Below are 72,089 nucleotides of genomic sequence, written 5' to 3'. Positions count from 1 at the left end.
CTTAAGTGGTAGAACACCTGCCTTACAAGTGTGAGGCCCTGAGTTCAAACCTCAATATTGCCAAAAAGAATATGAGAAATTATCCTTGGGCTGAAAGCATGGCTCAAGTGGTTGAGTGCCTGCCTAGCAAGCACAGAGCCCTGAGTTCAAACCTCAGTATTGCCCCCTTCCAAAAAATACCCTGAAAGATAATGGAGACATGAATTTGTAATTCATTATGAATATATTCCATATATCTAGTGAATATTTTCCATTTATATTGTGAATATATTCCATATATATTGTGAATATTTCCAACATAGCATTCCTTATTCATCCCACCTATCAATTGAGGATACAATAAATACATTTTCAAACATGCAATGCTCAAATTTTTTTCCTGTCATGCACACATTCTCAGGAAGTGACTACAGGATACATTCCACTTAAAGTAGAAAGTAAACCAAAAAAGAAGGAAGAGGAAGGCATGGCATCCAGGAAGCAAAAGACCTGACTCAGGAGATTAGAGTAGAAGGTCAGAAGGCTCAAGGGAAAATGGAATTGACAGATGATCTATTAATTTGGTTGTATATGAAATTAAATTGAAAATCTGCTGGATTGTTTGGGCAGACTTAGCCATAGGTACGAACAGTGCTGCCATGTATTACTCTACAGGCTGTGCACTGCATGACTTCACAGAGCACCATGAAAAAAAGTAAAACTGGAGTGTCTCAAGTGGTAGAGCACCTACCTAGCAAGTCCTAGGTCCTGAGTTCAAACCTCAGTACTGCCCTCCCCTGCCAAAGCCTAAGAAAAGGAAAAAAAGAGACAAAAATTAAACCCAGGAAAAGGAAAACTTGTTTAAGAAAGAAAATGTAATCATAATACACTACTTGGCTCCTCAGCTAATAATTTATATATAACCATAATAATTTAAACATAATAGTTTTCCTAATGTTGCTATAATTCTATTAAAGGGATGAGGAGGAGAGAACTAGAGGGAAGGTAAATTCTGGTACATCCATGCAATTGAACACTATGTGGTCATTGAAAAGAAAGTGATGGAACTGTATGTACTCATCTGAAAGGTGCCTGTGATGCATTAAGTGGAAAATAGAACAAGTTGTAGCCCAATGCCTATTGAATAATTTCATTTGTGTTTCAAAATATAAATAGATGTATTTGCCTTTGGCCAGATGGGCAAGTGAGGTAAATTGTGGGGGTGAGCCAGGTGCCAGTGGCTCATGCCTGTAATCCTAGTTACTCAGGAGGCAGAGATCAGGAGGATCACAGTTCAAAGCCAGCCTGGGCAAATAGTTTGGAAGACCCTATCTGAAAAAACCCATCACAAAAAAAGGCTAGTGGAGTGGCTCAAGGTATAGGCTCTGAGTTCAAACCTCAGTACCTCAAAAAAAAAAAGCTGTAGGGGTGAATGTAATGGTGGTGGTGGTGATGGTGGTGATTTTAGCAGGGTGGATAAGAAGCATTGTTTCTAGTTCTTAAAGACAATTCTTGGAGAGGCATAGTAGTGACTAATGGTCTCTTAGAACTGTTGGTAGCATTTGAATTAAAGACCTGTCTTCTTGGTGCTGAGGGTAACTCTATTACTCTGTTAGAAGCCACAGCAAGCAGGTCCTAATTTTTTAAATCAGTTTCCTAATTGTTGAAAGGGTGGTCCTGGGCTGCTCTACAAGGGATCAGGGAGGTCAGAGGCCTGTGTTTTGTTGTAGTGGATGGTTGGCAACGAAGACTGCTATTATAGGAGGCCTATTCTAGCAGTCGCTCTGATTTTCAATCTACCCTCTCAGCCCTGTGCATGGAGATGTAAGAAGTCACAGAGGGCAAAGACCTTGTCTTCAGACATTGTCACTGACTTTGGTAGATACTATGAGTTTCGATAATATGCTTCTGCAGGATGTGCCCTACACAACAGTTGTTTGTAGGGGAATGAAATTTAGCCTATATTGTGTCCTAATGCAGGAATGCCACTGTCAGCAGAGAAAGGCAAGCTTTTTGTAATTGGCCTATCCAAAGGGGTAACTTTCTCTAGCTAATCCATGGAGAAGGAGGGCTATTTTGGGTAATGTTTCTGCTCTGAGGGCTATGCCCTTTTCTAACTTGGTCTAAGGGGCCTTAAGTGCTAACTGCAGCCTTGGCTCTCTCAGAAGCACTGATATGCAGATAGCAGGTTTCTAAGTACTAAGGGACCTTTATCAGAAGTCCTGAGTAATCAGAAGGTGACACTGGATGAGGTCCTTTCCCTATCCTCATTGAGTACTGGTCACTATCCTTTCTACTAGCAAATTGACACAAGAAAATGACTTTGGTAAGATTAGATCAAGATGGCAGCCTAAGCATTTTAAAGTATGTCACCATCCTCTCTCCCCAACCCCTTTAAAACATCAGAAAGGCAAAAGTGGTGTCATTAAAGGAAAGTATATCATCAGCATTCTTGAAAGTGTAAAGAATCCTTTGAGGACAGAAATCAGATAGAATCATATTGATAACATGGGAGGAAGAGCTCAGTTCAAAACCTGCAAGCGAAAACTGTTAGAGCAAATCCAGAGAAAATAAATCTCAGAATGAATAAACAACTAAGACCAAGGGAACCCTGAGGATAAATAAAGAAATGGGTTAAGAAAAGACAGGCCGGTTGCATGCCTCTGTGGCCACCCTGTTCCCTCCTTCCCCCAATTTATTCTAAAGTTAAAAACGAGAATTTCACACTAAAGAAAATGAAATATTTGCTTCCAAAAGTTTGCTAGTGTAAGGGTAATATCCTAGAAAAAAATTTATATAGACCTCAATATAATCTGACATAGAAAAATGTAGGTAAAAACAAAAACAGAGAGAGAGAGGGAGGGAGGAAGAAAGAAAGGGAGGGAGGGAGGAAGAGAGAAAGAGAAAGAGAGACAGAGAGAGAGAGATAAAGGGAGGTGGTTTTGATCAGAAGAGAAATACACCAACGTGTATTTTGACTAAAGTGTACTCCATGGCTAGAGTAAAATTATTCTGGCAATTTGCATGGAGAAAGAGCACAAGCCTTGCTGTCTCCTCTGTATCTACCCACCTTAAAGTAAGGCCTGACAGGGTAACAAGACTTGGTTGACTAGCATGGTATAGGTTAAATTTCATTCCCACACAAACACCCTTGCTGTGGTGCACATCCTACAGAAGCATGGAGACTCATGGCCTTTATCAAAGCCAATAACAATGCCTAGAGACAAGGCCTCTGCCCTCAGGGGACTCTTCTATGTCTATTCAAACCATTCAGACAAAATTGTCTTCCTTAGGAGACAAGCTAGTCTGGGAACAGGGTCAACAATATGACTGAGGAAACAGGCAAGCTATGTTTGCTAATCAATTTGCCTCCCCTCCTTTTTTTGCAGTATTGGGGATGGAACCCAGGGCCTTGTGCATGCTATGCAAGTGCTCTACTACTACTCTATATTCCCAGCTCTTTATTTTTCCCTTATTCACTAATTTGAACCATCAGTAAAAGATTTCCAGGAATATTTGGAGAAAATCTACAGCATACAAGAACCTAGCCAGGTGTCATGGATTCCAACACTTGGGAGGCTGAGGCAGGAGACTCTAGTCAAGTTCAAGACCAGCCTGGACTACATAATAAGACTCTGTCTCAAAATCAACCAACCAAGGCTGGAGGAGTGGCTCAAGTGGTACAGCACCTGCCAAAAATCATGAGGCCCTGAGTTCAAGCCCCAGTACCACCAACACCCCAAAAAAACAGCAACAAAAAAGACAAAAAGACTAAAATGAATAAATACAACAATTGACCCTACATGGGGAAGAGGTGGTGGGGTAAATTCTGATTTTCAAATTATAATTTTTAGACACTCGGAACACATTCAAAACATAGTTCAGAAATACTCTATTAATTGCTCAAGCATGAATTACAGCAAAGTAAAACCAAAGCTTAAAATGAGGAACACATGCAGTACAAGAAATAATGGTGAGCAAAGAAACAGGAAAACTTTGAGCTGTTTAAATGCTACCAAAACGGAGCAATATTTGATTTAGACAAAAACAGAATTCAGGGTCAAAAATATTAAAAGTGACAAATGGATATTTAGTGTTGATAAAAAGTATATGCTGCCAAGAACATGTGATAATCAGGGGCTTTTATGCATGTAGACATAAATTAGAGACTATTTCAAAAGGAGGGAATGGTTACCTTTGATGAGCTGCTGACAGGTCAAGTAAATAAAGATGAAACTGTAGCTATTATATTTAACAAAATAAAAGTCATTTTGTTGTTATTTTTGGTGTTGCTGGGGGTGGAACCTAGGTCCTAGTGTATATAGACAAGCTCTCTACCACTTAGCTACATCCACAGCTCTTGAAGTTCATGTTTTTTCAGTGCTGGAATGAGACCAAGAGTATCACACAGGCTAGGCAATTGCTGTACCATCTAGCTACATTCCCAGTCCCTGCAGGTCATTTTTAGGTCTAGTTATCTAGTTTTGCATAATAGACAAATCATAATGAATTAAAATAATAACAATAATAACTTATTATTATCATTGCGTCTCATGATTATTTGGGTTAAGAATTCAGCATGGCTCGTCTCTGTTCATGGTCTTCAGCTGGGGTGACTTGAATAGCTAAGGACCAGACTAGTTGTAGGCAGGTTGGTCATCTTTCTCTCCAGCCTCTCCAACTGGGTAGCTAGAGTCTCCTCACAGAATGACAGACTCTGGATATACTGGTGGTATATACATGGTGCCTCAAGACTCCCAGAGTAAGCATTCAAAAAACTCTGGTGGAAGCTCCAAGGCTTCTTGTGATCTAGTCTTATAAATCCCTGAATGTTACTTCTGCATACTTTTAGTTAAGCAAGTCCCTAAAAATCAGCCCAGATTCAATGGGAGAGGAATCTGACTGGAGAGGTGAAGGGATGGGAAGGGAGGAGGGAGGAGAAATCATTGTTGAGACAAGGTTCCTGAAAAAGTGGAAAGGTATAGAATTCAAAAGTATGGAATCCAGGTGGATAGACTGGTCTCAGGAGAGGTCTATTGATATAAGGAGAAAAGTTAAAAAGTAACAGGCAGTACAGGCATGGTTGTGTAATGTTATAATACTAGCAGTATTGGGAGGTGGAGGCAGTAGGATTGCCAGTCAGAGGCCAGCCTGGACTACATATTGTGCTTGAGGCTATGAGACCCTGTCTTAAAAAAAAAAAGGCTGGCGGAGTGGCTCAAGTGGTATGAGTGTCTGTCTAGCAAGTGTGAGGCCTTGAGTTCAAACCCCAGTACTGCAAAAAAAAAAAAATGAGGGTAATCCCATTTTCACTTCTATTTTATGGATAAAGCAGGATGAAATGTGGGTTGGGGGAGCTTGAGAAAAGTGAAGGTTTGAAATAGTGCATATGTGCAGCTGCCAAACTGTTTTACAATGAGGGGGCACCATTTAGTTTTCCCACTAGCAATAAAGAAATGCATAAATCACATTATCTGTCCTTCTGATCTAGTCATCATGATAGGATAATTCTCAACATTTAATAAACTTTTAAAGAATAGTTTTAGCAGGGCTGGCAGAGTGACTCAAGTGGTAAAGCACCTGCCTAGTAAGCATGAGGCCCTGAGTTCAAACCCTAGTACCACCAAAAAAAAAAAAAGAATAATTTTAGATTTACAAAAAAGACAAAAATGTGTACCCTACACCCAGTTTCTCCTACTGTTAACGTTACTGTGGTTCATTTGTCTCAACTAATGAACAAATATTGATTATTATTAACTAAAATCCATATTTTGTTCAGATTTCCTTCATTTTTTACCTAATGTTGTTTTCTTTGTTCCCAGATCCCATCTAGGATACCACATTGGGCTCCTTTTGATTATGCCAGTTTTTAGGCCTTCCTTGCTTTTGATGAACTTGACAATTTTATGGAGTCTGTTGAGATATTGTAGGATTTGGATTTGTCTGATACTTTTTTCATAAGTAGACAGGGGTTATGGTCAGGTGTGGTGGTATACACTTTTAATCTCAGCTCTCAGGAGGCACAGGAGGATGGAGAGTTTAAGGCCAGCTGGGGTTACATAGTGGGATCCTGTCTCAAAAAGAAAAAAACAAACAAATAAAAATAGTATGTGTGCTGGAGGTGTAGCTTAAGTGGCAGAGCACCTGCCTAGCAAGCACAAGGCCTTGAGTTCCAATCCCAGTGCCATCAAAAAATTACTTAATTATGTGATGAATGAAACTAGCTAACTATGACTGGCAATGAAAACACATGAATACCTGAGAAACTAGAAGTGGGAAGGAGGGCATACTATGTATAAGGAACCTATCACCCATAGTTTTGTCCTTTTCCAGGTACTATTGCCAATAGCATGCTTGTTGGTTCAAAGATCCACCGTCTTGTCTGGAACCCAGGGATTTGAAGAAAACTGAGCCATGTCTTTGCTTAACTCCAGGCTGCAGTTAGAGGTCTCAAGAAAGAACAAGGTGCATATAAATGCGATCATGTCTTGGAGATTGGATAGTATCAAACAACCTAGTTGTTCAAGTTAGCACACTGTCATTTTAAATTTTCTAATAAAACTGCTTTTTCTTAAAAATTAATTAATTTTAAAAAGTATGTACTTTGTCACAGAGCAAGAGGATATATTTACAAATAGGCATATAAATTCTGGAAAGAAGATCAGAAAGGTTAAGTACCATTATTACATCATATTAAGGGTACCTGTTATCAACATAATCTATTGTTGTGAGTATAGACAAATGTTTCTAGGACTGTTGCAACAAAGGGGAACAGGGAAGTTTAGCAGTAGCTAAATTTATTCAGTCAACAAATATTTATTGAATATCTACCATGTGACAGTAATGTGGATACAACAGTGAACGAAAACAGGCAAATCTCTGCCTTCATGGAGATTATAATGCAGTAGAAAAGAAACACAATAAGTAATAACATAATAAACAAGTACATTTTATAGTGTGTTAGAAGGTGATACATTGTGTGGACAAATCCAATTGAGTAAAAGGGGTGGCAAGGCAGATGGCATTTTTTTTTTGTGGGACTGGGGTTTGAATTCACGGCTTTATGCTTGCAAAGCAGGTACTCTACTGCTTGGGCCACACCTCCAGTCCATTTTGCTCTGGCTATTTTGGAGATAAGGGGATGAGTCTCTCAAACTATTTGGCCAGGCTGGCCTGGAACCGCAATTCCCCTGATCTCAACCTCCTAAGTAGCTAGGATTACAGGCATGAGCCATGGGCACCCAAGCAGATGGCATTTTTAAATGGTGTCCATAGGGCAATGCCTTATTGAGAAGGTGACATTTGAGCAAAGACCTGAAGGAAGTGAGGGAAGTAGTTAGTTGGAGATCTAAGATGAAAGACAACCCGTGCAAAGACCCTAAGGCATGGCATGCCTGGTATGTTGGGAAAAAAAATCAAAGTCAGTATAACTAGAGTATCTAGTTAACAGTATAATTAAAGTAAGAGAAGATAGAAGAGAGTAGTAGGAAATGAAGTCAAAGAGGTAATAGGAAACCAGATATATTAGTCCTGTTTTCATTACTATAACAAAATATCTAAGGCAGGCTACTTTGTAAAGCAATGAGATTTATTTAGCTCACAGTTTTGCAGGTTCAGGAACATGGTGCTGGCATCAGCTCATTTCTCAACTGCAGCCTAAGTACATTTGTATGGAAAAGTTTACATTGCCAAAAGGGAAGTCAGAGAGAGAAAGAGAAGAAAGGAGAGAGGGAGAGGAAAAGATGTGATGAACTGCACTCACTGCCTTGGGATTCTGCCAGAAAAAAGGCCTTCACAAGATGTAGTTTCTCAATCCTTACCTCCAAAACTGTGAGCCAAAATCAATCTCTTTTCTTTAAAACTTACCAGTCTATGGTGTTGTGTTATTAGCAATAGAAAATGGATTTACAGAAAAAACACAAAAGTATTATAGAGTTTACATGTACCCCACACCCAGTTTCTCCTATTGTTAACATTACTGTGGTATATTTGCCTCAACTAATAACTGAATCTTATTATTATTAACTAAAATTCATATTTTGCATTTAATTGGAATTACAAAATACCAATGACAAGCTATTACATATTAAGACAAGCAATACATTTTTTTTCAGTGCTGAGGACCAAACTCAGGGCCTTGCACTTGCCAGGCAATTGCTCTTCCACGAAGCTAAATTTCCAACGTCAAACAACATATTTTTATGGAAAAAACATTTTTTGAAACAAAAACATCTGTAAGGAGTAGAGTGGCATTGTTTCATTATTCTTTTTAGGATGGGACTACAGTTTGAACTCAGGGCTTCAAGCTTGAGCCACACCTCCAGTCCATTTTGCTCTGGAGTCTTGCAAACTATTTGTCCGGGCTGATGGAGTGTCTCAAGTGATAGAGTGCCTGCCTAGCAAATGTAAGGCCCTGAGTTCAAACTCCAGTAACACCAAAAAACAAACCAAAATGAAAAACTATTTGTCCAGGCTGGTTTCGAACCATGATCATCCCAATCACAGCATCCCAATAGCTAGCATTGTAGGCATGAGTCACCAGTGTCTGGTTGTTGCATTGTTTTTTGTGGATCTTGTTTTAATTTTGTGCTAGGGATAGAACTCAGGGCCTGTACATGTTGGGCAAGTGCTGTATCACTGAGCTGTACCCCCATCCTTACAGATCATTTTTTCTGAGACAGGGTCTTGCTCTGCAGCAAAGGGTTGCCTCAAACTCCCGATCCTCCACCTCATTCTCCAAAGTACTAGGATTACAGGTCCTAAAGATCTTTTTAATGGATGACTTAATAGAAGCCAAATTTTTATGTCTTTTTCCTCAATCTGTTGTGATAGGTTGTTTTGTTAGACATATGCTGTGGTTTGAATGTTTTCATCCCCTCCAAAATTCATATTGAAATGTAATCCCCAATCCAATAGTATTAAGAGAGCTGGTGGAGTGGTTCAAGTGGTAAGAGCACCTGCCTAGCAAGTGTGAGGCCCTGAGTTCAAGCCCTAGTACTACCAAAAAAAAAAAAAAAAAGACATCGCTCAATAGCATTAAGAGGCATGATCTTTTGGTGATAGCTGAGCACAACCATCATGAATGGGATTAAGTATAAAAGAGCTTGGTGCAAAGAGTTCTTCCCTTTTGCCCTTCCATCTCTTCTGCTATCTATGAGAAACAGGCTTCACCAGACACTGAACCCACCAACACCTTTATCTTGGACTTCCCAGCTACCAAAATTTGCAAGAAATAAATTTCTATTATTTATAAACTACCCCATCTCAGATATTTTGCTATAGCAGCACAAATGGACTAAGACATCAACCTCATATAGATATATAGTTGGAAAGAGGAGGACCTCATGGACTTCCAGAGATCCTTGGATCCCACCTTGAGAACCACTAATCCACAGCAACAGAGGGAAAACAAGAGTATATGGTGACAGGTGCTGGTTTAAATGGGTAAATAGGATGGCAAGAGTCTGTGGACAATGTTAGGGGTTGGAAGAGAGACATAGTTAGAGGAGTGGGAAAGTGAATGGCCTATGCTGAGCTGACAAGCACTTAGCCACTAGCCACTTAATATGTAACTAACATAGTCACTTAAAATGTAACTAACATGACTAAGGAACTGATTTAAAAGTTCCACATAATTATTCAGATAGAAATATAAGTAGCCTTATGTGCTAATAGCTACCATTTTGAATGGCACAGATTGTAGTACATTTCCATTATTGCAGAAAGTTTTATTGCACACTTGTCTAGGAATATATATTATTATTGCCAGGAAGCATTAAGGGCCCACTTAAGATTCACATTCATGAATTTAAAATGAAACCAGTCAGCATGGTTCTGTTTTTCTACAGCCACATTCAATTGTTTGGATATAGGCACAGAGTGGGTAGATGCTATGGTTTGGGCATGTCTTTGTCTAGTTCCTGTTGCTATAACTGAACCATAGACTGGGTAATTTATAAAGAAAAGAGGTCTATTTAGCTCATGGTGTACAAATCCAAGAACAGAGTGCCAGCATCTGGTGAGAGACTTCCTGCTGGGTACTGGCATGGCAGAGGGCATCACATGGTAGACAGAGCAAGTTGCTAGCTTGGTTCTCTCTTCCTCTTCTTATAAAGTCACCAATGCATCATGGGGGCTCTACCATCCTGACCTCATGTAATCCTAATTACCTTTCAAAGGCCCTATATCAAAAAACCATTAACAGACATGACTCTAAGGAATGCTCTGGAAGTGTCAATAAGGAACAAGGAGGACACCTATTTCCCCATAGGATTAAAAACAGCCATCATTTCAGGGCTACAGGGAAAGTAATGACTTCAGGAAAAATCCAGGTTTCCTTTAAAATAAGATGAAGGGAACACATAGTAAGAAGACTGAGAATACAGAAGGTTTTGCCAGTAATGGATATAAAATACATAAGGTATAGTAGAAAGATTCCAGTAGTTGGGAAAACATGGGAGATGGGATAGAATGGGGGATGTATAGAACCAAATGGAGATGAGGGTAGGTTAGATGAGGAGCGGCCTGGGAGTCTTGGGGTTCTTATGGTGACTAACATAAGTGGAAACAAATGTTCTAATGAGAACAGTCCCTAGTGGGCTCAAGGTAGCTAGTGATTGCTATGGGGAGGAGTGGGTGTCTGGGACACACCCTTGGCTATTGTTGGTAGAGGTAAAGATGTTTGAGGAAACTTGACATTTGCTCCACTCTGAGTCCTTACATGGAGTGGATGGCCTCCTCTTTTTTTGAGACAAGGTCCCACTATGTAGCAAAGGCTGGCCTCAAGCTAACTATGTAGGTGGGCACCCTCTTTATTGCTGTAAAAAACCTCAAAGAAGTGTGGTTTTAGGCCCTGTGTATGAATTTGTTCTTGACTTCTTCCAGGGAGTTAGCTGTACATGGTGTCCCCAGTGATGTTCCTGTTTATGCAGTTGAGTACTTCTAAAGTAAGATGGGTGTTAGAGCATGGGCCTCTGATCCCAGAATATGGGAGGCCAGGTGAAGGTCTTAGGAATATTTAAGAGTCATTTAGGGGCCTAAGTGACTTCTGATAGGAGGAAACTGTTTAAATATATTGTCACATTTATACTATGAAATTTCCTATAGTCATCAGAAGTAATGAAATCTTATCACTTTCTCTTTCTGTTCCTATCTCTCTGCCTATTACCTAACATGAAAAATCTCTAATATGAATTTTACCCATGAAGTGAAAAAAAGAAAAAACACCTGGGTGCTGGTGGCTCATGCCTGTAATCCTAGCTACTCAGGAGGCAGTGATCCAGAGGATTGCAGTTTGAAGCCAGCCCAGGCAAATGATTCATGAGACCCTATCTTGAAAAAGCCCATCACAAAAAAGGGCTAGCAGAGTGGCTCAAGGTGTAGACCCTGAGTTCAAACCCCAGTGCCACCAAAAAAAAAAAAAAAGAAAGAAAAAGCAAAATAGCATGTATGGTATGATCCCATTTATGCTTTTTAAAAGTACATATGCACAGTATATATGTAAATGCATCAAACAGTTTCTGGAAAGGTACACACAAAACTTTCACCAGTTATTACCTATGGAGAGCTAGGGAGTGAAGAGTGGGTAGGGTGGGTGTTTAGTGTTGTGATTTAGAGAGCACCAAGTTGTAGCTACTTGGATTCAAAGTCAGATCTGGAACTTCGTAGATGGTTAATCTTTGGTAAATTACTTAACCTTCTTTTTTCTCAGTTTCTTCACCCATATAATTGAAATGCTAATTAGTATCTACTCTATAAGTCATCCTGAGAGTTAAATGAGTTAAGGCATGAAAGAACTTGCATCATTTCCTGGCTCAGAGTAACTACTCCATAAACATTAGCTATTATTGTTGTCAATATATTTCTGTTTTGTTTGAATGTTATATAATGTTATATTCATGTATTTGCTTTGAAAAAGAAGGCAGGAAGAAGTCAGTATAGAGGGAGAGGTTGAAAACATAAAAGAGAGATAGTAATAAACTCAGGAAGGTTACTGAGGAGATCTATAGATGACTGGCATCTGGAATGCACATGGAAATCTAGACTGGAAGAGGAATGTCTTTCATTTTAACAGTGGAAAAGGATGACCATGAATACATTTCTAGTTTGATAGTAGGAAGTGGTTTCCCATCCAGAACTGTCATATGGGGCTGTTGAGGTGTTGAAGTTTTCAAGAGAATAGAGAAGCTTGGGAAGTATCACTGGGGAGAAAGAGAGAGTGAACTAAAAACATGACAGCAATCCCCAGATAAGTTGAAGGTCTACTTGAGATCAACCACCATGAATTCAGAGGCATATCAATCTGTTTAGTTATTTTTTCTTTCAGTACTTTACAACCCTAGTGGGGAGAGGAAAGGCTGTGAACCAGATGCCAGGGTCTTCACCAAATGAATAGAGAATAGCAAAGAGATGGAATCAAGGTGCAACTAATCGATATATAATTCGGAGGAAGAAGGATCAGAAGATGGAGGAGGAATGGTCTGGAAGCTGCATTGTGCCTGAAAGAGGATCCCTACCTCACCTGGTTGTAGTAAAAGTGGTGTGTTGGTAGAAGAGTTAGTTAATCATAGAATGGCATTCCAGGAGGTGCATTGGAAGCACTTGGACTGGCTGGGCACCAGTGGCTCACATCTACAATCCTAGCTACTTCGGGGGCTGAGATTGGAAGAATAATAGTTCAAGGCCAACCCCAGAAAATAGTTCATGAGACCCCATCTCCAAATTAACCAGAGCTAAGTGGACTGGAGGTGTGGTTCACATGGTACCTGCTTTACAAGTGCTGAAGCCCTGGGGATGGAATCCAGGGTCTTGCACATGCTAGGCAAGCACTTTACCACTGAGGTATGTTCCCAGTCTAGCAGAAGCACCTGAAAATGATGACAAGAGTGAGATTTCAAGTTCAGGGAGAAGCACAGATCAATGTAGTAATGTGGAAAGATGAGGAGGAGGAGGGGAAGAAATCTTAATAAAAATGAAGAGTTTTGCATAGATTATCTTGTTTAGTCCTCCTAACAACCTCATGAAAATAGGCCCTTCATTTTATAGATGAGAAGACATACAGAGTTTAATTTGCCCATGGTCACATAGCAAACAAGTCAAACTGAATGCTTACGTATTTAGCAAGGATAGAAGAAAACATATGTGAGTGTGGCTCATTATGTGGGTCTGGCTCATCACCAGTTGAGCCAGTTGATAGTCTTCTGATAAATAGGAGTTCTCAGGTCTCCAAATTTAGCCATATTGGGGACTGGAGGTGGGAACTATTGTTTTGCTGGTATTCCTTATGTTGCTCTGTATGGAATGATAGAGATAATTAGAAGGACCAATGCATTTTCTCACCTGTGTCCTGCAGAGTGATTGGTGGTGGGAGGAGTGTTGTGATCTTAGGTGTGTTTTGCCCTAGTAGGAAATACAAAGCTAGGCTGCAGCTGCCTCTAAAGTGAAAGGCTGAGAGGCAGTTGGTGGGAAACATGAGCCTACAGGAAGACTTCTCAGCCTGTAGTTTCTCAAAGATGTGAGGTCCTGCAGGAGTCTGGCAGTGGTCCAATTCTTCCTTGCAGTGAAAGTAGCTTGTCCAGTGTTCAAAGCTGTGGCCTAGATTCTAGAGAAACCTTTCTTTCCTGGACACACTAAAGGTGTTGGGTGCCATGCTTAGTGCTCAAGAAGTGCTTCCCTGGACCGAGTTTTATAGCCTTATATCAAATGTATAAAACACTTTCAAAATCCTAAGCAGACAAACATGATTGTTCAGTGTTTAATGCTTATTTAACAGGTTTATTTCAAGGTATATTTTCTTTTATGACATATGGTTTACTGTAGCAATGATTTACTTGAAAGTGAGTCCTTCCTCAGGAGCAAACCCCTAATGATACCATTTAAAATACAATATCCAGAAATTCACTGAAGTTAAAAGGGGGCCCTGCTTATGTATCTATGTAAGTAGATTATGAATGTACTTATGTACATACACAGATCTCAATATCTCATTCATACTAATGACCTAACTTGGCACTTGTCACAATTCAGATTCCGTTTCTGTAATTATCAGAGTGTTTGAAAGTAGATTAATATATATATGTACATGTGGTTATATGCCAATTTCCATACATGTGAGATTTCTCATAATTTAGATACAGTATGTATGATTTATTTGTGAAGTGCTGAGCATACAACACAGGGCTTGGTGCTCTACCACTTAGCTACACATTCCCACTTATGTCTAGTTTTCACAGAATTAAAACTTATCAATGGGCACAGGGAATGAATATGTACTGGGAGTGCACTTGACAGATGGGACACACTAGCTCTAGTGAGGGCCTGTGTGAGGAAAAAAAGTTTATTATTTCTAGTATAATAAATTTTCAGCATAATGCTTTTTATTTTGGTGGTACTGGGGTTTGTACTCTGGGCTTCATACTTGCAAAGCAGGCGCTCTACCACTTGAGCCACTCCCCAGCCCAGCATAATATTTTTGAATAAATCTAAAATTAGTAGGTTTCTCAAACAAAAAGTAGAAGAAATTAGTCCATCCTGATGTTATTAATTTTGTGGTCCAATAGTTTAACTTTACTTACTAGTGGAATATTCTTTTCTTTTTTTTTTTTTTTAGTGGGGCTGGGGTTTGAAGTCAGGGCCTCACTCTTGCTAGGCAGGAGCTCTACCACTTGAGCCACTCCTTCATCCCATTTTTATGCTGGGCTATTTTTGAGATAGGGTCTCACAAATTATTTGCTGAGGCTTGCTTGGATCCTTGATCCTCCTGAGTGGCTAGGATAACAGGCATGGATCACCGGCACCTGGTGGAATATTCTTACTACATATAATATTACCATACACTAACTTATGATGGTTCAGCATTAGGAATTTTTTACTTTACAATAGTGTTCAGTAGAAACATTAATTTTTTTGGTAGGATTGGGGTTTGAACTCAGAGCTTCGCATTTGCAAAGCAGGTGCTTTTCCAGTTGAGCCACACCTCCAGTCCATTTTTTTTAGTTATTTTGGAGATGGGGGTCTCCTGAACTATTTGTCCAGACTGGCCTCGAATCATGATCCTCCCAATCTCAGCCTCCAAATAGCTAGGATTATAGCATAAGCCACTTGTGCCCAGCTTAGAGACAATGAATTTTGATCTTTTCCTCATTTAGTAATATGCTGTGATATTCTCTTGCTATGTTGAGCAGTGGCAGTGAAGATCATCAGCTTCTAGTTTGCCATGTGATAATGAAGGGAAATAACCAATATTCTACAGTGTTCTGTGTTGTTAAGCTATGAAGTTTGCTCGGTACATTAAATGCACTTTTAATTTAATGATATTTTTAATTTCTGATGGGTTTATGGGATCATAATCCCATTGTAAATCAAGGAGCATCTGTATAAGATCTAAGGCAAATGATCTATTTTTGCTCATCTCAAACTACTTAATAATGTTTGTTTATTGCTGTTTATAATGAATTTGTTGATGAATGGAAGGCTCCCAGGGAGGAAGAATGGCAAAAAACCTAATCGATTGGCCTTTTTTTTTTTTTTTTGAGACAGGGTCTTGCTATGTAGCCCAGGCTGGCCTCTAACTTGGGATACTCCTGCTTCAGCCTCCCAGATGCTGGGATTGCAAGTGAATACCACCATGTTGGGCTCTGGGTTTCAGTTTTTTATGTTCATAACTCAATATTCTAAATGTTGCAGAGTTGATGCTAGAAATGCAGATTCATGTTAGTGCTGTTAACAAAAACGTAACAGTTGATGCACATTTGATTCGAAAATAGCAAATTATAATCTGAAGATTGTTGGTACCATAAAATCAGGACAAGGTGAGGCATGCTGCCAGTCATTTACGAATAGATGAATAATTTAAATGGATAGTACCATTTATGATTGCCCTAATGGTTCACTTCTCCATTTTAAACTAGAGTATTTGCCCCACCCCCAGACTGGTGTATTTGTCTTACTAGTCATTTTAAGTATATCTCATCTTTTGCATAGTGCCTGTTCTGGCTTTAAAGATTGTTTGCTGTGCTTTCTTTGCTGATAAAAACTCTTGGTTAGCATAATTTTGTTTTCTATCGGATCTCTTTTTAAAAACTACAAGTAAAATGTGTGTTTTTTAGTTATCTATTATTTTTTCAGATTCCTACTAGGATTGATAGCCCAGAGCCCATTTCTTCAAGGAAATTACCTTTCTTGATTTTTATTTCAATCTGTAAGAATAGGGGCAAAGCAGGATACTGCAAATTAGCGACTATTATTTAATAATTCCTTGGGGAAACTTACTGTGTGGCCAGTGTTTAGCTTTACCAGATAAAAAACAGGACAATCAATTAAATTTGGATAAACTATATGTTTTTAATGTAAACATGCCTAAAAATTGACGATGTATACTTATATTAAAAAATCGTTGACTGTGTAGTTTGAAATTCAAATTTAACTAGGGATCTTCTAGTACTTTACTTGCTAAATCTGACAACCCAACCGGTACATTAACATGAAGGCATGAGGCTTGCCTGGGTTCATGCTGCTTGGTAAGCACCAATCCATTCGGTTGCCCCAGACAAAAAATATTCCCACTAAAAACCTGTTTACATTAACAGTAGGTAGAAACAAAGCACGGAAGAATCCTGACCCTTTGAGGAACCCGTAACTGACGCAACTGCCATAAATGCTGCTTTGATTCCCCGCCTCCTCCATTCTTCTCTTCCTGAAACTTGAAAGAGTTTAATCACTTCTTCCTTCTCAAGTCCCGCCCTTTCGGCTGTCCCCAATGGAGAGGAATCGGTTACTCTAAAGGAGCCGGCAAAACCGTCGACGTGGAGTTCAGAGGAGCGGAAGTAGTCAGATTTCACTGAGAGCCGTAAAGCGCGGATGGCTAGCTCACCTTCCGGATAACGACAACTGCTCCGACTGTCAGTGCCGGCCTTCCTCGTGTAAAGGGATTCTGCCGGACCCTTGCTAATTCAATTTCTTTCCCATTCCGGGCCCTTCCCTATCGTCGCCCCCTTCACCTTGGATCATGTTCAAGAAGTAAGGACATGCTGTGGTCTCCATCAGCTGCTCACAAAGGTGGTGGGGGTGGGGGTAGGGAAGAGGGTGAGAGCAAAGATCCTCTTTCTCTCTCCCCCGCCCCTGCCATCCAGACTCCCTAAGGTTTTCTGTAGTATTATGCTCTCACTTGCAACTTGCAACACTTCTTTAAGCTTTCCATCCCTAATCCTCAATCGGGTTTTGGTCCCTCCACTCCCATTTTCTTTTTCCTTACCCGTTTTCTTTTGCCTCCTCCCGCAATTCTATTCTATCTCCATCCTAGGGTTCTACCAATCACATCCTTGCTCTGTGGTTTAGGGGCATAACACCTTTAGCTGAGAAGGGAGCCCTGCACTCGCTGCCATGTGTTTATTAGTTATGAACTGAATAAGGGAAGGCTTGACTTCCTGGGTCATGGAAGCGAAGGAGTCTGGGTGACAGGAAGCAAGCGGCATGTCATGCCTATTGCCAAGCTGCCAGATTAACCTTGTCTGGAAATCTGGAAAATAACGTGATTGCTCCGTAGGCTATTCAGTGTAGGGAAGACAAAATTCAAACCTATATAGTGGATTTGCCTTCCAGATTTGGTAGAAGCAAAAAACAAAGGGGGAATATGGGCAAAGGAAGGTGGGTTTTGTGCATGAAATTTTGAGCAAAAATAGATAAGGATCTTAGAAATCATCACACCCCCCCCCTAAAATATCTCCACATATTACATAGCCTGACAGGGGCCAATTTTCTGTGTTCTGCTTGGGTTGGTATTTTGTGCCTTGCTGCTTGCGTTTTTTTTTAAACACAGGTTTTATTATTGGTGGGAGTCTGTTTCTTCCTTCGAGTAAGATTTTCCAGAAATCTGTAGCTGATAACAATAATAGTACAAACTGTGTCTTACCCTCCACATTAATTGCTGTATACATGACCATTTAATATTGTTTTAAAATGTTGGGTTTGTTCTGAACAGAATAAAAGGAAACTGGTATTTTGAAAAACAATTTATTTCATAATTACTTTGAACATCAAGAATTTGCTGGAGGACATATAATTAATTAGAACGATTCCTTTAGATATTTTGATACTTCTGCTCAGCAATGCCTTTTTTTTTTTTTTTTTGCAAAAATCACTTGGCAGATTTGATGAAAAAGAAAATGTGTCCAACTGCATCCAGTTGAAAACCTCAGTTATTAAGGGTATTAAGAATCAATTGATAGAGCAATTTCCAGGTATTGAACCATGGCTTAATCAAATCATGCCTAAGAAAGATCCTGTCAAAATAGTCCGATGGTAAGTCTTTGTTTTTCTCTGTGTAAAGCTTAGATAAGCTGAATATTAAATGATTAGATTTGCACTCATTCAAAATGGAATTATTTCCATTTTAGCTATTGATAGATAAATGATGGGAATACATACAAAATAACTCTACTTAAAAATATTTGTATTTTCAATACCCATGCAAAATGATGCTTTGTGTATTGATTGTTTTATTAAAGAGTTAAATGTTTCATTCAGAGTTGGGTTTAATTTATTTCAGTTTGTTCTTTAGACATTTGTTTTATCAAATTGTTTAATGATGGAATTTAAATAATAAAATGTGAAATGAAATTGGTTGTAGCAGGTGATATTTTTCTCTACTGGACTAGTATGATAGGAAAAACAATAAGCAATGTTTTTTTTGACCATGACCTTTACTATAAGAAAAAGTTTACTGTATTTTTGTATATGCATATTTCATGCTATAAATTTTAAAGGATGTTTGACTTACATTAATTTTTGAAAGGAAACGTCTAACTTGGCACTTTGTGACATTTGTCTTACAGCCATGAACATATAGAAATCCTTACAGTAAATGGAGAATTACTGTTTTTTAGACAAAGAGAAGGGCCTTTTTATCCAACCCTAAGGTTACTTCACAAATGTAAGTCTTAGTAGAAATATGTATTTGGGGATATAGAAAGACACAAAAAGAGATGAAAATGATTTCTGATAGTTAACTTATTACTGATAGTTAATTTATTATTTGTTAGTAATAGGTAATAAGAAATATAAAATTAAAGTGAATGCTTATCTTGTGGTAAAGCCTGAAAAATACAAATCCTCTCATTATGCATCCTAGAAAGTCCAGGAAAAACATTCATTTATTCAAGAAATATTTATTGCACTTACTGTGTGCCAGGCATTGAGCCGGGTACTGAGAATGCAATTGGAAATAATGACAGATATGGTCCCTGTCCTTTTGAAGCTAGGTAATTGTATAAGTAATGTATTCATAAACTGATAAGATCCATGAACAATTACATATTTTAAATTTGTATCTAGTTTTGCCTAATAGATATAATTCTATATATGGGAAATCATTGGCTTCACGTAGGAGTCCTGTTTATTACTAGTTGAGTGCCATGGTCAGATGTTATGAAACAAAAGAATTTTATTTCATAACCATATTTGCAGGTTGTTAGATAGAGTATATTATAAGAAAAAAAATCCAAGGAAGATAAAATTCCAGTGAGGAAGAAATTTTGAAATGGGAGTTAAAATTTCTGCTTTTCAGTCTGGTATTCTAGCCAAGAGGCAGAAGGAAAGGTGGTGACTGAATGAATTTGGCTTTTTTGGTAAGGGGAGTCTTTAAAGAGGTGAAATATCTTAATATTTATAAGGAAATAATTAAAATTATTTGATTATTTTATCAGGTTAAAAAAACTGATGGAGAGAAATTGAATCTTGATGCAATGAGGAAAAAGTCTTGAGCAAAAATATTGTGACATTAAGACATTTTGATGATGTTAATTCCTGTTCAACTAATAGAACACAGGGACAAAATAATCAAATGTATTTCATGATCCTCTGTTTGACCCTGAAACCCCTCCCTCTCCCCTGGAAAAAAAAAGATAGAAAAGACTTCCTTAGGACTATTGGGAAAATTTAGATATGATTTGGCTATAAAATAATGCAGTAAGCTTATTGTTAAATTTTTAGGTGTGCTGGTAGTTTTGTGCCTATGCAGAGGATGGCGTTTTTCTTAGAGGAGAGGTTTGCTTATTTATGGCGAAACATTGTTTGAACTTACTTTCAAATGATAGAAGAAAATGCCTATAAATGAAATAGATAAAGCAAATATAATGAAGCAATTATTGAATCTAAGTGCAGAGTGTCCAGTGGTTAGACTTTTTGTTAGTTGAGCATTATAATAAGATATTTCAAGGAAAAGGTTGCTCCTATCTAAATAATGTTTTGGGGGGTGAGAGGGGGCAAGGGACAGAGGGGAGAGATGGCCCAAACAATGTATGCACATATGAATAAATGAATAAATAAAACAATAAATAATGTTTTGGGGATCCATCTTGAAGAACACTTCAGTTACTCTATGCAAAAAGCAGGATAATATTGTGGTTTAAAACATGAATTTGGGTTTAGGCATACCTAGGTTCAATTCCCAGTACATGTTACTTTTTCTTTTTTTTTTTTTTTTGTGGTACCGGGGCTTGAACTCAAGGCTTACACCTTGAACCACTCCACCAGCCCTTTTTGTATTAAGTATTTTTGAGATAGGGTCTTGTGAACTTTTTGCCCGGGTTGGCTTTGAACTGCAGTCCTCCTGAATCTCTGCCTCCTGAGTAGCTAGGATTACAGGCATGAGCCACTGGTGCCCAGCTACATGTTACTTTTGACAAGTCACTTAACCTCTTTAACCATTGCATATCTTTAAAAATGAAAACTGTAATTCCATGTCTACCAGGAGTTATAAGGAATAAACAAGATAATGTATGTATTGTTCTTAACCCAATGCCTGGAACATGGTGTTTAATATGCGATAGTCTTTATAATGATACAGTAATAATTCAATAAATGTTCACTGCTACTTATGATCCTCAGCATCATCATTAAGGGCAGATATTAAAGAGGATGAAGAGACGGAAAACAAATTAAGGCTTGTGAATAGTAAATGCATTCATTCATTCAGGTTCCTTTTTATTGTTAAGATGTTTAGGGCTGGTGAAGTGGCTTAAGTGATAGAGCGCTTGTCTAGCAAGTGTAAGGCCCTGAGTTCAAACCCCAGCACTGCCCCCCCCCAAAAAAAAGATGTTTACATTAATTTGGGGCTATGTTTAAATTAATTTGTGGTCTCAGTAGGAAAAAGACTTACCTGTTCTTCAGTTAGGGAGAGGAATAGTAGTAAAGCATTATCATGAATGAATTTTACCTATATTTTTTTTGTGGTACTGGGGTTTGAACTCAGGAGCTATACCTTGAACCACTCTATTAGCCCTTTTTTTGTTATGAGTCTTTTGAGATAGGGTCTCGAGAACTATTTGCCAGGGCTGGCTTCAAACTGCAATCCTCCTGATCTCTGCCTCATGAGTAGCTAGGATTATAGGCATGAACCATTGGCGACTGGCAAATTTTACCTATTATTATTTCTAGAGAGTCCTGAGGAACTTAAAGAGTTTTATCCCCAGTGATTGTGTGAAATCTTCAGGGATCCTGTAATTATTAGATTATGATATATTAGTAGACACACATCCATGCCTTTTTAAAGATTATAAAAGGAGTACATGCACATAGATTTGGAAAAGAGTAGGTAACTAATTAATAATCACTTGTATTCCCATGATCTAGAGTTAGCTATTATTAGTTTACTGGTGTACTTACATCTAGCATATCTAATTATTTCCTCTGATGTGTGTAAATGAATTTTTGTTTGATTGTTTTTTGGCTCTAGGGATTGAACCCAGGGCCTTGAGCTCTACCAGTGAGTTTTCTGTATTATTAACATCTTGCATTGATACAATACACTTGTTACAATTGATGAACCAATACAGATGCATTATTATTAATGAAAGTTCCTGTTGTACAGTTCTGCCAGTTTTACCAAACATATAATGTCAAGTATCCATTGTTACAGTATCAAACAGAACAATTTTACTGCCTGGAACATCCCCTGTGGTCTACCTATGCATCCCTTCCTTCTCCTTCCACACTGAACCCCTAGTGTTTTTGATAGTTTTTTTCCCTAATTTTCATTTAACATTATATCATGAATATTTCCTAGGGTCTTAAGTATTCTCCAAAACCATGATTTTATTAAAGGTGACTTGCATGACTTTTTTTTATAGACATTACTAAAATCATTTATCTCTCTTCATTTGTTGGACATTGAAGTCAATCCTAGTTTATTTCTATTATAGATGTTAGTACTGCAATGATTATCTTTTGTCTAATATACTATACATCCCTCATTTTTCCTTAGGGTGAAGTCCTAGAAGGAGAATTACTGAGTCAGAGTATAAACCGTTTCAAGGCTCTTGATGCTCATTGCCAAGTAGTCTTAAAGAAAGTTTAAACCCATGTACAATTCTGGTAGTATATGCAAATGCCAGTGGTCCTACTCTCTTGTCAGCACTGGGATTTACTTTTCCTAAAAATAGTTAACAATTTGATCTGTGAAGGATAGTATCTTAGTTAATTTGCATCTGTCAGAGAGTATTGTAAATTTGGAAAATATTTGTTTGTACCCTTTGCCTTTTTCTGTTGAATTCAGTTTTATATAATTTATTAATTTATTATAATTTATTTAATTTATATAATTTATTAATTTATATAATTTATTTTTTCTCTTTTAGATCCTTTTATTCTGCCACATCAGCAGGTTGATAAAGGAGCCATCAAATTTGTACTCAGTGGAGCAAATATCATGTGTCCAGGCTTAACTTCTCCTGGAGCTAAGCTTTACCCTGCTGCAGTAGATACCATTGTTGTATCCTTCCCAGGCTCTAACTGCTGAAAAATGTATTCATTGTATTCTTGTCATTATTGAAAGGTCTATCATCCAAGAGAACAATAGATTAGTTGTACTCTTTTCAGGTTACTGTTACTGCTGTCTCATTCCTTTCTGGTTACATTTGAAGTAACAGAAAGTATCTTTTTTTTTCTTGTGGTACTGGGGCTTAACTCAGGGCCTACATCTTGAGCCTCTCCACTAGCCCTGTTTTTGTGAAGGGTTTTTTCTAGATAGGTGTCACGGAACTATTTGCCTGGGCTGGCCTTGAACCACGATCCTCCTGATTTCTCCTCCTGAGTAGCTAGGATTATAGGCATGAGCCACCGGTGCCCGGCTCTTTTTTATTTCTTGATACTAAATTGTTTCATCTTAACTTCTTTATAGAAGTTACATGAAAACAAGTTATAAAAGAGTCCCAGTGTATCACAGCCTAGTTAGGACCTATTGTTATCAGACTTAGGAGGTGATCTTAACTCTGATTACTAATGAAAATGATATAGGTTATGTGATTGGACTAGGTTTTTGGACATTAGCATGCCACTTTAATATTTAATTTGACTCATGCACATACAATGGAGTAAAGCCACTCAAAAGGGAAAATAATTCAGGCAGTAGATAGTTTCTCTTCTTCCAACCAAAACTTTTGTATTAGGAGGGAGAAATATCAGTTCCCAACTTTGCTCTGTTTTTTTGAGACATTTTATCCCAGGTTGTCCTAAAACTTGTGGTCCTCCTGCCTCAGCCTCCCAAATGGTGGGATTACAGTATGTGCTGTCATGCTGGACCCAATCCCCAGCTTTTATTTTTATTTTATTTTATTTATATTATTTTTTGACAGTACTGGACTTTGAACTCAAGGCCTTAGGCTTACTAGGCAGGTGCTCTACCACTTGAGCCATGCCCTAGCCTGCCTATAATCCTAGCTACTTGGGAGGCTGAGATTGGTTTGAGGCCAACCTGGGCAAATAGTTCATGAGACCCCATTTCCAAAAAAAAAACCATAGCAAAATGGACTGGAGGTGTGGTTCAAGTTGTACATAGAGTGCCTGCTTTGCCAGTGCCTGCTTTGCAAGGGCAAAGGCCCCAAGTCCAAACCCCAGTCCCACCAAACCAAAATAACTAACTAAATAAAAATAAATAAAAAAGAATACATTCAGTTCATAATATAGCAAAATAATTCCACATTATTTCCATTTATAGTACTTTTTTTTAAGCTGTCTTATGGATTAAATAGGTTTTTGTCAACTAGTATGGGCAAGAGGCCATCTTCTGCTTTGCTATAGCCCAAGTAGCCATCTGCCTTAGGTTGTGAAAAGATGTAGTACTTGGTAGGAATAAGGAAAACACTATGGAATAAGAACACTATTGGAATGGGTTTAAGAGTATATCCTATGCTCAAAAGGAGGCTACCTTCTGTGGTGGAAGTTATAGCTAAGGGGTAGAATAAACTTTGTTTATGTATTAGGCAAATATGTGTTCTCATAGATACTGGTCACTTAATAGGTGCTCAAATATTTGTGGAACATTGAATGAATGAATCAAAAAGCCAATGGAGAAAAAGTGTCCTAGGAGGACAAGTTACCATTTTATGCTTAAGTGTTGATAGATTTTTAGTTCTGGACTTTCCCTTAAATAGAAGATTTTCCTAGTACCTAAAATTTATTTTTTTGAGACAGGGTTTTGTTATGTTACCTAGGCTGGTCTCAGACTCGGGGACTCATGTGATTCTCCTGCCTCAGTCTCCTGAGTAAGCTGGACTATAGGTGTACACCACCACACCCAGCTACTTTTTTTATTACTTGTATTTTGAAAAAATTATAGATTTACAGGAAATTGCAAAAAAAAAAAAGTACAGAGAAGTCTTGTGTACCTTTGAACCTTTAAAAAATATGTACTGCAGTAGTTAGCATTCCAGAAATTTCAGATGATAACCAAGACTATTCTGTTTTTACATGAGGCTCTTCAAAATAATGGGAATACAACTATTATTATTATTATTATTATTATTAATGTTTTGATTTTGAGACAGGGTCTCACTCTGTAGCTGAGGCTGCCCTTGAATTTGCTGACCTCAAACTCATGATGCTCCTGCCTCAGTCTCCTGAGTGCTAGGATTATAAGAGTGTGCCACCACATCCAGCTGAGAATACATTTTAATATGTCTTTTACTTAAAGCCACCATTCAGTTATCAAAACAAATAGAACATTGGACTGGAGGTGTGGCTCAAGTGATAGGGTGCCTGGCTTTCAAGCATGTGTAAGCCCTGAGTTCAAATCCCAGTACCACCAAAAATAGAAAAAAAAAAATCCAACTAGAACAATTGATATATTTTATAGGTTTTAGTATTCATGTGCCATAAATTTATCTCCTTTTTTGCATGGCTTATTCTGGTTTCATTCAAATAGGGTTATAGTGTTAACATTTGAGTTGACACCAAAATGGTAAGATTGGTTCATTTAGCATTTATTGAATTATTATAGTGTATCCACAGACTACTAGGTCACTGCATTTAAGGAATCAATGATCTAGGAGAGAACATTAGAGGGGTTCATCACGGCAAAGTAATGATTACTTGACATCCTTCCCTTTCCCCAAGCTATTTTGAGAGTTTTCTTAGCTGTGTGTTTTCAGGCAATCATGGCAGAAGGAAAACAGCATGCTTTATGTGTTGGAGTGATGAAGATGTCTGCAGAAGACATGTAAGTCTCATTTTAGGCTCCGTTAACTTTTGATATACAGGTAAATGACCCGGGAAGCTTCAGAATTACAGGTGGAGTTTATTCTCATTCATACCACATCTTACAAATACCTAAGCACAGAACCCTCATTTTTTATTTTTCCTCACACTTAGAAAGTCATTGAAACCTATTTTGTCTTTAGGATTACATTCTGTCTTAAGCACTCTGAAAAGAACCTAGGTGCCAACTCAGCTGTTTTATATATATATGTGGTACTTAAAGAATTTTTATCTAGTACCATTGAATTTAAGGGGAAAATAGGTGTTTTGCTGCTAGTTTTTAAAATAGTGACATAGTTCAGCATTATACAGTATTTGTCTTATATTCTGATAAGTTGGTATAAATGTAAAATATTAGAAAACTACTAAATATGTATTGCCAAAATATATGCAATATATTAAAAAATTTTGGAATCCATTTGTCCAAAATACATTTTTTTTTGTTTTTTTGCTGTACTGGAGATTAACCACTAAGCTACATCCTCATCCCCCAAAATACTATTAACTTTGTTTTGGGATTAATGGTTTTTTTGTTGATAATGGGGCTTGAACCTCAGGGCTTTGTACTTGCTAGGCAGGTACTCTATCATTTGATCCATACTTCCAGGCCAAATTTTGTCTTGAAGTTAATGTCATACTTTGATATTTGCCTAATGTGGTAATATCATTACTCTGCTCATGTAGACCTACTACTTAGATTGCTAAAATCACTTTAAAACATTACCACAGGGGATGTGGTTCAGTAGTACAGTACTTGCCTAGCATGTATGAGGTTTGATCCCTAGCACTGCAAAAACAAACAAACAAACAAAAACAGAAAACAAACTACAGCAAACTAATGCACTTTAATATCAACAATAATATAAGTACAAGTGCACCTAAGTGTGGCTTTATAATTATAAAACAGAAAGGTACTTTGAGTTATGTTTATTGTGCATGAATCTATAAAAATGCATAAAATATGTTTGTGTTTTTCCTTTCTACAGTGAGAAAGTCAACAAAGGAATTGGCATTGAAAATATCCATTATTTAAATGATGGGCTGTGGCATATGAAGACATATAAATGAGCCTCAGAAAGAATGCACTTGGGCTAAATATGGATATTGTGCTATATCTGTGTTTGTGTCTGTATGTGACAGCATGAAGACAATGCCTCTGTGGTTATGCTGAATAAATTCTACAGATACTAAAGTTCTGTTCAGAAATTATTTTAATTCTTAAATTCAAGTTAAAATTGGGTAGCAAACTTGAACATTAAAAGGTATCTGGTAAGTAACAAAACAGATAACTTAATGTCCTTTCTTAGGCTAATGATATAAGATTACTTGGTAAATAAGCTTGCCAGGTTATGGTAGACCCCTAGACAATTTGTCTACTTAACTGAATTGGAAGCCTGACTGGGAATTTTATTCCATTGTCCCAGGGCACCCAGCAATGCCCCTTTTATGTTTATATGTTTTTGTTTGTTGTTTAAAAAATCTTTTTTATTATGGGAAGTTCCAACCATATTCAAAAGTATGGGTAAATTGTATAATGAATCTTCCTTTATCTAGATGCCAGCTTCAATTAATGGCCAATCATTTTTCATCTATGCCTCACACAATTATTTTGGACTTTCTGTTTTTTCATGTATGACTACTTTAATATGTATCTTTAAAAGATAAGTAGTCATTTTTAAAAAAATATAACCATAATACCAGGATAACACCTAAAAAGTTATTTCCTAATATGATCAATTATCTAGACTGCAGTCAAATTCCTTCAGTTGTTTCTTTTAAGGTTTTAGGGCTGGGAATATGGCTCAAGTAGTAGAGCACTTGCCTAACAAGCTAGCAGTCCTGAGTTCAAGGCCCAGTACTGCAAAAAAAAAATGTTTTATTAATTGTTGGTTGGCTTGAATTAGGCACCACAAGAGCTTTATGTTACATTTGGTTAATATTTGTTCTTAATTTATAAATTTATCTTTTTATCTTTTTAATTATTTAAGAAATCTAGTTTTGTTGCCTTATGAAGTTTCTATACACATTCTGGATTTTGTTGATTATATCACTGTGAAGTTATTTAACTTGTTTTTATGCCCCACATATATCCTGTGAACAGATAAGCTTGATCAGATTAAGGTTTAATATTTTTTTAGTGCCTTCTTGAGTGAAATTCTAGCAAAAGATGCTCAAATTTCCAGATTTAGGTCCCCAAAGAATGTGTATCTCCTATTGTGAAGGCCATGGACCTACTTTAGTAAGAATAGTAATCTCTTTTGGAGTTAAAAGATAGTTATGAATTTATTTAGTGATAAAGGACTTTTTTTTCTATAACCTTGCTATTATTCTAATGTGTCACCTATCTCATTTGGTTATTTACAAATATTTGACATGTGATTTTATTTTTCAGATGGATACAGACATTTACAAGATTGTGGTGACCTGTGTTACAGTTAGAAGTTGGTGAGAAAGGTGAGGGTGGACAGTAAAAAGAGAGAGATCATGTGGCTGGCCGTTACAGCTTGGCCTCCCAGTATATAACATAGGTGCATGTAGATCCAGGGTCTAACCCTCAGATTGAAAACAGTTTCCTGCTGATAAAACAAACATGTAAGATGTGGAATTTCCCAGTTAGAGTATAAATGTATTGCTGGGCGTTGGTAGCTCATGCCTGTAATTCTAGTTACTCAGGAGGCAGAGATCAGGAGGATCATGCTTCAAAGCCAGCCTGGGCAAATAGTTTGAAAGACTCTCTTGAAAATACCCAGTACACAAAAAAAGGGCTGGAGGAGTGGCTTAAAGGTAGAGTGACTGCCTAGCAAGCTCAAGGCCCTAGTTCAAACTCTGGTACCACCAAAACAAACAAAAAAGAATATAAATGTATTAATTTATAACAATAGGTCTATCTAAGACAATTAGTAAATAGGAAGATTCTTGATAAACATGAATAAGAGCAAAGAAAGTTTGATAACTTGAGATAATATTTCATTAGGACTGGGGTAAGTCTTTGAGTATTTTTCCTGCTTTGTCATGTATTAGAAGGCTTATCTCTGCCAAAATCTTGTCTCTCTACTAGGCTGTAGAGATGCCCTGATATTTTTACTTCCTATATCCTTTTGAAGTTCTATGTATAATATTTTTCTTTTGTTTTGCAGTTATTTCTACAACTTACCATATTGTTTTGTTACTTACTCCTGGAAGATAAAACTATTAAGTAATCTCATCAGTAATAATTTAGAAATCATCTTTTAGAAGAGCTTTCTTCAATAGACAGTCTCATTTTATGATGACTTATTGGTTTCAAATTCAGATGTCTCTCCATTTGGGGGAAGAGATACCCTATTTGAGGATTATAGCACCTTATACTCTTAAAAATAATATGTGTCTCATTTATGTCAAAAGTAAACTTGGAACTCCATGCTAATATGTTGTTAACTGACCAAGATTGCTAAATGGTGTGTTACCAATGAAAAACACAGCACACAAAAACACACATAAGAGAAGTTAAACTTTTAATTGCCTGGTTTCTAGAATAATGTATACTTATATCTAACCACTGTTACAGTGGGTATAGAGAACACATTTTAAATATTCAACATCAATATCTTCTGCATGTTTTTCTATGTTGTGGTACACTGACTATGTTGTCTTGGTGATGTAGAAATGCGCATGTTCTCTGCTTTCCCTGGGTCTGAGGTCTTAGCTCATCAGTTTTAATCAGAGGTATCACTCTATCTGTGCAAATCTTTTCAGTTTCTAGACATTAGGCCATGAATTAGCAGATATATCAACTTCTTTAGGCACTATGCTTGGAATAAACTTTAATTTACTCATATTCCTCAGAGTAGGAATGTGGGAGAATCTGTTTTCTCTCAGACAATGTGTCTATAGTGTATAATAAGCTTCAAAATTAATTTTGTGTCAAACCAACCTACAATCTAGCAATTCCTATGTATTTGGCTCACTTTCACTCAGCCAAAGTCAGTTTAGTGCAATAGGTATTTCTTACCTACTAGGTTATAGGTAATATGACACGAAGATGAATAATACATAAGTAGCTTCTGCCTTTAAGAAGTTTCCAGTCTAGTAAGTATAGAAAATCCACATTAAAAACATTTGGGTAGCTGGGCACTGGTGGCTGATGCCTGCAATCCTAACTACTTGGGAAGCTGAGATCAGGAGGATCATGGTTCGAGGCCAGCCTGGGCAAATAATTCATAAGACCCCCATCTCCAAAAATGGACTGGAGGCTTGGCTCAAGCAGTAGAGTGCCTGCTTTGCAAGTGTCAAGCCTGGAGTTCAAGCCCCAATCCCATCCAAAAAAAAAAATTGGATAATGGTGACAGGCCAATACTAATTACAAAGTTATAGGAATTTGCAAATGTTTTTCTAAATTTGTAAATTATATATGAAATGTAAAAATATTCCTTAGATTGTATCCAATATGAGGTTTTGGAGTTGCAACAATTCAGCATTCAAACTTAAGATGGTTGTCCCAATGTCCAGTGACATAAGGCTTGACCAGTCCTCTTCTAGCAGACCGTTACAGTGGTTTGATGATATTCTGTTGGCAACTGCAGTTTTCCTTTGTCTCTTTCTCTCTCTTCTCTCTTATATTCCAAACCCCAAACAAAAACAGCTGGATTTATCCCAGGGGTAATCATGAACATTTCCAATTTGAGAGATTTGATATTCCTGAAACAGAAGGTCATGTGGCAAATAATGATTATATCCAGCCAAGTTCCTCCTTGTATGCAAATCAGCAACTGAGGATACAGTATTTATAAGTATACTTCAGAAGAAGATATAAGAATAACAATTCATTAAATTTGTAGATGTATTTCATTAAAACGAACACTTTTTTGTTTGTGATAATATAAATGAAGCAATTATATATTAAGGGAAATATGAAGTGAGTTGTATGTCCAACAAAATGTGGTAAATATTTTAACTTTGTTTATCTAGGTTCCTTAATTTTGAGAATATATCTTTCCAGGCTCCTTAAGAAACTCAAAATGATTCCAATTTCTAAAGGAGTATCCACTAGAACTGATTGGTAATGAAAGAGAAACAATGAAAATGTATGCATCCTATGTCAATATAACCATCACTTCTGAGTTCTTAAGCAATCAGAAACTTACTATAAGAATAGGTCATTAAAATATTTTGGAAGCCCTGTAGAACACGTATGTTTAATATGTTATTAATCATATTAAGGCAGCAAAAATTAGACTAAATATAATTGTACTCTTTAATAGCACCGTCTTTTTGCAGCTGTTCCTAAAGAAGCCATACCTGTTCACATGGAGATGCATGTAAATGTATTATACTTTTTAAATACTCTGTATGTACTTTATACTTTGTATACTTTTTATTATATTTTTATGACAGGCAGAATAGTGAGTAGATATTTCCAACTATAATATCTATTTTTTTCGTATTGTCTTAAAACCAATTAGGTACTAGTAAAAGATTACAATACCATTAAATCAAAAGTGAATGAACAAAATTGAGGGCCAATTTTTAAAATCAGTGTTAAGATTATGAGGTAGGCTTGTTCATTTGTTTAAGAGACTAACCTTTTAGATAATGTAATTTATGCATGGACAGAAATAAGGGAGATAAACCATTGGCATTTATTCTAGTAATGTTTATTACAACCATGTCATTAATCCCAGAGGATTGTGAATTCAAGGACAGCCTACATAGTGAAACTCTGTCTCCAGAATTGAAAAAAAAAAAAAGACAAAAAACAGGTCATATGGGAGAGGGGATTAAATACATTCAAATTCACTAGTACAATTAATATTTGCCTCTTAGAGTGAAAATAAAAGAACTCCAAAATTGTTCTTGCATACTTTGAAGAAATAGAAAATGAATTACTAAAATAATTTATGCTTAAAATCCTAGTTGTTAGCTAGGTGCCAGTGGCTCAAGCCTGTAATTCTAGCTACTTGGTTGAAGGAGATTTGGAGGATTGAGGTTCAAGGCCAGCCCAGGCAAATAGTTCATTAGATCCCATTTCCAAAATAACAGAGCAAAAATGGACTGGAGGCATGACTCAAGCAGTAGAGCCCCTGCTTTGCAAGCATGAAGCCCTGAGTTCAAACTCCAGTCCCATTAAAAAAATCCTACTTGTTACAGAGAATGACATACCTCACTATTAATGTTTAATTCTAATTAAGTAGATTGATGTAGCAGTTATTCAGTTTGTGAAATACATCAAACATAAATACTAACAAATGAGAACTAATGTTTCAAATGACTAAAAAGACTTGGATTAGAGGAAGGAAGAGATATGTAACCATCACAAGCAGTTAATTAAGAATTGAGCTACAAGGCATCAATCTTGTATGGAAGACTAATTTAATAGGCTATGATGTGCAAAAATATAGCAGACTTCTTGATATCAACATAAGTTATTTTTTCTATTAGGCAAAAACAAAATCAGATGATCAAACCAGACATTTAAAAATTCCATTTTTTTAGTTAACCATTTTTTTGTGATACTAGAGTTTGAACTCAGGGCCTTACACTTTGTTAGGCAGCACTCTACCACCTGAACCACTCCACCAGCCCATGCAGGGTCCTGCTGTGTAGCGCAGGCTGGCCTGCAACTCCTGATCCTCCTGGTCAGCTTCCTGCATGTACTACCATGCTGGCTTAAAAATCCCACTTTAGAAGAAAACATCATTTCCATATCATAATTTTAATTACCCTTCTTGTTTTATTCCCAAATTTGAAATACTTTAATTTCAGCCACTTTGTGAACAAAGGCATAATAAATTACTCCCTTCAAGTTCATTCTAAATGTTCTGGGAATTCCACCACGGGGAAAATCTAGATTTAAAAGATACAAAGATTTACTTTTTCTTATTTTAATTTTTAATCATGAAATTTGATTGTCAGTGATAACTATTGATTTTCATTTACTCTCCTATGGTGAAATAAGTAATTTCTGATTTTACAAGCCTATGACCAAAAGACATGGTTTTCAGGAATTCATTGGTTCTAACTAATCACCTGCTTGGAGAAAGTGTTTCTCCAACACATGCTTTGAAATGAAAATGTTTAATTCCCTTTTTGCTTCAGAGGAAGCCATGTGGGGGAGTCATGCTTGCTAGGCAGACGCTCTTACAGATTGAGCCATTCCATCAGCCCTGTTAAAAAGCTTTTTAAAAGCATGTGACTGGAAAATATTTTTCACTGAGATTGGTTTATTCTATTTAAACAGTAGTGAAGGTTGCTGGCCACCAGTGGATCTTGCCTGTAACCCTAGCTTTTTAGGGGGCAGAGATAAGAAGGATCGCGGTTTAAAGCCAGCCTGAATAAATAGTTCTTTAGACCTTATCTAGAAAATAACCAACACAAAAAAGGGCTGGGGGAGTGGTTCAAGTGGTAGAGCACCTATGTAGCAAGTGTGAGGCCTGAGTTCAAACCCCAGTATCACCAAAGAAAATAGTAGAAGCTAAAATATATTAAAAACTTAGGTACTTATACTGTACTTATTTTATGTCGTGTTTCACAAGGTTAAAATTCCTTATTTTATAAAATGTCTGGAAAGTAGTCCACAAAGTAAGTCTGCTTTCTTGCTTCTGAATGCATAAGTTCGAAGCACATGGCCTCAGTAGCCTTTGGCTGTTGTCAGACACAATTTTCTCTCATGTACCAAATGCCCAGATGCATTTACTGGATGCAAGAATCTCACTTTAATAATAATAATAAGAGAAACATCTTGATTAAAGTGTGGGAAGATAGAAACCACATCAATTTTGGAAATTTTGGCTCCAACAATACCTACTTTACTGTGAAAGGGGAAGATATTCTAAGCTAGTGTTTTTAAAAGCAATTTGTAAATTTATCACTAAAAATTTATTAAAAGGCTGTTTCAGGAAAAGCTGTTTTATCACATGCACAGATTAGATGTATAGATGTTATCTTGAAACTTCAGGAGTTTCCTGTGAATCTGAATATTTAATACCACTGTTACATCAGTATTTTAAGTATCGTACCATCAAGATATTTAATACAAAGGATTGATACATATTTAACTGTTTGGAGTGCTAGTTAAACTTGTTAAATGAATAAGGAAAAGGAAATAGCATTTCTTGGGAGCCTATTATGTGTACAAACTCCACTTAGATACCTTGTTTAAACTTTACTGTGATTCCAGGAGGTAGATTATAATTCTCATTGTACAAATGAGGAAACTAAGGCTCAGAGATGTTATATAACTTAACCTGAAGATACATAGCTAATAAATGGCAGGACTGGAATTTGGACCTAGTTCCACCTGACTGCAAAGCTTATGTTCTTCAGAAAAGTCTTCCCTTGAATATTATAAAATGTTACTCTTAGCCCATACTTGAATCACCATTGTTATAGGTTATTGGACAGGTGTAAATGGACAATTTCTGTTGTATAGTATAATGTGGGTAGGGTTTAATTGAGGTGTGTAGGATGCTTACATGGTATCTTGTGCTGCTAAGTTTTTCTGTTTTCAACAGCAAGGTATACTAGGGTAATCTTTTGAAATTGAATGCATTCCTGATGTCTAAACTTTTGCTGTTATTAGTCACCTTCAACCCAGGTGATTTGTGACCATTATGCTGTTTAGAAGCCTTTGCTGGATCTTTAGAAAAGGACTCAAGGGGAAGGGCTCGTTAAGTGGGGGTAATGCTAGGTGTGGTGGTGCACATCTGTAATCCCAGGATTTGAGAGACAGAGGATCATGAGTTCAAGGCCTGAGCTACACAGTGAGACTCTGTCTCAAAAACAAAACAAAAGAGGTGGAATTTTGAGAGTGTGCAAGGGTAGGACTAACAGTTGCTTTGAAGATAATTGGGAAAGATCAGTGAATATTAAAGTTAATGACAGCAGTTTTGGTTCAGTTATAATGTAAGGGAAAAACTTGTGAGGTCTAATCTATATTTTGCCCCAAACTTAATATTTGAGAATTCAGTGATTGAACTCATGCAAGCAGATGGCCTGGGGCCTGCTAAAAGTCAGGTTTCAGTTTCCATTGAATTTAAGGCAACTTTTAGAAGAAACTCTGTTTTCTTCCATGCAACTTTTAGAAGAAACTCTGTTTTCCTCCATACACATTTTACCCTGGGAGGGCCTCGTTTCTGGAACTGGTTAGACCTGTGCTGCACAATATGGTAGCTACTAGTCATATGTGGCTACTGAACACTTGAAATGTTATAGTCTGAATTCATACATGCTGTAACTGTAAATTACACAATGAATTTCAAAGACTTAATACAAAAAAGAATGTAAACATATTTTCCTGTTAACATGTTGAAATGACAATATTTTAGATATATTGGGTTAAATAAAATATATTACTAAAATCTCACCTTTGTATTTTTACTTTTTAAATGTGGCTTCTAGAAAATTTAAAATTACACGTGGCTCACGTTTAACATGTGAAAAACATGGGAGAAAAGGCAGTATTCCTTCATTTATAAATTTATTAGGATATAATTCAATATACAGGTAAGGGATTCATAGTGACAATTCCAATTAGACTTATATTGTACATTAGTTACATCGCCCCCATTGTCTGTCCCCCTCAACCCCTCCCCACCTCACTTAAAGCAATTGCAAGAGGTTTCTTAATTTTGTTTCATATAGGTATATAAAGTCCATCAACTATATACCATCACCTTAATCTTCATTCATTCTTCCCCCTCCCACTAGTACCCCTCACTCTGTACCTGTTTCATAGTCTTGTTTTTTGTTATTAAGTTGATATTCAAAGGGGTGTCTCAATGTATGCCCTCAATGTATACTTTGCTCCATTTCCTTGTTGCTTCCTTTTAGAGGCAACTGGTTTAGAGCGTGGTAAATACAGAAATAAGTTTCTCAGTGCCAGTATTCAAAGTCTTCCATCAAGCCAGTGGGAATTTTTCGCTCCCTCAGATGATATTCAGCAGTGTTTTGACTGTTAGAACATTCCCATTTGTTCAATAGTTTGGGTACGTAGGTGAATGTTTCTAACCTAGGTGAATTCTATCACTAGAATAAAGCATTTAAAAATGTTTTAAAGTACTATTTCTATCAGAGCTTTCTGGCAAATTGCCAAAGCAATGGCATTACCAGTGTGGCTATTTTTGTGTGGAATCAGTGAAAACTATCAAAGAAATGGGAATTATGTGGATTGAAAAAAATCGCATTTATTAAATCCAGGAATTTTAAGACAAAAGGACTATCATTTTAATAAGCTGTGGTTTGTCTTATTACTCATGCAAATCTCACATGAAATGATCATTTGACTCCCTGTAATGAATGAGTTTGTGTTCGTTTTGCTTTCCACAAAGGACCAGGCCTAGTACTGAGCTCATAAATACTCAGTATATACAAGAAAATTATGTTGTACAGACTCCATACTAATAAAGGTAGATTTTTGTCTTTAAAAAAATTTGATAAAGACCTCAGTTACACACCATCATTTATACTTCCAAATAAGTCATTTCTCTTCAAAAAATTTAAATATTTGTATAGTATTTTGTCTTTGATGATAGTGAATTGTGATTTTTTTTTTGAGACAGGTTCTTGTTCAGGCTGGCCTCAGACTGGCAATCCTGCCTCAGCCTTCCCAAGTGCTGAGATTCAGGCATGCACCACCACACCCATCTGGAATTCTTTGTATGTCAAAATAAAGCTAAACCCTGTAAAAACGCTCTTCACATAACCATTCAGGCATGCACTGAATGCTTTGAACTCTGCCTTGTACCAAAAGGAACACAACATTCTCAAAAAATGAAGGGGAAATTAATGATACATCATTATTACACTGCTTTCAGCAACATTTCTAATATATATGTGTCCACTTTATAAATCAGATTTGATACACAGCAACCTTTTTGCAACATTGAAATAAACAAAACCAAGGAGTCTAATTTGTATTTTGCTTCACATCCTATGTTTTAGTTTTGAGCAGAACCTCATACAAAAATGGCTTGGGACCTGCTAAAAGGTTGCATTTTTTACTGCACTCAACACAACCAGAAAAATAAATACAACTTTTAGAAGAAACTTCAAGTTTTCTCTCATTCACATCTCAGGGGGTTTGGGAATTGCTTAGACATGCATGTTACAATATGGTAGCCATAAGCCACAAAAGTATATTCATATTCCAGATCAACTTCTATTAGACCTTCATTCTTTCCAACTTTCTCCCCAACAGAGTGGGGTTATGGTTAGTTTTTGGCTACTGAATGTATTATTTTTCTACATAAAACTGACATATATGGAGATCAAATCTGTATCCATGACCTGAGCAACACTATTTTCTGTTGGTGATTCAGATTTTATCTACAAGACAGGATATTAGTTCAAAAAGCATATTATTTGAGACATTTTACAATGGAATACTCATGTATAAAAATATGATTGTGCATCAATTTAAAAGGTCATTAACTTAGTACCTATTAGCAAATCGAGCAATGGAATGCATTCTCTGACATATTTATTATAATACTTTGATATACTACCACAATTAAAGATAAAAAATTAAATATACTGGTGTTTGGGGAACGGTGACACAATACAAATAGAAAAATGTATATATATTGGTGTTGGGGGCAGTGTCTCACCTCGGAAAGATACATTTTTCATTGTACTCACACTGGACATGATTTGATCTGTAATAATTGTACCTGACACCATGTATCAAGGTGTCTGCTAAAGAGGATTTTTCTTCAAAATTAATGTTTCATCTTAATTAAAAGTCCCAATGAAAAAGATCAGACAAAACAAAGGATTTGACACACTACTGTGAGGATTAATAATATGAAGCCAAAGTTTTCCTGAGGAAATTTTTTCTGGTTTGCTAAAGCTATGGGGGACCATTAGCATCCTGAGGCCAGTTATAAGGAATACTGATAGCTAAAATGTAATGGTGTCATACCCTATAGGAGATAAATATGGCATTGGTGGTCAAATTATAGGACAAGTCAGCTCCACATATGTTATATATCTATGAGTACAAGAGCAATTGTATCCACTCCTGCATAAAGATTCTTGATAGTAACTGAAATTACTATGGTATGGCATTCCAACATGGATTGTGAGGTTAGGGTCTCCACACCAAAATCAGTTGTGTCTGGTACAACTATATGAACCTGGGAAAAAGAACAGTAACAACAAAAACCAACCAAACAAAAATGGAGGTATACATAAAAGAAAAAAAATTTTAAAAGGTTGGGTGCCAGTGGCTTATGCCTGTAATCCTAGCTGCTTGGGAGGCTGAGGTTGAGAGGATCATAGTTCGAGGCCAGCTTGGACAGATAGTTCACGAGACCCCATCTCGAAAATAACCATAGCAAAATGGACTGGAGGTGTGGCTCAAGCTGTAGAATGCGTGCTTTGTAAGCACAAAGCCCTGAGTTCAAACCCTAGTCCCTCCAAAAACCAAAACAAAAAATAAGATAGACTCAATTTAGGTAAGGGAAACTGTCTTAATTCTCATTTTCATTTGGATAATTGCCTTAATTTTTAAAAACAAAGTAATAAATAATAAGTATGTGGATTTAAAAAAAAGATGGCCAAAACAAGTACTTCTAAGGGGATTTTCACAGAACTCATTTGTCCAGCAAGGACAAATAAATCTCAAGTGATACATTTGTATTTAAGTGGCAGATAGATGACATTCCTCATGGCCAACACTCCAAATTTAATATCTGCATGCCAAAGTACAGACAGTTACATGGAAATTATGTATGCTGAGGAATGCCACTACATTATCTCCCAGGAAAATTACTTACCATTTTTTGTGGTACTGGGGTTTGAACTCAGGACCTTATGCTTGTTAGGCAGGTGCTCAACCACTTTAGCCACCCCACCAGTCAAAACTTTTTTTTCCCTTGGGACTGGGGTTTGAACTCAGGGCTTTGTACTCCGAAAGCTGGTGTTCTTCTGCTTGAGCCACACCGCTAATTGTACTTACCCTTTAAGTAATTTTCACTTTTACTCTCAGGGACAGAATTCAAGTTTAAGATTGGTTAGGAAAATTTCCTTAGTTGCACAGTTGTGTATTTTGAGAAGACAAATCCATTGGCAGTTGGGGAAGCTCAGAGCATAAATCTACATTTGAAGTAAAGGAAACAGAGCTAAAACTTTTATTTTAATCATAAATTCACAACTGGATATTTCATTTACATATATTAAAAAGCTAAAAAGACAAATTAAATTTTTAAACACTCAGAAAAAAATATGTGCCACACAGATTTTTAATGTTCATAATTGAGGATTTATCACATAAATAACATTTATAAATATATCTTTTTGAAAAATTATTCTTAAGATTTTTTTCCAACACATTTAAAAATTTCACAAGTTTTAAGGAAAAAATACCACCCCATTTAAAAATGTACTAGTAAACATTAATGTGATTATACCAGTGTCTCCAGATTAGAAAAGAAACACACCACTGTGTTGAATATGTAATCATTACTACAAATAATAACAACATGTCTTATATGATGACCAAACACATGCTTTTCCTCCACTTCTCAGTCATTGTCAGAACCATTTGGAGGTAAGAAAACCAATGCATCATTGAATATATGTCCAAATGCCCTAATACGGTACACCCCATACATCATCACATGCATCTGGTTAGGAGTCAGTCCATTAAAAGTAACAGCCATATCTGAACAACATCCTTCTACTACCTGATTTGGGTGATTAGTCATTGCCTCTTTAATAGAAAGCCCAACTGATTTGGTATTAAAAACATCTTTTCCATCAGCATCTTCTGCATTTTCTGCAAACACTCCAGCATATTTCAGGCAGACTGCTAGCTGCTTATCTTCAGATAGCTTCCAAATCATTCCTCCCTGTTCAGGACACTTTTCAGGGATACTGAGAAGGCTGTTAAGTCTTTTCATTGATTCTATACTTAAGACAATTCCTCCTTCCACACTCACATATTCAAGGTCTCCAGATTTTGTGGTGTGGCCTAAATAGAAAGGTTGTGATGGATCCTTTTTTAACAAAAAATACTTTAGGTTTTCAATAATAGCAAATGTAGTGGGGCATGCAAGGAAGAACCAGTTGTATTGGTCGCTATACTTATCAAAGGCATATTTGTAAGCTTTTCTCATCATCAACCACATGTCATTTGTTTCCATATTAATTGATTCAAATACTTTAACATTTTCTGAACTGAAGAACTCTGCTTTGTCACAGTGTTTGGTCCAAGTGTCCTTCACTGCAGCCCAAAGACTCACATCTTTGGGTTTTACAAGGATGATACAGTATACCTGAAAGCTCTTACTGAGCTCCATGCGTTCATCCTCTGAAATTTTCAAGATATCTTCTTTGTTAGGAGCTTGTAGGTGATGATGCTCATGGTGGTGCATTCTATTTCCATGCCCAATCCTAACATGTCCTAGCATAGTGATCAAAGCACAAATAATGCTTCCAAGCACCACACCCTTCAAAAATGAACTGCTTTCAGAAAGCATTTTTCCTATAAAGAAGAAAAAGACTCTTAAGTACGTAGTCTAGTAACCTCATTTGGTATTCCTTGTATACTTACATTTTGCTTTCACAGTGAAAAAAAAAAAGGTTCTCAAGCTTGACATCAAGTTAGTTGCATACAGTACCAAAGCACTCTCAGAATCTTTTGCTTCCAATGGTATCTGATTATAGTTTGGTATAAACTGGAACTTTGCAGAAACTCCTCTATTGAGCAGAATTTACTGCAGAGAGGCTATTGCACTTCATCTATGGGAATTTAATTAACCAACTACTAAATCAAAGCATTAGTATTAGAAACTAATGTTACAGAGGCTGTCTGTCCATTCTGTTTAAAGAATTTTATATTACAAACTTGCACTATATTAAATACCTCTGAAGATGTAAATGGGGTTTTTTCCCCCTTTGTGGCACTGGAGTTTGAACTCAGGGTCCTGGACTTGCCAGGCATACCCCCAGTCTATGAATGAATCTTTACAACGTACTTTAAATTGAACAGGTAAGTTCAGTGTGAATTCAAGTTTATCTATCTAATTTAGTGCTTTAACTGATGGCTAATGTCCTTAGGTATTTGGAGTATACTAAATCGGGTTTCTTGAGATTTATACCATATGTTAATATTTACCCTTCTATTTCTAAGACTAAATGTTTTACAAATCAGTATCCCAACTATTAATGTAATAAAGGCCCATAATGAAAATAGTTATTTGGTGAAAATGAGTCAATATAGGCATATCTGAGGACCATTAGTGAACATTTTTATTTACTCAAAAGGCATTTTTTCTTTGGGGAAATAAAACGGAAAGTCTACATCTTTATTTCCACTAGAATTACAAGGGAAAAGCTAACATTATATACAACTGCTGAAAAACTGCATGCTCCACATTTATGCTAGTAAAGGCTGAGATTTTCCCATTTGCCTCTCCAATGCCACAAAGAATATTCTACTGAGCTACTTAGATTTTCCTGTTTTGTCTTTTTTTTATTAGCATGTAACAGTTGTACAGGGGACTACACTGTGATATTTACATATATGCTTACAATATATCAAGTTAGATTCACTCCTATCATTCTCCCTCATCCTCCCTCCCCCTTCTTATAACAATTTTAACAGGTTTCCTTCTTCTATTTTCATATATGAATACAAAATATATCCACCATATTCACCCTTTCCTTTTGTCCTTCTCCTCCCACTGATACCCACCCCCAGAAAAGACCTATTTTACCCGCCTGTCCTTCATTTTATGCTTAAAGGGGTTTCACCCGACATTTCAGACATGCATATATCATGCCTTAATCAGATTAACTCCCCCATTATTTACTCTATCACCATGATCCCCTATTATTCAAAAGCTTACAGTGCACTGTTATCTTTATACACAGATGTAATGTTTCAATATTTTTCACTCTCTTAACATTCTTTTTTCCTCTCCTGCCTCCTGTAGTCCCCTCAGACAGACCCACTAACAATCTTGTTTTCTGTTTCATATATATGTGTGTATATATATGTGTGTATATATATATATATATATATATATGTGTACATTTAATCTGGAGGTCTAGCTTTCACATATGAGGGCAAACATGTGACTTTTGACTTTTTGAGCCTGGCTTACTTTGCTTAACACAATGATCTCCAGATCCATCTATTTACCTGCAAACAATAATTTCAATTTTCTTTATGGCTGAATAAAACTCCACTGTGTATATAAACCACATTTTCTTAATCCATTCATCAGTCATGGGGCATCTGGGCTGCTTCCAAAGCTTGGCTATTGTGAACAGTGCTGCAATAAACATGGGTGTGCAAGTGGCTCTATCATATCCTGGAGCACATTCCTCTAGGTATATGCCCAGGAGTTGTATGGTTGGATCCTATGGTAGTTTTATTTTTAGTTTTTTGAGGAACCTTCATGCTGCTCTCCATAGATTTCCTTTGTTTCTTAAAGTTGAAAGGGACCTTACTGACATTAGGGCCTAGTTAATATCATTTCTCTCAATTTATAGATATGGAAATGGAGGACCCCAGAGATTAAGTAACTGATCCAAAGTCACAAAGCTAATCAGTGGTAGAAGGGGATTAGAAACCAGATCTCCTGACATCAGGTTAATGCTTTTTCTATTATAGAACAGTAATCTACATAGTGCTTCTACTGTATTATGGAGTCTAATAAATGAGTTGCTGAATAATCTTGTTTTCTTATAAATGAAGAAAATGTGGGATCTACTGAGCACATTTGGACACATCGCTGTATTGCTATAAGATAGCTATTCCCATGGTTTCTTCTAGAGGAAATGGACTTTGACTTCTACCAGGACAAGGTGTGGAATAGATTGGTAGAGCAATTCCCGAGTGGGGGAGAGGGTGGAGTGGGGAAAGAGGCAGGATGGTAGACTTCCCGTCACTCACAGAACCTGGTCAATAAACACGTTTCCAAGAGGAAAAGAGAAGCGACAGAAAAGCTCTGCCTAAAAACCAGGATTGTCAAATGCATTCTAAAATTAACTGGCGTAAGATTTTTGCATTTTAAATTACACAATTTTCACGATTTCTAGCCAATATATGATTATGGCATATGTATATTTCGAAAGTTTTTCTGATGGGGCTTCTACTCTTGGCTGCAGAAAATACTGATCATAACTCAAGAAGTCTACAAATTTTATACAAAGCATTTGCACAAATTATTCTAAGATTTTTTTCCCACCAAGGCAGGCAAAAAATATAATACTGGGGATGGACACGAAAGGATTATTTTATACAAAGTAAACTGCACACAGAAAGAAAAACTGCACACAGAAGGCAGAAACTACCCAAGTGGTTTTTGAGGAATTTCTTTAGAAGGTGAAAGTTAATGGTGTGGACTGTGGTTAAGGGAAGACAAAATGGAGAATGGGGGGTTACAAGGAGGACATGGTCATCTCAAGACCCCCCTGAGACGCTAAGGTAGCACCTCTAGCAAGGGGACTCTCTATCTCTCCTGCTCACAGTCCTCCCTCTGCACCTGCACTGGCATCCTGCATGGAGCATGCTGGGAATGGTCTAGGGCCCAGGTATCACCAGGGGATGGGAAGGTCCAGCCGCTTCGGGTTGCACTTGGGCTGGGGACCGAGGTCTTGGCACTCACCGGCGTCTAGAATGGCTCGGGGGAAGGAAAACGCAGCCGTGCACGGCTTTCCTTTCACGTTCTAGCCGTCCGGTTACGCGCCTGGCTGGGCTGCTCTAGAAGCAGGCGGTATCTTCTCGTTCGTCTAGCTAAGGGTAAGGAGATCCAGGAAGCTGACGCCCAGGAGGCGAGGATGGCGGGGCGAGGCGGGGCGAGGCGGGGCGAGGGAGCTCAGGACGGGGGCGGAGCTATCTGCTCGCACGGTTGTTGAAAGGGACCTCGCCAAGCCTAGCACCCTTTCTCCTTGCCCCCCACCGACTTCAGCGGAGCGCGCCTTGATGACGTAATCCGCTCGCTCGCCTCTACCCATTGGGACGCTCAGAGACGCGTAAGTGCGTTTGACTCTCCGACACCCTCCCCTTCCCTTTCCCGGCAGAGAAAAGTAAGAGAAAGAATCTTGCTTCTTGAAGCACTAGCTTCAGGTTTTTCTAATGTACTCCCGTGTCCCTGTACCTTCATGGTGACAAAAGCGTGTTACACCCTCTATTCCTGGACTGTGAGCAAAATGCAAGCAATTAAAATAAACATTGAATTTCGGAGCAAGGATTTGCTGTGGTTATTGGTATGGGGTTTGAAGCTGCAGTTCCTGGAGACCAATCCTGTTTTTCACCTGGGAAAGTTACTTCGCACTATGCCTCAGTTCCTTCTTTTGCAAAGTTTGGAAAACAGCACAGTAGTCGCCGGCTTATAGAAGATTATGAGATAATGTACATAACTCCCTTAGCAAAATTTCAAGTTTAAAGTACGTTTTTCCTAGTATCTATGAAAAGTGATGGATATGTTACCCTAATTGTCGTTACCGTTTCTCAATGTATGTGTGTGTCAAGTCATCAAATTGTACACTTAAAACACATACTTTTTAAAAAAATCCAACACACCTCAAAACTTAAAAAAAATACTCAGTAAAGCTGAAAAATATATAATGGCTTCAACCACATCTCCAGTCCAATTTGCTTCAGTTATTTTGGAGATGGGGGTCTCCGGAACTGTTTACCCATGATTGGTCTTGAACCTGATCCTCCTGATCTCGGCCTTCCAGGTAGCTAGGATTACAGGTGCAAGCCACCAGCACCGGGCTTTTTTGTGTTTCTTATAAATGGATAGCTGAATCTAAAGAAAGAGTTGCTAGATTTAGTGAATAAAAATTCAGGGCTTGGGCTGGCAGAGTGGCTCAAGTAGTAGAGTGACTGCCTAGCAAGTTTGAGGCCCTGAGTTCAAACCCCAGTCTCAGGAAAAGAAAAAAAAATTGAGAATTCATTGAAAGCTAAGCCACATTTATGTCATTAGAAGCTTTCTTGTGTGTATGTGTGAAAGAGAGAGAGCAAAAAAGAACGTGAGTCAATCTTCTTGCCTCTGCATCCCAAATGTTGTAATTATAGATGTGTACCACCATACCTGGCTCTGAAGAGTTTTTTATCCATCATGAGTTTCCTTGAGATTCCTAAAGGAGAAGAGTTTACCAAAACCTTTCCTATAGACAATGCTCTTACAGAGTTTTTCCTGAGTATGTATTCCTTGATGAAACTTTTCCCACGCTGATTACATTTATATGGCTTTTCTCCAGTGTTGTGAGGTATGGAGTCTTGCTATAGGCTTTGCTATACTCACAACATTTAAAAGATTTCTTTTCCCTGGTGTGGATTTTTATGAGTTAAGAGACCTTTGAAGACTTCCCCACATGCCTTACACTTATATTTTTCATTCTCATGTGAGTTTTCCTGTGAGAAATGAGGTAACATTTCACTCTGAAGGCTTTCCCACATTGATTACATTAAAAGGCTGTTTGCCTCTGTGATTTCTCATGTCTCTTTTAAAACTAAAGTGATGGTAGAAGATACTTGAACCAAAAAAGTCATTGGAGGAAATATGCTTTTTATGTTTATGTAGTTACCTGGATTTATGTGAAGGGTTAAATGGCATGCATATAAAACATTCTGAAGCTATAATTTAAAATGACCCAAAAAACCTTTTTTTCTTTACATTTTTATTAGCACAATAAAAATGTCAATACAATATTAGTTGTGCAGGGGGTTTTCATTGTGACATTTCCATATATGCTTACAATGGTTAGGTTCCTCCCCACCATCATTCTCCCTCATCCCCCTCCCCCCTTGAAAACCTTTTGATGAGATGTCTTAACCACCTTTTTTTTTAAAAAAGGAAATTGAGTCACCATAAGATTGTGACTCCCTTTACTGTGAATTGATATTGACTTAGAAATAGGAAACTCCAAATATCTGATCCCAAGAGAAAAGAAAAGAGAAAGAAAGAAACAGGGAACAAAGATAAGGATAAAGGAGGTTAAGGAAATTGCTTTGTCACTTTAAAAGTGATTTCTTAGGGACAGCATGGCTGGGACTAATTTTATAAAAAATAAATCATTTGCATATGTGAATTTACTGACATGCAGATGACACAGGCTATTAACTAGGACTGATTGTGAGACATGAGGAGAAATTTTTTTCTCCTGCTAAGATTGGGAATTAGGAAAATATAGGCAAATTACCTAATGGCATCATCTTTCAGGAGTGGGTTGGTTTCAGGACCTCCATGGATATCTGGTTGCTGAAGACTCTTATTGTAAAATGGTGTAGTATTTGCATATAATCTATGCACACCCTCCTGTATACTTTAAATCATCTCTAGATTACTTATAATAACTAATAGAATGTAAATAGTTTTTATATGCTGTTTATGGACTAAGGACAAGAAAAAATAAAGCCTATAAATGTTCAGTTCATACACCATTTTTGGGGATGGAACTGGGGTTTGAACTCATTATTGTATGACAGTGATGGGTTGTGGTGCTAAACGAGACTTTCCTAAACTCTGGAGGGGGGAACTAAATTGATTTACTGTTCTCTCTGTAGAAATTGCACTACAATAGTGGTATTACATAAAGAGGTGTACAAAGGATAATACGACTAAAAATACAGGAAAAAAAGATTGCATGGAGATGTGTCAGATGATATGAAAAATACATTTTTCATGATTTTTGATGTTTATAGTATTTGTCATTTAAAAAAACTCGTAGAGTACTGGTGATTGAATGGGCATGTGGGATGTCTGAGTTTGAATCCCAGGGCTGCAAAAATACATAAAAATACATTTTAAAAAACTTGTAGTTTTCTGTGGTTTATTTTTTAAATTCTAAGTAAACATTCAGGATTGTACCCAATTTTATACTTAAAAATTTTATTAGCCCAAATGTTATAAAGCTTCAGGTCCCACAAAACCTTGGTTTTCCACTGCCTGTTGATGGTCATTTGAAGTGTTCTGTGGTATAGATGAGGACAACTGCTTGCAATTGAGCCAGGATCCAACCCTAAGTCTGCCTGGCTTCAAAGTTTATGTATTCTCAACTATCCCAAACTATCTTCTTTCAGAACATGTGATAATCAACCCACATTATAGTTATAATAGTAATCTTCTGAGTGCGTATTAGGTGTCAGACATTAATAAATATTATTTCATTTAAATTGCACAATAACTGTATAAGTATAATCATCTTCATTTTATAGATGGGGATACTAAGATTCAGAGAGGTGAATTAAATTGATCAGGCTCACACCAACTAATAAATGGTTAAAGTCAAGATTTGAATTCATGTTTAAGTGAGTGTAAAACCTCAATTACACTATAAACAGCCTGGAGCCAAAATACTAGAATCTTTACAAAGGAACACCTACTTATCATTTCTTTCCATCAACTCCCATATGAGTACAGAAAAGGATGGTACCTTTTCTGATGCAGATATGATCAAAGGATAAAGTCCTTCCCATACAAATTTTAACACAATATGAAAATGAACCAAATGTCCTAGATACCCTCTTCAGCAACTCTTAGATGTATTCTGTCATTGCCACTGCCCATTCTCATCTCCTGAGGCTGATCTTGACTGTTGAACTGTGGTGTTCCCGACAGAGTGAAGGCCCGAATGTGACCTATTGAGGAACTTTCTGCTCTCTTCACACACTCACAGTTCCCACAGGTAGGTAACTGAATCAACAATGAAGAAACTCTTTTTACTTCCTTCCTTGCTATTATCAGTTCTGCTTTTGATAATATTGCTACCTTTTCCAGCTGTTTGGGTTTGTCAAGTATTGTTGCCAGCTCCTGGGCTGCCACTGCTAAATGTTGTCCCCAGGGCACACATCTGGATAGGTTTTTACCTCACTTTACAGCTTGGAAGAGAAAAAAGGACCTCTGGGTCACAGCCTTTCCATGCTCCAATATGAGATTTCAACCTGACCCTCTCAGTAGGACAGGCAGAGGCTAAAATAAACATTTTTTGTGGTGGGGCTTGAACTGAGGGTCTCACATTTGCTAGGCAAGCACTCTACCACTGAACTACAACTCCAACTCTGAAATAAACATTCTGAAGTTCTGTTAGAAAAAGTGTGAGGCAGGGATTTGCCTTCTTGAGATTAGAGCTTACTTGATTTCAAGCAAGCTTATGAGAAACATTTTGCAGGTAGTTTTTCAATTCCAGATACTGAATCTATAATTCCTCCACTCCTATCTCCCCACTTTTCCTGCCTGGCCAATAGTTCAGTTCTCTAGCATAAAGCAGATGCACCTATCCTCAAATGACCAACTCAAGCCAATGGTCCCCTTCACCCAGGGCACTATGTTTGCCTGAGGATGTTGACTGCAATTGTCTACTTTTATGCTGCCAACTTCAATTTTTGAACTGGATTCTGAGTTTCACCAAGGACAGATTCTAATTGTCAAAAATCAATGGTTGTCTTTTCCTCTGTGTCTTTACAACAGCACAGTTCCCAAGTCATCAAAACCAGCATCAAATTTTATTTTATTTATTTTCGCAGTGTCCCAAGTACTCTTTCTGACGGTGAAGCTCTACCATTCGCACCTACCTTCTCCCTTTTCAGCGTCTCAGTCCTTTTCACAGCCTTTTTTAAATATATGCTGTAATTCTGACCCGGCTACTCTGAGTCAACTCATGGAGTGGTTTTGGAAGCTCTTATATTTCAACAAGAAAATGTAGTTTAACACCATGTTCTTTTCTTCATCAAGTTGTTTCTCATAAAACTGTGCAACTATGGGCAAGGTAAGCATGGACTTGTTCAGTAAGTCCTGATATATAGGAAGAAGAGGCTTTCTAGGATATTTGGCTATATAAACTGAAGATTTTAAAAATAATAAAACGTATACAAATGTTCATAGAAATTTTATTTGAAATAGCTAAAAAACTGGAAAGAGCCCAGATGTCCTTTAGCAAATGAATAGTTACATAAACTGTGGTACACTTATACCATAGAATGCTACTCAACAGGAAAAAGGAATGAAGTATTGATACACATGGTAACTTAGGTGAATGTCCAGGCAATTATACTGAATGAAAAGAAAAAACAATCACAAAAGGTAACATACTATGTGATGCCCTTTATATAATGTTGTGGAAATTAGAAAATTATAAGCACTGATGTGATGCCATCAGTGGAAAATTCCATACCTGATGTCACGGGTTGCAGTCTAATGCAGTCATGCTAAAAATATTGCATGCCATTAACTTTAAGCTATGTGTATATGAAACAAATGAATTTTGTGTTTAGATTTGGGTCCCATCTCCAAGATACCTTACTATGTATATTGAAATATTTCAAAATAAAAAAAATTCAGCAGACTTCTTGTCCAAGCACGTTGGATAAGGGACACTCAACTTATATATATAAGTTATATATATATATATATATAATATCTTAGAAGATATTAACATTGAAGGATATCGAGGAAGGGTGCTAGGACCTCCCTATACATTTCTTGTAACCTTTTATATGTCGCTAATTAGTTCTAAAAAATAACAGTATGAAAAGTTACTAAAGTTACTAGCCAGAAGTCAAAAGGAATTAAAAATGTTAGACATATTTATAAATTTATAACCATAAATGATGACATCAGGAGAAGTTGAGAATGTAGCTAATGTTCAATGTAACAAGGAAGATTCAAAGTCCCTCTCAGGGAATATTAAAATTTAAAAGTGGAAAAACTGGGTTGGGGTGGTGGCTCAATGGTCGAATGTTTGCCTAACATGGATGACATCCTGAGTTCCATCTGCAGCACAACAGAAAAAAAGGAGTAAAGGTAAAAATAGATAAACTTTCATTGTTTTTTTCATGTAGCTTCAAAAATACTACTAATCCTATCATTTTGAGATAATTATTAGTTTTTAACATGTAAGGTGTATCTGAAAAGTCTTTTTTTATGCATAAAATTAGAAAATGCTCATACTCAGAAATAAATACATTTTCTTATCTTTAAAGAATCATTTATTAATATGATTTAAATGCATATATAGAACTCTATCATATGGATACAGGATTAGTGATTTACCCTTCCCCTATTTTAGATATTTAGGCTATTTTCAAATTTTTTGGTATTATAAATAGTGCTATAATATGCATCACTGTACATACATCTCTGTGTATATCTCTCATTACTTCTTTAGTATAAGTTATGTTTTTTGTTGTTGTTGTTTTGTTTTTGCAATGATGGGGATTGAACCAGAGCCTCACAATGCTAGATAAATGCTCTACTACTGAGTCACATCCTTAGAACTTTTTAGTATAAGTTCTTAGTAGCAAAACTGTTGCATCAGAGATTATGTAAAAAATTAAAGCTTTTGCTCAAATTTAACTAAATTGCTTGCCAGAAATTTTTTTGTTGCTTTTGTTTTCTTGTTTGTTTTTTGAGAGAGTCTCAGCATGTAGCTCAGACTTGCTTTGAAATGGGGACCCTCTTCCCTCAGTCTCCCAAGTGTTGGAATTATAGGTGTGTGTCACCACACATCACAGGCTGCTTGGCAAACAGTTTGTATAGTTTGTATTAATGTTCCACCTTTATTTGTCCCAGACCACATTCCAAATTCTTTTCTTTTTTTTTTTGATGGAGTTTGGATTTGAACTCAGGGCTTCGTGCTTGCAAAGCAGGCACTCTACCGATTGAGCCACACCTCCAGTTCACTTTTTTTCTTGTTACTGTAGAGATGGGGGTCTCTCACACTATTTGCCTGGCTGGGCTAGAACTTTGATCCTCTGGATCTCAGCCTTCCAAGTAGCTAATATCATGGTGTGAGCCACCAGAGTGCCAAGCTTCAGAGTACATTCTTTTTTTAAATTCATTTATTCATATGTGCATACATTGTTTGGGTCATTTCTCCCCCCTGCCCCGCCACCCTCCCTCCTTCTCCCTCTATCCCCCTCACTTCCAGAACAAGTTCTGCCCTTTTCTCCAATTTTGTTGAAAAGTAGACATAAGCAATAATAAGAAGGACATAGCGTTTTTGCTAGTTGAGATAAGGATAGCTATACAGAGAGATTCCTAGCATTGCTTCCATGCACAAGTGTATTACAACCTGAATTGATTCATCTCTACCTGACCTTTTTACTCATTCCTGATCCCCTTCCTGTATTGACCTCTGTCATTTTAAGGTTACTGTATTAGTGCCTCTGCAGTGGGGACATCAAACACTTTCAAGTTTTGGGTTTCCTAACTATCCCCATTCCTCCTGTATGTGCTCTCCCCTTAGCGTGTGACCCAAGTCCAACCACATTGCTGTATTTGCCCTAGATCTAAAATCTGCATATGAGGGAGAACATATGATTTTTGGTCTTCTGAGCCTGGCTAACCTCGCTCAGAATGATGTTCTCCAGTTCCATCTATTTACTTGAGAATAATAAGATTTCATTTTTCTTCATGGCTGAGTAAAACTCCATTGTGTATAAATACCACATTTTCTTAATCCATTCATCAGTAGTGGGGCATCTTGGCTGTTTCCATAACTTGGCTATTGTAAATAGCGCTGCACTAAACATGGGTGTGCAGATGCCTTTGGATTTACCTGAGTTACATTCCTTTGGGGACATCCCTAGGAGTGGGATTGCTGGATCATATGGCAGATCTATGCTTAGGTTTTTAAGAAGCCTCCGAATTTTTTTCCAGAGTGGTTGCATTAGCTTGCATTCCCACCAGCAGTGTATGAGGGTTCTTTTTTCCCCACATCCTTGCCAACACCTGCTGGTGGTGGTGTTTTTGATGATAGCTATTCTAACACGGGTGAGGTGGAATCTCAGTGTGGTTTTGATTTGCATTTCCTTTATGGCTAGAGATGGTGAGCATTTTTTCATGTTTTTTTTGGCCATTTGAATTTCTTCTTTTGAAAAAGTTTTGTTTAGTTCAGTTTCCCATTTCTTTATTGGTTCCTTGATTTTGGGAGAGTTTAGTTTTTTAAGTTCCCTGTATATTCTGTTTGTCAGTAGTTTGTCTGATATATAGCTGGCAAATATTTTCTCCCACTCTGTGGGTGGTCTCTTCAGTTTAGAGACCATTTCTTTTGTTGTGCAGAAGCCTTTAAATTTTATGTGTCCCGTTTGTCCGTCTTTTCTCTTAGTTGCTGAGCTGCTGGGGTTCTATTGAGGAAGTCCTTGCCTATACCTATTGCTTCCAGCTTATTCTCAGGGCACATTCTTTATTATTGATGCTAGCAACAAGGTTGGCTAGCTCCACCTTGGTAATTCTTCTAGTCTGTGATACGATGTTATAGCATCTAGCAAAATGCTGGGTACACTAGTTCCTCAAAAACATTTCTTGATTGTTCACAATGTACTCATTGAAATTCCTATCTAGAACAGGTGGGAAACAAAATAACCAAAATACTGGGGTGCCTTAACCTTGGGTTGTATCAGTGACAGCCAGTAGAATGCAAGGGTAAGAGGTAATGGGATAGGAATTTTTTTTTGGTAGGACTGGGGTTTGAACTCAGGGTTTTGAGGGCTTGCAAAGCAGGCACGCTACTGCTTGAGCCACACGTCTAGTCCATTTTTCTCTGGTTGTTTTAGAGATTTGGTCTTGAGAACTATTTGTCCAGGCTTGCCTTCACTGGCTGGGGTAGGAACATTTTGGTTTGGAGGAAGGCCCTGTAAAAAGGCTGGAGGCTGTAAAGTAGAACAGACAAACCACTGAAGATTTCTGGGTGTAGACTGAGGGGGTCTGAAAAGAGAGAAGTTCACCCACTCTAGCAGTTTGATGGAAAGGAAGACAGTGTCTGGGGAAAGGAGGAAAGCCCTTGCCTGCTTCCTGATACTTAAACGCCCAGGATGTTAACTCACCTGGCAGCCTTTATGTGAAAACATTTTGTGTGCAGACTTCTTTCAGCAGATCTCTGATCAGGGTTATGCTTTGTTTTTCTTTAATTTGGTGGGGAGGGGAGGTACAGGTTTCATTTGTCTAAGTTTCCCCCTTTATGTTCAATTAAGTGAGTCCAGAGGCCTAAGGTCTGTCATTGATGCTCCTTCTACACTCTGTGTGAAATACAAACAGGACAGGCAAGCACACATGTCTGTCCCAAGGCTCCTTGGAGACACTTACCATGATTTCATAAAAGAAGATGCAGATGGTTGTGGTGGCATACACCTGTTATCATACCACTTGGAAGGCTGAGGTTCACAAATTGGAGACTAGTTTGGGTTACATAGAAAGTTCAAGGTCAGCCTGGGCTACATAGTGAGACCCTATCTCAAAAACAAACAAACAAACAAACAAAGAGGCCAACAGCCAGCTTTATTTAACCATAATTAAATAATAGATATAGGTGAGCATTGAAAACATTATGCCAAACTTCCTGAATCACTTTATGTCTATCTCATGTAATCTTCACAGAAACATTGTAAGATAGATCTGTATTATCTGCATTTTTCTGTTGAGGAAAACAACTTAATTAGCTTACTTTGATCACCCTGCTAGTATGTTGCAGATCTAGTATTTGCAATTGGATTTGCCATCCCATCTGCCTGATTCCAAACACCTGCTCCTAACTCCTGCCTGATTTCAAGTACAGTACAATGTGCCCTTCCTAAACCAATTTCATGCATTGCATATCTTAATTAAAAAAAATTCTACTATTGGAGATCCAATCCCTTGAATCATGAAGGCTTTTTCTATTCAAAGACCTCTTAAAATATACCAAGGATGTGCTTTTTGTTATATAGCACATCAGATAACATTTGAGTTGAGGAAGGAAGGACTCTTAGCTAGGTCCTCAAAACAAAGGCATGGGTAATTACTTTAGTTTTCTCAAGGTAATCAATTTTGGAGAATCAGGGACACAAAGGTCCAAAGAAGTTTCCCCTTAGCAGGCCAAGGCAGCATGCTGTTACAGGCCTTTTGATATTCTGATTTTCCTGAACAGTGTAATAATACTTGTTCAGATTAGTAACAGATCAATAAGATATAATAATAATAATGATAATATTGAGTGCATATTGTATTCCAGGTACATGCACTTACTATGCGTTAACTCATTAAATTCTCATAAGTCTGAGAAAAACTTCTGTTAGCCAGAAAAGCTAACTTCTTCAAAGTAACAAATATAGCAGCAGAATCAGGGTGTAATCTGACTTCAGATTCTGTGTTCATAACTATGCCTTGTGGTACTTATAAGTAGATAATAAAAACTAGTCTCATAGGGACTCTGAAGAAAGGTAGAGAATGTTTACAGGCCAGCAAATGTGGATTGTGTACAATTTTGCTTACAACTGGTTCCTGGAAGGATATCTATCAATGAAGTAGCACATTTATTATTATTATTACTGAAGTTATTTTTATTTGTAGAATTAACTAATATCTCCATCATTCAGTCAAAAAATATTCATTGAGGGCTTCCTATGTGTCAAGCATCAGGCAAAGTTCTGGGATTACAAAATAAGCAAAAACATACTGTGTTCTTTGCCTTCTTGGTGCTTATAGTTTTGTGGAGGAAATATACACTAAATAATCACACCAATAACTATGTAACTAAAGAGATAAGTGATCAAAAGGAAAAGAACATTATTCTTTGGGTTCAAATAATGAAAGAATCTGAAATTGATGGTGAATAGGATGGGTTTGAAAGCATCCCTGAAGGAGCGAGGTAAGGATGAGTTGGAATGAACTAGGAGATGAGTGGTGTGGGACTGGAGATGAAATGAACATCTTGGGGAGGGGAAAAGAATTAGCATATGTTCTAAGGATTTGGTCTCTAACTTAAGAGAAGTGAGAAATCACTGAAAGATTTTAAGCAAATGTCTCTTGTGATAACATTTGCATTTTAATAAGATCACTCTAGTTGCTACAGGAATAGTGGGTGGGGAGCAAAGGTGGAAATCCATGGACTGGTTAGCGATGGTACAGGATAGAAATAGTGACTTGGACTAAGGTGGTGTCAGTGGAGATGGAGATGGAGATGAATTTTAGCGGCAACATATTTTTTGGAGGTGGCATTGATAGAATTTGGTGATGGATTCAGTAAAGAGATGTGGTCTGGGACAGTAGTGGTGTTCTTTAGTAGTCATGGCCACCCTGTGAGGAAGGTGTTACTATTTTCCCTCTTTTACAAATAAGGAAGCTGAGATTTTTCACTTATTTAGAATAGTCTACAGCCTACATAGGACTCTCAAGACACTATAGAATCTGTGACCTGTTGGCTGATATGTCTTTACTTCACCTCTGCCATTATCCCACCAGTTCTCTGTACTCTAGCTACAGTGGCCTTACAGTTCTCTGGTATGTCAAACTCCTTCTAGTGTTAGAGCCTTTCTCCATGCTGTGCCCTTTATTTGAAATACTTTGTTTCTCTTCTTGCCTGAGCCTTTCTTGGGGAAACTTCTGATCTAACAGACTGAGTTAGGCCTTCACATTATCTATTCTCATGGCACTCTCTACTTATGTATGTACTATGGTTATATCTCATTTATCTTTTTCTTTTTCAGTGCTGGGGATTAAACACAGGGCCTGGCACATGCTAAGCAAGCGTTCTATCATTCAACTACACCTCAAGCCCAATATGTGGTTTCTTCCTTTTTTAAAAAACATTTTTAGTTACTTTATTTTAGAAAAACACAAAGGTTTACAACTGGTGCCAATAGGCAGGGTATCATATGTTCGAGTTACTTCTAGTACAGACTTTCAAAAACCTTTATAGAGTAGTCCAAAGTAGAAAGTTATTTTTTGCCCACTCTTGAACTCACAGTCAGAAAACACATAGTTGTAAAAGTAAAACAGCAAACCTAACTTCTTTCCCTCCCTCCCTTCCTTCCTTCCTTCCTTTCCCGTTCCTTTCTTTGTTTTTGTGACAGGGTCCCATTATGAGCCCAGGCTGGCCTCAGACTCACGATTCTTCTGCCCCAGCCTTCAGAGTGATCCACCATGCTGGGCTTCACCAGAGGGATTACCATATTGTACCATATTGTAAGTGTGATGTTTAATTTCACGTGTGAACTCTACTGGGCTAAAGGATGCCCAGATAGATGGTAAAACATTAATTCTCGGTCTGTCTAGTATAGTATTTCAAGAAGATAGTCCTCACTAATGTGAATGGGTATCCTTGAGTTCATTTAGGGCCTGCAGTTGGAGGAAGAGCAAATTCACTATGTTTGAGCTGGGAAATCTATCTTCTCCTGCCCCGAACATCAGTGCTCTTGGTTCATAGGGCTTTGGACTCAGACCAGGACTTATGCCAATGATTTTCCTGGTTCTCAGGCTTCCAGACTTAGACTAAATTACACCACTGGTTTTCCTTGTTCTCTAGCATACAGACAGCAGGTCATAGGATTTTATGCCTCCATAATTGAGTGACAGACAGACAGAGAGAGATTATAGAAATTGACTCACTCCATTATGGAGGCTGAAAATCCCATGACCTGCTGTCTGTAAACTATATATAAGGTATATAAATGTATATAAAATATATACATATATAAAAGTATATGAAGTAAGAAAAATGAACATATATACATGTTTATGTATATTACCTGGTATTTGTTTGCTATAAACAGGTTAGTCCACCACTGAACTGGGCACATGTTTTATATACTCCTACCTTAGTGGCATAGCCCACATTATGGTTTATTCTTTCTTTCCCAATCTATCTGTTTCATTCTTTCCTCAAGCCCCATTCCAGTTCTTACCTCTTCAATTCTATAGACTTTCTGGCTCATTTTAAATTCATGTAGCAGTCTATATCACTCATTTGGTCCATTATCATATATTACTATGTAAAATCAACCTTCCATATACATGAGTTCTGCTCTGAGGATTTCAATCAATAGGTTGAAAGTATTTGAAAAATAATTGCATATACATGTACAGACTTTTTTCTTTTCACTATCCCTAAGCAGCCCAATCTAACAACTAATTACAGAGCATTTACATTGTATTGTATTAAGAAATATAAGTAACCTAGAGATGATTTAATGTATACACGAGGATGTGCATAGTTTATATTCAACTACTATGGCATTTCATATAAGAAACTTGAGTACCTACAGATTTTTATACCAGTGGGTGTTTCTTGAACCAATTCCACACAGACACTAGGGATGACTGCATTTTTAGTTAAAGGCTCTCAGATATTTTTTCTTCCTCACAGACTCCTCCCTAATCCCTAGATCACCAAGAATAGGGACTATATTACATACATACATCTTTTGTATTCCCTTTGGCTCTTAGAAAAGCACTAGATACTCTAAGATAGTTCTTGAATGAATGAGTGATATAAGCAAGAAAAAATGAAATGGTAAACTCTGCCATCTTGTGGTTATTAGTCTTTAGTGTTGCCATTTCATTGCATTTTTTAGTGTTGAAATTTAAAAGTGGCACTGTGATGATGGCGATGTTGGGAACGTATCTTTTTCTTTTGCTCCATGTACCTAAAACATGGTTATTGAAATATTTTACAAGAGAAAACAGGTGTGTGACTGGGCATAGTGGATTACACTTGTAATCCCAGCACTTGAGAGGCAGAGGCAGGAGGATGACTCCAGAGGCCAAACTGGAGTACATAGTGATTTCCAGGCCAGCCTGGGCTATGTAGTGAGATCCTGTTTCAACAAAACCAAACCAAACAGAACAGAACAACACAAAACACAAAGCAAAAACAAAAAAGAAAACAGAGGTGATAGGTAACCAAAAGCTGAAGTAAAATGTATATAGGGAAGGACTGACTAGCTATAGACCTGGGGAATATTGACTGAATTTCCTCGGTTCAGTCATTACTTTGAATGAATGCATCAAGAGAAACATGCATTCATGTTCAGGTCAACATGTTCACCTGTCCAGAATTCTGATCAGATGACCAACCTAATTATTTAAGGGGATCTACTGCTGTAGACCTTCTATAACAGTCATCTGGTGAAGAGAATTGCTGTCTCTGACTTAGCAGATCTAGAAGTCAGTTTTAGTTTTGCTAAATGACCTTGGACAGATCATATAACCTCTCTCATCTCAGTTTTCTTGTCAGTCTAATTAATGTACTGCTCAACTTACAACTTACTGACAGAGCTCTTATGAGACTGCAGACATGAATGTTCTTAGAAAAGATTTTTGAAATATATATATATATATATATTTTAATTTCCATGAAAGAAAAATAAGGTTTATACTTACCATTTGTACAGCACCTCAGTGCCTTAAGGCGCATGATCTATGTTCAGTCTCACAGCAATTCTAGGAATTAGGTAGGTAGGCAGGCAGGCAGTATTACCCTCAATTTACAGATGAAGCTCAGAGATTCATATTCATAGGCAATACACATATACTGAGGACCTGCCAGGCATAGTGATAGGTGATTTCATGTGCTAGAGAAGTTCTTAACTGACAAGTGGCTATGTCTGTCCTCCAACACAGGTCATCTGACTTTGGAGTCCCATGCTCAAACACTACTGTCTTTAGGTCAGTCTAATTCCTCTCTTGGGGAATAGTTGCATTTGATTGTTCTATTTCTTTTGTGGAATGAAATATTTTTTTACCTATTAAAATATTTAAAGTCTGAGGAACAGATGCACCAAAAAGCACTTGGTATAGGCTACAGGCTTGTACTCCTTTGATGCAGTAGTCCTTAGTCCTGGGGAGTTAGAAAAAATAGTTACATTCTGGAGCCATGAAAAAGATTTTTTGTTTTTGCAGTGCTGAGGATCAAGCCCAGGGCTTCATGCTTGCTAGGCAATCACTCTACCACTAAGCCACAACTGTAGTCCCAAGACATTTTTTTAAAGCTAATTCTAATTTGCAGTCAGGATTAAGAACCATACTATTCTTGCAGAGAGGTCAGTGACCCAACATTCTAACAGGATCAATGAGACTTTCTCAGAGACTGGTCCAAGTAAACATCAAGAGCATCTAGTGAGGAAGAAGAGGGAAGAACAGTAGAGAAAAAGCCTTAGAAATGTCATTTGTTGAATCTGATTTTTGTAATGCAAGTAAGATGAGCAGCAGTTGGGCAGAAGCAAATCTTTAGAGCTAAAGACAAACCATGAAAAAGACAGACACAAATCCCACTTTGAGGTAGAGAGGAATGGCAGATACCTCTTCATCCCTTAGAACCCACATGGATGGAGGTGTGGTTCGAGTGGTAGGGTGCAAACACAAGGCCCTGAGTTCAACCCCCAATACTACAAAAACAAAAACCTTATTCATTCATTCACTCATTCATTCATAAATCAAATATTTACTATGTATCAGGCACTTTCTAGATACTGGGGAGATAGCAGTGAACAAGCTAGATACATCTTTTATACTCATGGAACTTACATTTTAGTTATGAGCTTCAGGAAAGGGCTCTGCCATGGTGCCCTAGTTACTTTGAACTGCTCCATATATGCTGCACGGCCAAGGATAAACCACAATCTGACTCACATCTTGGAGGAATGCCCTAGGATAATCTGTGAAACATGACAAGATAAGCAATATTCCGAGAAACTATTATAAGGTCATTTCTCATTCACCTTTCTAACTTGTGGGAGGCTGCCATGAGGCAGTTTCTCTTCTGCTTCCCTGGTTGCTGTAAGTCACAGAGCTTCCCACCACCATGCACACAGCCCACTTCAGCATAGCGGCAGTATAAAGTGCTTGGTTATAATTTAGACTTAGCTCCTCCACAGAAGAGTGACCCAGTCATTGCTATGTCATCTGTCATTAGGCTTCTCCAATTCAGTATTATCCTAGATGTGCCATGTTATCTTGGGTTTGCTTCCAGTGTAAGTAATAAACTGTTTGTATCCATTTGGGCTAATTTTATTCTTACTGTCTGACTCTATAGCAGCTGTCAAAGCACTGTTGCTTAGGGACTACTTGACTGCTTGATAATAAATATGGACACATAGCAATCAGAAAATCAAAATTAGTACAAATTATAATAAATATAATGAACCCTAAATTGTCAGCTGTACAAGAATCCAGATATCACTTAAGCATTGGGGCCAATGGACAGGTCTTACAGAAGAAATCCAATTAATAAATGGACAAGAAATTAGAAAAATACAAAACCACTATTAGATAGCACCATAATTGCTGTGGCAAGATGGACATCAAAAATCAGTTGGAGACAGTTCACATCACCTCCCTAGAGAGTCTTCCCTGATTACTTCCTCAGGACAGCACACCTTCCCCAGACCTATTTCCTCTTACATTGCTCACTCTTCCTGTGACTGAGACAGGAAGTTTTCAAGTTTGAGGCCAGTCTATGCTACATAGTAATTCAAGGCCAGCCTGGGATACCTAGCAAAATCTTATCTCAAAAACATTAGTGGGAGAAACTGAGAAGAATATTTCATAGTCTCAAAGTATCTCCCTAATATATTTATTTTCACCTTTTTGTTAGCATACAATAGTTGTGCAGGGGGACATATTGTGATATTCACATATGTCCTTAAAATATATCTTAGTTAGATTTACCCCCTCTGTCATTCTCCCTCCTTCCTCTCCTCCCTTCTTAGAAGAATTTCAACAGATTTCATTCTTTTGTTTTCATATATGGATATAAAATACATCCACCATATTCACCCTCATTCACCCTTTCCTTGTGCTCATCCACTTCCCAATGGTACTTACCCCCAGAAAAGACTGGTTTACCCTCCTGTCCTTCATTGATAGTTTAAGGAGGTTTCACCTTGGTACTTGGGCCAGTATATATCATGCTTCAATCAAATTAACCTCCCCCCAATTCTATCACCATGCTCCCCTAATATTTAACAACTTATGGTGTATTACATTATATTATATTCATGTATAGGCTCCCCAATATATTTGTTGATTACAAAGGGAAAAACAGTAACTTTACAGTGGAGAAACCCACCCTCCTCTATTGAGTGAAGGATATGTTAAAAAAGAAAGATGGAGTCTTGGCCCAGGAATATGCCACCATGGGTCTGCTGGGCCTATAAACTCACCTGATGGTCATTTCCCTAGTTTTACAATTTATTTATTTATTTTTTTCTTTTTTTTTTTTTTTCATTTTTCTTTTATTATTCATATGTGTATACAAGGCTTGGTTTATTTCTCCCCCCTGCCCCCACCCCCTCCCTTACCACCCACTCCACCCCCTCCCGCTCCCCCCCTCAATACCCAGCAGAAACTATTTTGCCCTTATCTCTAATTTTGTTGTAGAGAGAGTATAAGCAATAATAGGAAGGAACAAGGGGTTTTGCTGGTTGAGATAAGGATAGCTATACAGGGCATTGACTCACATTGATTTCCTGTGCATGGGTGTTACCTTCTAGGTTAATTCTTTTTAATCTAACCTTTTCTCTAGTTCCTGGTCCCCTTTTCCTATTGGCCTCAGTTGCTTTAAGGTATCTGCTTTAGTTTCTCTGCATTAAGGGCAACAAATGCTAGCTAGTTTTTTAGGTGTCTTACCTATCCTCACCCCTCCCTTGTGTGCTCTCGCTTTTATCATGTGCTCATAGTCCAATCCCCTTGTTGTGTTTGCCCTTGATCTAATGTCCACATATGAGGGAGAACATACGATTTTTGGTCTTTTGAGCCAGGCTAACCTCACTCAGAATGATGTTCTCCAATTCCATCCATTTACCAGCGAATGATAACATTTCGTTCTTCTTCATGGCTGCATAAAATTCCATTGTGTATAGATACCACATTTTCTTAATCCATTTGTCAGTGCTGGGGCATCTTGGCTGTTTCCATAACTTGGCTATTGTGAATAGTGCCGCAATAAACATGGATGTGCAGGTGCCTCTTCCAGCCTTTCTTTACTGAAGGTTTCCACAGAGATCAGCCCCTTCGTCCCCCCCTTCTCCAGTGCACTTACAGCATCCCACCCCCTCTGCTGTGAGCTAGTTTTCAGTTCCTTGTTTATTGTTCAGTTTTTTTTGTGGGGGGGGGTCAGTCTGCCCAGGGAGCTATGCTGGTTTATCCCGGGGGTGGCTGGGGGAATACCGTGTGATACTTGATGCTCACCTATTGGTTTGCCAAATGTCTTCCAAGCAGGTTTGGAGCTGGCATGGTGGTGCAGGAGCCCTCCTGTTTTCTTAGTGTAATATGGCATGGTAATGTAGCTTTGTATGGGCTAGGGGTTCAGGGTGTCGAAGTTTTGATTCTTCTTGGTTCTCTATTTCTGCCAAGTGTGGCTCCAGTGTCTCAGCAAGATTTTTGATTTACAGAGATCACGCTGTCTCCTTCTGCACCCTAGTCACCATCTTGGATCCTTTCTGAGATTTTTTTACTATATAATTTTTATACCTTTTGAAACCTGTAATATCACTTGTTTTTAAAAATTAAGTATTGCAGTTCATGAGTGTCTTATCTTGCTAGGACTGTCATACAAAATACCAGACTGGATGGCTTAGACAAGAAATTTATTGTTTCATAATTCTAGAAGATTGAGTCCCAAATTAAAGGTGTCAGCAGGGTTGGTTCCTTTTGAGGCTTTTCTTCTTGACTTGCACATGTCCACTTTTTTGCCATTTCCTCATATGGCCTTTTCTTCATGTGTGCATATCCCACATGTCACTTTTGTGTGTCTACATTTCTTGTTCTTACAAGGACACCAGTCAGATTAGCCAAAGACATAAGGAGACCCCCTCTGCAGGCTTGTAGTATGTTTTCTTTGTGTAGCTCCCTCTTCTCTGATAATCTGTCTCACAAAGTACAGCTGCTTTGGCCCCTGAACACCCATCTCTGTCTCCTCAACTCGATGAAACTGCTGGCCTCTGGGTTCCTTCTCTTTGTGCCGCATCCTGGAATTTGCCATGAGGCAGTAACCAATTGTAGGGCCCACTATCTTTCCAGACAGGCAGGCCTATAGTTCTACACTGTGTGTTATCCAATGTCTGAAAACAGTTTTCCTATATTTTGAAGAATCCAGTCCCTGTTTCTTCATCTAAGCCAAAAAGTAGAAATTATGTTAACTGAATTTTAACTTTTGCTTTGTTGTGTTATTCTTAGTCTGCTATGCTTAGCTTTTAGATGAATGAGGCAAATAACAGAAAAACAAGACTGTATCAGGAACTTATTTTAAGAAAGCAACTTTAGAGCATAGGAAACTTTTAAAGACAAAGTTCTCACTGTTTCCCAGACTGTTCTTGAACTTCTGGACTCAAGCCATTCTCCCATCTTAGCTCCTGATTACCTGAGATTTTAGGCACCTGCCTGGGTATGAATTTATTTTATGAAATCAACACATAGAACATATCCCATCTCATTCCCCACTAAGTATATCTGAGAACTATAAGCCTGGGATGTCTAAATTTTAAAAATTGGTGATCATGACCTGCAGGCTGTTGGTTTGCAGAAAAATATTGTGCCTAAACTAGAGTCTGCTCACTAGGAAAGGACAATGAACTCAAATTTTTTTGAGACAATGTCTCACTATGTAGCCTGAAAAATCACTACCCTCCTGCCTCTGCCTCATGAGAGCTGGGATTAGAGGTGTGCACCATCACATTCAGTTTGAACTCAGATTTTATTAAAAAATACTATTTTAAGGGAGGTCATAGTGGTGTTTGGTTGTGGGGAGTAATCTAAAAGGGTTTCTTCTTTAGCTTGCTAGAACATTTCATTACCCCAATGAATTGCTATCATTTTCTACTTAGTAAAGGATTTCCCTGGACCTAACATTTATTACCTAGTTTCCCATTTCTACCTGCTGTTGATTCTTGCCTTCTGTTATTCTAATACTATCAGTGCCCCTTCTCCAGGGATACCATCTTCTTTCTGACCCTAGATGTCAGAAGCTGGGCTCTGTATCCTAAATTCCTATTTGCCATGTATTATGATGTAACCCAGATATCTCTAGCTATGTGTTCCTCTGCTGTCTCCTAGGATCCCTCTACAGGCTGATTTTCTTACTGTCTTCAGGACATACCATATTCATTGGGAATTTTAAGTCAATGTTCATGTCCCTTGCCACCACAAATCTTGACTATCCTTCAGGGATTAAGCCAAGTTGTACTCAGCCACCTCAGCCTTCAACTCCTACCAGGTGTATCTTTTCAATCTGTATCATTCACTTAGACCCTTAAATCCTTTTTTTGTGGCATTGGGGTTTGAAATGAGGGCCTCGTGCTTGCTAGGCAGGTGCTCTACTACCACTCTAGCCACTCTGGTAGATCTTTTTTATGTTAGTTCTTTTCAAGATAGGGTCTCTTGAACTGTTTTCCTAGATGGCTTTGAACCTGATCCTCCTGATCATTGCATCCTGACTAGCTAGGATTATGGTGTGAGCCACCATAATCCTAGACCCTTAATGCTTTGACAGAATTTCTAACAACATCACTCATGTGTACGTCTTGTCTCCACATTATAAACTCCTGGAGGGTAGATACTACTTATAGGTAATCTTATCCTTCTTTCTATGTCATGCTCCTACTCCTACTGTCTAGTATTTGTTATGCTCATGATAATATAAGCACCCAAGACACTTTATTTTGAGACAGTTTTGCTACATAGCCCAGGCTGTCCTGGAACTTTATATAATTCAAGCTGGCCTGTAATTCATAACCCTTCTGCCTTTACCTCCTGAGAGCTCAGATTACTGATGTGTGCTACCACACCCAACTCAAAGACACTTTTTTTAAGTAAATGAATGGAGGAATAAAAGCAGCAGTCTAAAAATCTTTAAAATAAATAACAAAAGCTAAGACTTATGGAACATTTACTCTATGTTAGGAATTTGCTAAGGACCATACACCGACTTTCTCATTTAATCCTCTCTTTTTTTTTTAAAAGATGGATCAGCATTTATTTCCTTTCCAGATGTTACAATGAAGCCAAGTGGGAATAATTAACAATTAGAATGTATACATCTCCAGGGTTTAGCCATTATGCATTATTTCCAATAAAGAGGAGAAAAATAAGTTGTTTTATATTAAACATTTTCCTGTCTCCATTTGCCACCCACACCAAAGCCTAACCATTCCCCTATAATGTCTAAAAGAACACACAGGGAGATTCCAAGATGGCGACTAGAGGGAGGAAGCAGAAAGCATGCTTCCTAAAGTAAAATCTTGGAGAGACACTGGAGATACACCTTACAGGAAAAACCACTGAGAAGAGGCAAAACTCCAACCCCTCCTACTCCTCCACATCCCCAGCCCACGCATAGCATCCCCACTCCACATTAAATGGAAAAACCATGAAGGCTCCCATGCTGCCAGACACCAGCACCTAACTGGCTTGGGAGATGCAGACCACCAGGTGAGCTAAGCAGCACATGGTATTCCCACAGACAACCCTGGGCCTGAACAGCATAGCCCCCTGGACAGACCGACCCCACACAGGGAAAACAGAGAAAAAAACAAACTGAATAATAAACAACAAAAAGACACGTAGCAAAGAGGGCAGGGCACCCTGAGTGCCGAAGAGGGGGAGGGGCAATCCCTCACAGAACTGTAAATAAACAACCTGGCTGGAGAAGGCAGAGTGGCTGCACACGCCCAGCAAACTTGGAGTGGGAAAGCTTGTAAAAGTAGCTGTGTGAGGAAAGCCTCATTGGAGAGGGGGGAAGGGACACTTCCCACATGAGCTGTAAATAAACACACTGGCCAGAGAAGGCAGGTGTAGTGCCACCTCCCCCAGTGTGCTTGCAGAAGGAAAGGCTTGTAACAGTGGCCGTCGCACTCCAAAGCCTGCGGGGCTAGGTGAGTGTTAAGCTCACCCCTGAGGTCTGCAAACAATAAAGCCTCCAGCAACAGCTGGCTGACAGTAGTGGGCAGGTAAGCCACAGCCTCAGATACACATTCACAGAACTGTCTCCAGACCCTGTTTTTTTTTTCATTTTCCATTTCTCTTACTTTGATGAGAAAATGCTTGAATTATAACCTCATGCTGAAAGACTTACTGAAACTGTACTGCATTTGAACTTGGGATATTTTGTTGTGTTTTTTTGTTTTGTTTTGTCTTTTTGGTGTTTTTCCCCTTTGATGAGACAATGACAGAACTACTTCTGAGACACCATCTCCAGGATTGGAGGCTGAGGGATGAACACCAAAATTATAAAGACTGAAACTTTATTGCATTTGAACTTGGAGATTTTTTTCTTATTTTTATTTTTAAAATTTTATTGTTTTTTTCTTTCTTAATCCTCTCTCTGTCTCTGTAATGCCTGTTCAGTTTACTGTTAATTAGTACTCTATTTCTCCCTGTTTATATCTTTGAAACTTTGTTTGTTTGTTTGTTTTTTACTTGTTTGTTTATATGTTTTCCCTCTTTCTTTAACTTCTTTGCTTTCCCTCTCCTCTCACCCATCCATTCTAAATATCACCATTGTTATTATTAAAAGCTAGAAAATACTTAATTGCACACAGTACAGGGACAATAACAACACCAAGGGCAATGATGGAAAGATAGAAAAAACAGGGAAACCAGTTTCCCCACAGCAAAAAATTAGCACAGGAACCAGAGGGAAATGAAGAAAACATACTCAGATCCAGACTCCAACAAAATGAAGATAAATTATACCAAAGAACCCAATGAAGCCCACAAGAATAATCTAAAAGAAGAAATCCTACAGGTAATCAATGAGAATTTTACAGAGATGATACTGGATATGGTCCATGAAAATGTACAGGAGACAACAAGAAATTCCAAGACAACAAAAATAGAGAATTTGAAAAAGCACAAGAAGAAATAAAAAACCATAGAAGAACTGTATAAACACGAAAGTGAAACAAAGAACATGATTAATAAAGAGATAAATGAACTCAGGAAGAAAATAGACAACATTAAAGAGGAAATGACTCACGATATGGAAAACCTCAGAAAATAGAACAAAACAGAATTGCAAAACAAAATGGAAGGCCAATCAAGCAGAATAGAAGAAACAGAAGACAGAATCTCAGAAATTGAAGATGAAATGGTAATTAAACAAAAAACGAAAGAACTATTAGTTAAACAACTCAAGACCTGTGAAAAGAAAATGCAAGAACTCACTGACTCCATCAAAAGACCAAACCTGAGAATCATGGGTATTGAAGAAGGAGAAGAGGTGCAAGCAAAGGGAATGTGTAATATAGTCAACAAAATAATAACAGAAAATTTCCAAATCTAGAGAAAGATATTCCCATACAGATGCAAGAGGCCTTTAGAACACCAAACAGACCAGACCAAAATAGATCTACCCCACAGCATATTATCATTAAAACAACAGGTACACAGAACCGAGAAAGTATATTGAAGGCTTTAAGAGAGAAAAAACAAATAACATACAAAGGTAAACCCATCAAAATCACAGCAGACTTCTCAACAGAAACATTAAAAGCAAGAAGAGCTTGGGGTGAGATCTTCTGGGCACTGAGTGAAAATAACTTCAACCCTAGAATACTCTACCCAGCAAAACTGTCATTCAAAATAGATAGAGCAATAAAAGACTTCCATGATAAGCAGAAACTAAAACAATATGTGACCACAAAGCCATCACTACAAAAGATTCTTCAAGGGATTCTGCACACAGAAAGTGAAACCCAACATAACCATGAAAGGGCAGGCAGCACCAAGCTACAGGAAAAGAAAAAGCAAGAATGTTAGAAGAACTTCAACTTAGGTACACACAATCAAACCTTCAAACAACTAAGACAACTAAATGACAGGAATCACCACATACCTATCAGTACTAAGACTTAATGTTAATGGACTTAATTTCCCCATCAAAAGGCACCATTTGACAAACTTGATTAAAAAGGAAGATCCAAAAATTTGTTGCTTACAGGAGACCCATCTCACCAACAGAAATAAGCATAGGCTTAGGATGAAAGGCTGGAAGAAGATTTATCAAGTCAATGGCCTCCCAAAACAGGCAGGAGTAGCAATACTTATCTCTGACAAAGTAGACATCAAACCTACATTGATCAAACGAGATAAAGAAGGACATTCCATACTAATAAAAGGGGAAATAGACCAACAGGAAATAACAATTGTCAACCTATATGCACCCAATGTCAACATACCCAATTTCATCAAACATACCCTAAAGGACCTAAAAGCATATATTAACTCCAACACAGTGGTCATGGGGGACTTTAACACCCCACTGTCATCAAAAGATAGGTCATCCAAACAAAAAATCAATAAAGAAATCCTAGATCTAAAATATACCATAGATCAAATGGACCTAGTTGATGTCTACAGAACATTTCATTCATCCTCTACACAATATACATTCTTCTCAGCAGCCCATGGAACCTTCTCCAAAATAGATCATATCCTAGGGCACAAAGCAAGTCTCAGCAAATATAAGAAAACAGAAATTATACCGTGCATACTATCTGATCACAATGCAATAAAACTAGAACTCATCAACAAAAGTAAAAACAAAAACCATGCAAACAGCTGGAAACTGAACAATGGGTCATTGATGAAATAAAACAGGAAATTAAAAAGTTCCTGGAAGTCAATGAAAATGAAAACACAACCTACCGGAACCTATGGGACACAGCAAAGGCAGTCCTGAGAGGAAAGTTTATAGCCATGAGTGCATATATTAAAAAGACTGAAAGATCCCAAATCAATGACCCAATGATACATCTCAAACTCCTAGAAAAACAAGAACAAGCAAATCCCAAAACAAATAGGAGAGAAATAATAAAAATAAGAGCTGAAATCAACGAAATAGAAACCAAAAAAACCATACAAAGAATTAATGAAACAAAAAGTTGGTTCTTTGAAAAAATAAACAAGATCAACAGACCCCTGGCAAACCTGACCAAAAGGAGGAGAGAAAAAACCAAATTAGTAGAACCAGGAATGCAAAAGGGGAGATAAAACAAACACCATGGATGTCCAGGAAATCATCAGAGACTACTTTGAGAACCTATATTCAAATAAATTAGAAAATTAAAAAAAAAATGGACAGATTCCTAGATACATATGATCATCCTAAACTGAACCAAGAGGATATTCATAACCTGAATAGATCTATAACACAAAATGAAATTGAAGTAGCAATGAAGAGTCTCCTCAAAAAGAAAAGTCCAGGACCTGATGGATTCTCCACTGAATTCTATTGACCTTTAAAGAAGAACTGATACTCACCCTCCTTAAACTGTTTCACAAAATAGAAAAGGAAGAAAAACTGCCTAACACATTTTATGAAGCCAGTATTACACTTATTCCAAAACCAGGCAAAGACACCTCCAAAAAGGAGAACTATAGGCCCATCACTTTAATGAACATTGATGCAAAAATCCTCAACAAAATAATGGCAAACCGAATTCAACAACACATCAAAAAGATCATTCACCACAACCAAGTAGGCTTCATCCCAGGAATGCAGGGGTGGTTCAACATATGAACATCAGTAAACGTAATAAACCACATTAACAGAAGCAAAGACAAAAACCACTTGATCATCTCAATAGATGCAGAAAAATCCTTTGATAACATCCAACACCACTTCATGATAAAAGCTCTAAGAAAACTAGGAATAGAAAGAAAGTACCTCAACATTATAAAAGCTATATATGACAAACCTATAGCCAGCATTATAGTTAATGGAGAAAAACTGAAACCATACCCTCTAAAATCAGGAACTAGACAAGGATGCCCACTATCTCCACCCCTATTCAACATAGTAGTGGAAATCCTAGCCAGGGCAATTAGGCAAGAAGAAGGAATAAAAGGAATACAAATAGGTAAAGAAACTGTCAAAATATCCCTATTTGCAGACGATATGATCCTATACCTCTAGACATCATCAGTAGCTATAGAAGGGTAGCAGGGTATAAAATCAACATAGAAAAATTATTAGCGTTTCTATACACTAATAATGAACAAACTGAGAAAGAATCCATGAAAATAATTCCATTTACAATAGCCTGAAAAAAATCAAATACCTAGGAGTACACTTAACAAAGGATGTGAACGACCTCTACAAGGAAAACTATAAACTTCTGAAGAAAGAGATTTGGAAGACTATAGAAAGTGGAGAGAACTCCCATGCTCATGGATTGGTAGAATCAACATAGTAAATATGTCTATACTCCCAAAAGTAATCTACATGTTTAATGCAATTCCCATCAAAATTCCAATGACATTCATTAAAGAGATTGAAAAATCTACCATTAAATTTATATGGAAATACAAGAGGCCACGAATAGTCAAGGCAATACTTAGTCAAAAGAACAATGCTGGAGGTATCACGATACCTGACTTCAAACTATATTACAAAGCAATAACAATAAAAACAGCATGGTACTGGCACAAAAACAGACATGAAGACCAGTGGAACAGAATAGAGGACCCGGATTGAAGCCACACAACTATAACCAACTTGTCTTTGACAAAGGCACTAAAAATATATGATAGAGAAAAGACTGCCTCTTCAACAAAAACTGCTGGGAAAACTGGTTAGCAGTCTGCAAAAAACTGAAAGTAGATATATGTATATCACCCTATGTCAATATTAACTCAAAATGAAACAAGGATCTTAATATCATACCACAAACTCTAATGTTGGTACAGGAAAGAGTAGGAAATACTCTGGAATTGGTAGGTATAGGTAAGAACTTTCTCAATGGAACACCAGCAGCTCAGCAACTAAGAGATAGCATAGACAAATGGGACTTCATAAAACTAAAAAGCTTCTGCTCAACAAAAGAGATGGTCTCTAAACTGAAGAGAACACCCACAGAATCGGAGAAATATTTGCCAGCTACACATCAGACAAAGGACGATAACCAGAATATATAGGGAACTCAAAAAACTAAATTCTCCCAAAATTAATGAACCAATAAAGAAATGGGCAAGTGAACTAAACAGAACTTTCTCAAAAGAAGAAATTCAAATGGCCAAAAAACATGAAAAAATGCTCACCATCTCTAGCAATAAAGGAAATGCAAAGTAAAACCACACTAAGATTCCACCTCACCCCTCAAATTAGCAATACCACTAACAACAGTTGTTGGTGAGGATGTGGGGGAAAAAGGAGCCCTCTTACACTGCTGGTGGGAATGTAAACTAGTACAACCACTCTGGAAAATAATTTGGAGGCTACTTAAAAATCTAAGCATAGATTTACCATATGATCCAGCAAAACCACTCTTGGGGATATCCGCAAAAGAATGTGACACAGGTTACTCCAGAGGCACCTGCACACCCATGTTTATTGCGGCACTATTCACAATAACCAAGTTATGGAAACAGCCAAGATGCCCCACTACTGACGAATGGATCAAGAAAATGTGGTATCTATACACAATGGAATTTTATGCAGCCCTGAAGAAGAACAAAATGTTATCATTCGCTGGTAAATGGATGGAATTGGAGAACACCATTCTGAGTGAGGTTAGCCCGGCCCAAAAGACCAAAAATCGCATGTTCTCTCTCATATGTGGACATTAGATCAAGGGCCAACACGACAAGGGGATTGGACTTTGAGCACATGATAAAAGCGAGAGCACACAAGGGAGGTGTGAGGATAGGTAAGACACCTAAAAAATTAGCTAGCATTTGTTGCCCTCAACTCAGAGAAACTAAAGCAGATACCTTAAAGCAACTGAGGCCAATAGGAGAAGGGGACCAGGAACTAGAGAAAAGGTTAGATCAAGAAAAATTAACCTAGAAGATAACACACATGCACAGGAAATTAATGTGAGTCAACTCCCTGTATAGCTATCCTTATCTCAACTAGCAAAAACCCTTGTTCCTTCCTACTCTCTCTTCAGCAAAATTAGAGATAAGGGCAAAATAGTTTCTGCTGGGTATTGAGGGGGTGGGGGGGAGAAGGAGGGGGCAGAGTGGGTGGTAAGGGAGGGGATGGGGGGCAGGGGACAGAAATGACCCAAGTGTTGTATGCACATATGAATACTAAAACAATAAAAATTTTAAAAAAAAAGAAAGAAAGAAAAAAAAAAGAAACTCCCTTAATTCTTATAACACTATATGATACATAGCTATACTTATCTTTTATTTACTTATCCTGAAACTGAGTCTCAGAGGAATTAAGTAACTTGTACAAGGTCACACAACTAGTAAATGGGATGGGGGTCTCTTAAACTAAGACCCATATCTGTCTCCAGAGCCTGTATTCTTTGCTAGGATAGGTTTGGCTAATTTGATTGCAGGTCAGTAAACTATTTGAGTGTTCATATTAGCAAATATGTTTTCTTGCTGCTGGTTGTGAACATTTAGAAGATTTCTAAGATATTAATGGTCTTTAGAGATATTGTCCACTCCGAATCACGCCTTTGTAAACAGGGACAGGACCACTTGCTATTGAGATGTGGGAAATTTAACTGAGACTCCTGAAGGGAATGGAGTAGTTGTTCATGTTCAAGTCACTGTCTTTTGACCAACACAGTAAGAGAAGTGCAGATGGAAGCACAACTGATAGCTAATATAGGAGGAAACAACTTTGAAGCACAATTCTTGTCATTTGCCAACCTTCTTTCCAAAGGATTTCCTGATGAAACAAACTCTGGACTTTGTTTCTTTGCCTGAATGAGTAAGAAGTTTGAAATGTGGGCATCTGGCTGCCAGCAGTGTCCTGCAGCTCACTATGGAAAGGTGCCTGCCAGAGCTGTTCTATGAGTACAATAATTTATCAAGCCATTATTGAAATGGCATTGGAAGAAAACTTGTTTAAAGGGTTATATCCTGGGAATTTTTGTTTTTCTGGTGCTATTAAAACCTAGTCACTATTTTCCAAGTTAGGTAAATGTTAGAGGAAAT

General features: G+C 37.6%; 2 protein-coding genes across 3 annotated transcripts; one reads left to right on the top strand and one right to left on the bottom strand.

The window, feature by feature from the left end:
• The first annotated feature begins 16,723 nt into the window (after positions 1 to 16,723).
• Mcts1 (MCTS1 re-initiation and release factor) lies at positions 16,724 to 26,698 on the top strand. Of its 2 annotated transcripts, none has more exons than XM_074063837.1 (6): positions 16,724 to 16,995; positions 18,124 to 18,276; positions 18,810 to 18,907; positions 22,611 to 22,744; positions 25,401 to 25,468; positions 26,493 to 26,698. In XM_074063837.1, the coding sequence occupies exons 1-6, from the start codon at positions 16,985 to 16,987 to the stop codon at positions 26,572 to 26,574; spliced, it is 546 nt and encodes a 181-aa protein (XP_073919938.1). In that variant the 5' UTR covers positions 16,724 to 16,984; the 3' UTR covers positions 26,575 to 26,698. The 2 variants fall into 2 exon arrangements, with proteins under 2 accessions (XP_073919938.1, XP_073919937.1); XM_074063836.1 differs by lacking the exon at positions 16,724 to 16,995 and adding an exon at positions 17,434 to 17,622.
• An 11,891-nt stretch (positions 26,699 to 38,589) lies between these two features.
• Positions 38,590 to 43,399, bottom strand: C1galt1c1 (C1GALT1 specific chaperone 1). The gene is made up of 2 exons (XM_020181896.2): positions 43,101 to 43,399; positions 38,590 to 39,967 (listed from the first exon to the last, which is right to left on the bottom strand). The coding sequence occupies exon 2, from the start codon at positions 39,960 to 39,962 to the stop codon at positions 39,006 to 39,008; it is 957 nt and encodes a 318-aa protein (XP_020037485.1). The 5' UTR covers positions 39,963 to 39,967; positions 43,101 to 43,399; the 3' UTR covers positions 38,590 to 39,005.
• Between the last annotated feature and the right edge of the window lie 28,690 nt (positions 43,400 to 72,089).

Source organism: Castor canadensis, chromosome X (genome assembly GCF_047511655.1).
Source record: "Castor canadensis chromosome X, mCasCan1.hap1v2, whole genome shotgun sequence".
NCBI lineage: Eukaryota > Metazoa > Chordata > Mammalia > Rodentia > Castoridae > Castor > Castor canadensis.
This window is presented reverse-complemented; position numbering and strand designations above follow the sequence as displayed.

Coding starts and splice junctions, on each gene's coding strand:
- Mcts1 (XM_074063836.1), top strand. Junction 18,277..18,809: donor CCTGTCAAAATAGTCCGATG/GTAAGTCTTTGT, acceptor TTTGTCTTACAG/CCATGAACATATAGAAATCC. Junction 25,469..26,492: donor AAGATGTCTGCAGAAGACAT/GTAAGTCTCATT, acceptor TCCTTTCTACAG/TGAGAAAGTCAACAAAGGAA.
- C1galt1c1 (XM_020181896.2), bottom strand. CDS start 39,962: ATGCTTTCTGAAAGCAGTTCATTTTTGAAGGGTGTGGTGCTTGGAAGC.